This window comes from Hordeum vulgare, chromosome 5H, assembly GCF_904849725.1.
Source record: "Hordeum vulgare subsp. vulgare chromosome 5H, MorexV3_pseudomolecules_assembly, whole genome shotgun sequence".
Taxonomy (NCBI): domain Eukaryota; kingdom Viridiplantae; phylum Streptophyta; class Magnoliopsida; order Poales; family Poaceae; genus Hordeum; species Hordeum vulgare.
The window spans coordinates 117,811,599-117,883,687 of NC_058522.1; positions in this window are offsets into that span (position 1 = coordinate 117,811,599).

Below are 72,089 nucleotides of genomic sequence, written 5' to 3' on the forward strand. Positions count from 1 at the left end.
TGTGTTCACCAAGTGCTAATGCGTTGGTCCGGTTCTTTAATAAAAGGAGAACCTTAATATCCCATAGTTTCCTTTTGGACCCCGCTGCCACGGGAGGGATGGACAATAGATGTCATGCAAGTTCTTTTCCCTAAGCACGTATGACGACACACAATATGCATGCCTACATCACGTTGATGAACGGGACCTAGCCACATATCTCTCCATGTTATAACTGTTGCATGATGAATATCATCCAAACAAACCACCGACCCAATGCCTACGAGTTTGTCCTACTGTTGCTACTGCCATTACTTGTCTTGCTCTACTGCTACTACTGTTGCTACTGCCGTTACTTGTCTTGCTCTGCTACTGCTACTGTTGCTACTAATGTCCCTTGCTACTGTTGCTACTTGCTACTGCTGTCACTACTGTTGTTCCTTGCCACTGCTATTGCTTGTTACACTACCGATACCCGCTACTTCGCTGTTACTACTTCGTTGTTACTATTGTGCTTGTAGATACTAATCTTTTAGGTGTGGTTGAATCTAACAAATTCAGCTGCTAATACTTGAGAGTATACTCTCACCTCCTGACTGGTGTACCTACAAATTGGGTCGAATACTCTACCCTCGAAAACTGCTGGGGACCCACGCGCTTGTGGGTCATCAACAACATTCTTCCAGTTTCATTGCCGAGGAGTGCTATAAGCATTCTTCTAGTGCCGTTGCAGGAGAAGGTTAGTTGTTATAAGCATTCGTCTAGCTAACACTAGAGATTGCAAGATCAACACTTTTCTGGAGCTATTGCCAGGGAAGCACAGCTGACGTCAGTTAGCAATCATGGAAGACTATATGATAGTTGATTATGTGGAATTTGCCGAATCAAAGATCTTTCAAAGACCATTCCTGAAAATAAGATGAATTATAATTTTTTTGGTGACTGAAAGCATAGTTTGTTCGTTTTCAAGAAACTTTATGATCTAGACTTTAACACATGAATAGCTTGTTACTTCATCATGAGAAGTTTTATGAGATGAGCTACTGTTTGTGATATATAATGAATCTATAAAAGGTGTTTGGAACTATCATTGATCAAATTTATGCACTTGCTAGCATTCACACTTCATAAATTATTTCTTTTATCAGTTACATACTCGAGGACGAGCAGGAATTAAGCTTGGGGATGCTGATATGTCTCCAACATATCTATAATTTATGTAGTATTCATGCCATGTTTACAATAATTCTATATAATTTTTGTATGATTTTATTAGAACTAACCCGGACTGACGCTATTTTCAGCAGAACTACCGTGGTCTTGTTTTTGGGCAGAAATAAAATTTCTCAGAATGGCCTGGAAATTTACGGATAATATTTTTGGAAAATATAAAAAATAATGGAGCGAAGAGCTGCGCCAGGAAGTGACCGGGGAGGCCACAAGCCTGCAGGGCGTGCCCCCCCTAGGCGTGCGCATGTGGCTTGTGGGTCCCTCAGGCACAACCTTGACGTGATTCCAATGACAAATATATCAATAAATACCAAAACCTCCGAAATTAAACCTAGATCACGACTTCCGCTGCTGCAAGCCTCCATAACCACGAAAAACCAATCGGGAGCCCATTCCGGCACCCTTCCAGAGGGGGAAACCATCACCAGACGCCATATTCATCATCCCGTCGGTCTCCGTGATGAGGAGGGAGTAGTTCACCCTCTGGGCTGAGTGTATGTACCGGTAGTTATGTGTTTGATCTCTCTCTCTCTCTCATGTTCTTGAGATGGCACGATCTTGATATATCGCGAGCTTTATTAATATAGATGAATATATGGAGTTTTCCCATCTCTATCTTATTGTGATGAATTGACTTTTCCCTTTTAAGTTTACTTATGGGAATTGAGTATTTCAGGATTTGAGAACACTTGGTGTACATCTTGCCATGGGATATTTGTGGTGGCAAAGGCATGTTCTATCGATCTATTTCATGTATGTTTTCGTGATCAACTTGCGGGTTCCGTGACCTTGGGAATCTATGCATAGGGGTTGGCACATGTTTTCGTCTTGAATTTCCGGTAGAAACGTTGGGGCACTCTTTGAAGTTCTTTGTGTTGGATTGAGCATGATGAATCTGAAATTATGTGATGCATATCGTATAATCAAGCCCACGGGTACTCGAGGTGACATTGGGGTATCTAGGTGACATTAGGCTTTTAGTTGATGTGTATCTTAAGGTGTTATTTTAGTACGAACTCGAGGGTTGTTCATGACACTTATAGGGAGAACTCATAAGATTGATCAGAAAAGATAACTTTGAGGTGGTTTTGTACCCTACAATAATTTATTCCTTTGTTCTCCGCTATTTGTGAATTTGGAGTGAACTCTTTGTCTCACGTGAGGGATTTATATATGATTCAAGTATGTTAGTATTGTTGAGAGAACTTGAACTAGTGAAAGTATGGACCCTAGGCCTTATTTCCAAACATTTATACAACGTTTTGCTCCTTGTTTACTATTTGTTACATTGCTATTTTTATATTTTCAGATTACAAAAACCTATATCTACCATCCATATTACACTTGTATCACCATCTCTTCACCAAACTAGTGCACCTATACAATTTATCATTGTATTGGGTGTGTTGGGGACACAAAAGACTATTTATTATTTGATTGTAGGGTTGCTTGAGAGAGACCATCTTCATCCTATGCATTTTGTTCTAAGTAGTTTTGGTGATTGATGACAGCACCTCTGCGGACTAATCGTGTGCATTGAGCATTTCAGATAATACATCACAAAGAATAAGATGATTCGTCGCCCCTCGGTGTTGTTGGAGCACGGTGTTTCCTACGATTAACTTTGGTTGTGTTGAGTAGTAGGAAAGTCGTACTATTAAGAGGGGGTCCGCGTCGGAAAGGTTTGGGTGGAATCAACTCTCTCATGCGCACATTTTATTTGCACCACTTTATGTTTGCGGCAATGGAGCACCCGCTAGGTCTCTCACAACCTTTGCAGAAAGCCTACCGGTAGTACCGCTTGGTCCTGGCGGTAGTATCGCAAGGCTTGCGGTAGTACCGCTACCTCCTGGCGGTAGTACCGCCAGGGTCAGCGGTAGTACCGCTGTGCCCAAGCGGTAGTACCGCTAGGGGACGGTAGTACCGCTTGGTCCTGGCGGTAGTACCGCTGGGGCTTGCGGTAGTACCGCTTCCTTCCTGGCGATAGTACCGCCACGGTCAGCGGTAGTACCGTTATTCCCAAGCGGTAGTACCGCCAGGAGCGTCCCGACAATGAGGATAACGGTTGGACTTGTTCCCCCACTATATAAAGGGTTCACCTACCTCACAAACCCTACCTTTGACCCTCTAACACTCCATTGTTGCTCCCTAAGCTCAAATGTGCCCGATCTCTCTCCCTAGCCAATCAAACTTGTTGATTTCCTAGGGTTTGGTTGAGAATACCAAGATCTACACTTCCACCAAGAGAAAATTGATTCCCCCCACTAATCCCTTGCGGATCTTGTTACTCTTGGGTGTTTGAGCACCCTAGATGGTTGAGGTCACCTCTGAGCCACATTCCATTGTGGTGAAACTCTGTGGTCTTGTTGGGAGCCTCCAAGCATTGTGTGGAGACAGCCCCAACCTTGTTTGTAAAGGTTCGGTCGCCGCCTTCAAGGGAACCCATAGTGGAATAACGACACCTTGCATTGTGTGAGGGCGTGAGGAGAATTCTGTGGCCCTAGTGGCTTATTGGGGAGCATTGTGCCTCCACACTGCTCCAATGGATACGTACTTCCTATCAAAGGGAATGAATTTTGGTAACACATCCTCGTCTTCATCGGTTCCACTTGTGGTTTTCTCTTACCTTTACATTGTGTATGTTATTGTTGTAGAGTATTTCCTACTTGCTTTAGAGGTTATAGTTGGTAGCATCATATAGGTTGCTCACCTAGTTATTATTTTAGAGAACCTTTATGTTTCTAACCCAAACTTGTTAAGAAAAGCTAAGAATTGGTAGTTGCCTATTCACCCCCCTCTAGTCAACCATATCGATCCTTTCAATTGGTATCAGGGCCAAGTCTCTTTATTAAGGGTTTCACCACCCGAAGAGTATGGATGACGATGAGGGAGGAGTCCATGGACCACCCGAGGCCGTGGCCTTGACTTCGGTCATAAGGGAAGACTTGAATGCGGCTATGGTCAACCTCAGGACGTCCTTGACGAACGAAGTGAATACCATGCTTAAATAGTTAACTGGGGGGATTAAAAGTTCTCCCGAACCGGTGTTGGTGGTTAAACTCACCAATACGGATTCGGAGGCCAATTCCTCCAAGGAAGCGGCTAAAGGTATGCGACCTTCTTCCCCTCTCGACAATAATGGGAATGGAACCTATGCCTCAGTTCCACCTCCCTTGGTCTATGGAGGAACGGTTCCTACAGCGCGTATCACTCCTGTTGGTCCCCCTCCTAAGCTTGTTAAGGGTGATTTTGCTAACTGGGTGTTTTCCATTAAGTCTCATTTGAATCACAGCTCAACAAACTTATGGAGAATCATTGAGCAAGGCTACTATCCACATCACCCAAGCAACCTCACTCCAAGAGAAGAAGCGGACAATCAATTTAATCACTCCGCATTATTCATTCTTCAGTCCGCAGTGCCTCCTAAAGATCTTCCTCACTTGCGCCCCTTCACCAAAGGTAAAGACTGTTGGGAGCACATTATGGTGTTGTACAAGGGAAGCTCAAGCATTCATTGATCCAACTATGAAGTGGTTCTTGATGAGGCCGACGAGTTTGTGATGAAGAGAGATGAGGACCCTCGTGATCTCTATCGAACGGTGACTGCTATTGTTGTTGCCCTCAAGGATCATGGAAGCAAGGATGTGGATGACACATGGCTCAAGCGCAAGTTTCTCAAGGCCATCATGCCATTCAACAAAGCCATGTCATCCGTCATTCGCCAAAGGCCAGGTTTCCACTCCTTGTCCTCTAGTGAGGTGTTGGATGAATTCGTTGCAATGTCTATCATGAACAAGACCGTTGATAATGCTCTTGCTCGCGTTGAGTCAAAGACAGCTTCACCCAACCTTGCCTTAAAAGCCAAGGCTGCTTTTGAAGAAGAAGAAGAGGAGGAGGAAGACGAAGGCTTCCCTGAAGACACTAAGTATGCTTATCATGAGCACATCGCTCTCACGTCAAGCCAATTCTAGGGCAAGAAGAGAAACTCAAGGCCCAATTTCTCCAAGAATAACTCAAGTGGCTTCAAGACCAAGCAGCGTGTTAGGACATGCCATAACTGCAGCAATGTCAGTCACTTCGTGGCAGAGTGTCCCTATGAGAAGAGGGAAGACAACGGTGGCAAGATCATACGCAAAGACAAAGCCAAGTCTTTCCCAAACAAGAACAACTTTGTCAGGAAACCCCATCCAAAGGGTATGGTGGCACTTGAAGAGTACCCCTCCGATGATGATATGGTGGCAACGGCTATTGTAGCCATTGCCACCCCTCTCCCAAGGTGTTTCTCTTCGGCGCCCCCAATGATAACCGCATCGCCAAGTGCCTCATTGCCAAAGGTATCAATCAGGTAACACCCAGCATTAAGACCACCATCACTACTCCTCCTTCATTGTTAAACTGTGTTGATCATAGTGATGTTGTGGAACTTAATGATCATGATTTTGACAAATTTCTGTGTAAGATCAAAGGAGAATCCAAGAAGCACTTTGTTGCTCTTTTGGAACAACTGGGTGAGGCTAATGACCTCATCAAGTCTCATGAGGAGACTATCTCCGAGCTGCAAGGACATAGTCGTGACTATGCCGATGAGATTGCTGAATTATCTATTGCTCTAGAAGAAGAGCGTAGTATTTGTTTGGCTCTTGAGGAGTCACACAACTATGATTGTGCTAAATTACAAAAGGAGCTAGATCACACTATAGTCCTTACACGTGTACTTAAGTATGAAAAGGTTGCACTTGGTGTTGGCCATGACAGACTCAAGGAGGAGTTTGATACACTTGACAAGGCCCACAAGGCCTTGAAAGGTGCTCATTTCTCCCTAAAAGAGTCTCATGATCAACTCCAAGCAAAGCTTACCAAGGAAATCTCTACCTGTCCTCCTTTTGTTATAATTGATAATGCTCGTGCAACTAACCCTTGTTGTGAGGATGTACATCTTGTGGAGGAAAATGCTAAGTTCAAGGATCAACTTGAGAAGGGCATTGTGTCATGCATCCAAGGCGAGAAGAACCTAAACGAACTTTTGAGTAATCAAAAGGGAGTTGTAGGAAAGGAGGGACTTGGACTTACATCCAAGTCAAAAAGGAAAAGGAAGAACAGGAACAACTGATCTCCTACCCTCATGGACATCTTTGTCAAAGAGGGCGAAGGGACTGAGAAGGAGAACAGGAACAAGGTGGAGGATGGTGGTGTCAATAAGGGCAAAACCATTCCTACCAACACAGCCGACAAATTTAATCCATCTTATGTTTTATGTCATGCTGGTGATGGGCATGTTTATGCCAAATTTATTGGTTCTTACTATGAGTCCATTAAATGGGCTATTTGGGTTCCTAAGACCCTTGTTTCTAACATGAAAGGACCCATTCAAAAATGGGTACCTCAAACCAAGCGTTGATCTATTGCAGGAGTTTGCTTCCGGTGGGGTGTCATGGTTGCTTGATAGTGGAGCAACGAATCATATGACCAGAAGAAAGGACTTAGTGGTGGACGTGCATCCTACCCCATCTATGCCCACCCATGTCCAATTTTCTCATGCTTCAACGTCCAAGGTATTGGGATTTGATAAGGTGGTCATCTCTCAAGAGTTATCTATTGAGAAGGTCATGCATGTTGAGTCCCTTGCTTACAATTTACTGTTTGTTCGTCAACTTGCAATTATGGGCTTTGCCACATTCTTTAATGTTGATACCGTGGTCCTTTTGTGGAGCAAGACTCTTAAAGTAGCCTATGTTGGATATGTTGAAACTGGTCTCTATGTGGTGAACTTTTCACAGCGACCCACTAAGACTGCAACTTGTCTAATGGCTAAAGTTGATGTGGGCTGGCTTTGGCATCTTCGACTAGCTCATGTCAATATGAGATGTTTACAAAGTCTCCTGAAAGGGGGCCATGTTCATGGACTAACGAATGTGAGTTTTGCCATAGATTGTTCTTGCAGTGCCTATATTGAAGGAAAGATTCACGAGACTGCTCATCGTCCCACGACTCTCATTTAAACTAAGAGGCCTTTGGAGCTCCTTCATATGGATCTCTTTGGCCCTCCATCTTTTGATAGTCTTGAGGGCAGAAAGTACTGCTTGTTGATTGTTGATGATTACTCAATATACACTTGGGTATATTTCTTCAAGAGGAAGAGTGAGACTCAACAAACCGTCATCAAATTTGCTAATGGAGCTCAACGTCAACATGAAGCAAAGATTTTGATGATTAGAAATGACAACGGCACCGAGTTCAAGAACTACACTTTGGATGAGTTTCTTAGTGATGAGGGAATCAAACATCAATATTCAGCACCATACACCCCTCAACAAAATGGCTTGGCCGAGAGGAACAACCAAACGTTGATGGACGCGACAAGAACCATGATGGCGGAATTCAAATCTCTATATCCGCAAATGCTTGAACAAGACCCCATATGAGATTCTCACCGGAAACGAACCCAACCTCAAGTACTTCAGGGTATTCGGGTGTAAGTGTTTCATTTTAAAGAAAGGTGCACATTTAGCTAAATTTGATTCTAGAGCTCAAGAAGGCATTTTTGTTGGTTATGCTACAAACTCTCATGCTTACCGTGTCCTCAACAAGTCCATTGGGCTCATTGAGGAGACGTGTAACATGGAGTTTGATGAAAATAATGGCGAGCAAAGTGGTCTTTCTGATTTAGGTGATGAAATTCCCCCCAAGCCATAAGAAGAATGGGGATTGGTCAAATACTCCCCATTGAGGAACCCCTTGTGGCCGAAGGAGAAGGACAATGCTCTACTCAAGTGGAGCCATCACCCTCGCTGGTCCCACACGCTTCCGATAAACAAAGAGAATACCCTCAACCAGCTAAACAGGATCAAGGAGAAGATCAACCACACGAAGATGGCGATGCACCACATGATGTCCAAGTTCTTACACAAGGTTCCGAATCTGCTCGAGAATAAGATCAGGTGCGGCCACAAGATCAAGATCAAGAGCATCCACAAGATCAAGAGCAGCCACAAGATCAAGAACAAACCAGTGGGCCTGCTCAAGACGAAAATCAAGTTGATCAGGATGTTGCTCCTAAATTTCCTACTATAGCACCCAAGAGGGGTGGCGGTGCCAAGGCAGGATCGAAACTCAAAGCCAAGGTCAAGAAACATCATCAAGTTGATGCTTCCCAACTAACAAGCGCGAAACTCTTGGAGCGTCGCGCAACCAAGATAGCATCTACGCTGAGAGTCAAATCACATCTTATGAAGAACGTGCTTGGAAGCTTAAAAAGGGGACTATCCACTCATCAACAAATTTAAAATTATTGTGAGCATCATGCGTTTGTTTCGTATTGTGAACCTCAACAGGTACAGGAAGCGCTCAATGATGAGGATTGGCTTATGGCCATGCATGAAGAACTGAACAACTTCGAGCGTAACCAAGTCTGGAAATTGGTGCCAAGACCAAAGGAGGAACATAATGTCATCGGGACCAAATGGATCTTCAAAAAGAAGCAAGATGCCAATGGGATTGTGGTTCGAAACAAGGTAAGATTGGTGGCCCAAGAATCCTCCCAAGTCGAGGGTATCGACTACGGTGAAACCTTTGCCCCCGTTGCTCGTCTAGAATCTATTCGCATGCTACTTGCATTTGCTTCTTATCATGATTTCAAATTACATTAAATGGATGTGAAAATTGCCTTTCTTAATGGTCCTTTAAATGGGTTTGTATATGTCAAACAACCCCCAGTGTTGGGGATATTACCTGCGGTGTAACCTGCCCTAACTAGGCCGGGTCACTAAAGGGGAGACTCATACATGGTTAATGCAAGCCTTAGATGAGGGGCCCATGAACCGGATGGAGGTTTAGGATTGATGCAGAAGATAAGCCGCCAAGGAGGTTTCCAGTCTTGGAAAGCACGTCGACTTAGAGATATGGAAGGCCACGATCTGTAGGGTGGCTAGCACTTTTGTAAACTCTAGGGCCTCGCCTTGTATATAAAGGCGAGTCTCTGGGGCGGATAGGGCAAGTTAGAAATCAGCAAGAGCTAGGTCAGGCGAGTTACGCCCGCCTTGTAATCGAATCCACCATCAATGTACACAAAGCAGGATGTAGGCTTTTACCTCTACACGAGGGGCCGAACCTGGGTAAATCTGAGTCTCGCTTCCGCTCACCCCCTTTGAGTCGCCACCAAGGTGCAATGGCTCCTTCACTATGTCCTTTCACGACGACATCTGCCGTGAGAAAACCATGACAGTTGGCGCCCACCATGGGGCTAGCGCACGGTGGAGTTGAGTTCTCAAAGGGAGCCCTTCCAGGGTCAGGAATCTATGTGGTTGGCATCATGACGAAGAGCCGCCGTGGAAAATACTACATCGACAACTCGCAGTGGGGGCTTGAAGCTGATTCAGTCGAATCTGGTTACAGAGTCCCCTTCGGCAAGATCCATGACTTCATCGGCATGTTTGGGGCGCCCGTACCTGAGCCGGACACCTCCACCGACATCATCGAGCCGGCTCGGTACGCCTTCCCACCACACGTCAGGACAAGAAACGCCACATTTTGTCGGCTTTACGCAGGGACCCGGCTTACAGGACGAACCGGCGATCCATGAGATCACCCCCGTCAACTCTGATGACAAGTCATCCATGGGGGACAGAGATTCAATCCACCCTCTCTATGAGGGACAACTCGGAGGATTGCCACGAGCAGCACACTCCGAGGACATTGCAGGACCCTATCGACAAGTCGCCATCTACATGGCGGGGGCGGAACCACCTCAGCCAAACCCGGCGGGAAACAATGAGACTGGCGGGTCGTCGAAAGCTCCGGCTCAAGTCATGGCGGACATGGCGGCAAAAATCACCAAACTCATGGCAATTGTTGTAACATCGGAGAATCAGGAAAAAAACAATGCTGAACTGGCGAAGCTGCGGGAGGAGATGGCCAAGATTTAGCGGGACGCGGAAGCGGAAGCCGCCAGGATGGCAGCACAGCAGGCCTGGATCACAGCGGAGACAGAGCGGCTGAACACCGAAGGCTGGCAGCTCGAACGATAACACCGCGCGTCCGATGCTATTCACCAGTGGAGGCATCATGGTCGCCTCCCAGCCGATCTACATACGACTCGCCTATTAGACACCCCACACAATCCTGGGATGGGACCCGATCGGCCTTGGCAGGCCGCTCCAGGGGAGGGTCGGGTTCAACCACCGCATAACCCGCCACCACCTCAGCCAACAAAGACCCATGCACCTCGCTTCCAGACACTACAGGGCAACTTCTCGAATCCCGTATATAACGTGTTGGCGGCAACCCGCCACTTGGAGTCCTGATACGTCTCCAACGTATCTATAAATTTTGATGGTTTCATGCTATTATCTTGTCAAACTTTGGATGTTTTGTATGCCTTTTATATCTTTTTTGGGACTAACTTATTAACTTAGTGCCAAGCGCCAGTTCCTATTTTTTCCATGTTTTTGACCCTTTTTAGAGGAGGATTTTGAAGGGAGTCCAAACGGAATAAAACTTCCGAAAATATTTTTTCGAAACAGAAGACAATCGGGAGACTTGAGAACCAAGGCACGGGCCACCAGGGACCCCACAAGCCCCCTAGCCGCGGCGAGGGGGGGGGCCGCGTCTCCCAGGCTTGTGGGCTCCCTGGACCTCCTCTGCCCTAGGTCTTTCTCCTATATATTCCCTAAAATCCAAGAAAAAATTAGGAGATCATCGAAAGTACTTTTCTGCCGCCGCAAGCTTCTGTCTCCGCAAGATCCCATCTGGGGCACGTTTTGGTGCCCTACCGGAGGGGGGATTCAGATATGGAGGGCTTCTTCATCAACACCATGACCTCTCCGATGATGCGTGATTGGTTCACCATAGACCTACGGTTCCATAGCTAGTAGCTAGATGGCTTCTTCTCTCTCTTGGATCTTCAATACAAAGTTCTCCATGATCTTCATGGAGATCTATCCGATGCAATCTTCTTTTGCGGTGTGTTTATCGAGGTCCGATGAATTGTGGATTTATGATCAGATTATCTATGAATCTTATTTGAGTTTCTTCTGATCTATCATATGCATGATTTCATATCCTTGTAATTCTCGTCGAGTTCTGGGTTTTGTTTGGCCACCTTGATCTATGATTCTTGCAATGGGAGAAGTGCTTGGTTTTGGGTTCATAACGCACGGTGACCTCACTCAGTGACAGAAGGGGAAGCGAGGCACGCATTGTGTTGTTGCCATCAAGGGTAAAAAGATGGGGTTTTCATCATTGGTTTGAGTTTATCCCTCTTCATCATGTCATCTTGCTTAAGGCATTACTCTGTTCGTCATGAAATCAATACACTAGATGCATGCTGGATAGCGGTCGATGTGTGGAGTAATAGTAGTATATGCAGAAAGTATCGGTCTACTTGTCTCGGACGTGATGCCTATATGTATGATCATTGCCTTAGATATCGTCATGACTTTGTGCGGTTCTATTAATTTCTCGACAGTAATTTGTTCACCCACCGTAATATTTGCTATTTTGAGAGAAGCCTCTAGTGAACACTATGGCCCCCGGGTCTACTTCACACCATATTTTCAGCCTTACTCTTTTACTTCGTTTCACTTTTCGCCTTCAAATCTCACTTTGCAATCAATCTTGAATGGATTGATAACCCCTTTAGAGCGTTGGGTGCAAGCTCTTTTATGTTTGCGCAGGTACTCTGGACTTGACGAGATTCTCCTACTGGATTGATACCTTGGTTCTCAAACTGAGGGAAATAGTTACTGCTCCTGTGCTGCATCACCCTTTCTTCTTCAAGGGAAAAACCAACGCAAGCCCAGTCTCCGTCAACGTGCCAATCTCTGGCGCTGTTGTCTGTTGCCGTAGCAAGTCCCTCCCAATTTATGGAAACTCCCCGACCGAAGTGGATGCGAGAAACACCATCGAGATGCTGAAAATGGCGGTGGTCCAACATGCGCAATATTCGCACAGCCGTGACCGGCTACACTCCACACCCCAGGCGAGTCACACCAAGAGTTGCCATGAGGATTAGCCCGCGGTGACCAGCGAGCAACGGCGTCCACTGCAGACCAACTTTCCCGGGATGCACGATACCCGAGCCCAACACATTGTGGATGTAGTACGAGCCACCCGCCTGATGCAGACGACGGGTGCGGCGGGTCAAGGCTATCCGGCTTATACCCCGACCCCTCCCGCATCGATCGATACAGGTGGCAGGCACGTTGGGGTACCCTGTCTCATGCCCGCTCTCCACAACGAGCGAATGCCAAAGGATTTCAAGGGACCGAGGAAGGTACCCAATTACACACCAGATCTCGAGCCAGGGTCATGGATCTAGAGTTATGAGCTTGCAATGGATATGCTCGATGTGAATGAGGCGATCTGCGCCATGTATTTTACCATGATGCTTCAAGTAACGGCGCGCACATGGTTGAAAAACCTGCCGCCTAACTCCATCAACACTTGGGCAGAGTTGAAAGTACGTTTCATCAAGAATTTCCGAGGGACTTGCAAACGCCCAATGACCATCGTCGACTCACAACACTGCGTCCAGCGACCGGACGAGTCGGCCCATCATTGGACGCGGCGAGTTGCAAAGGTCATTCATTCTTCAGACGACATCTCGGGGGCTCGGGGAGTACTAATTCTGGAGAAAAATTGCCATTACGAGCCTTTGGTGCTGAAGCTTGGGCGACTCAAGCATAAGGTGCAGGACATGGGCGGGTTGATGGACACCCTAACCAAGTATGCCAAGTCAGACAACACTAAGGACCCCAGCGAAGATGATGATAAGGTTAGCACCACAAGGAGAGGCGAGTCATCCAAGGTTCACTCCCAGTTCCAGGGGCGGGGCAACCACAACAACGCCGGCCAAAGTAAGAGCAGACAACAAGAAGGTGCCTCATATTTCGTAGCCAATACAAACTCTAGCAACGGGAACCACGCCACAAGAAGCGGGGCTTCAGCGGGAAGAAGACACGCAATTATCACGAGATGCTCAAAGGCCCCTGCCCGCAGCACGCCACCGCCGAAGGACCGTCTACCCACTCTTGGGGGGATTGTACTTGATGCCGGAGTTCCGAGCTGAGGCGCTCAAGAAAGGTCAAGGAGGTGATCAAGGTGGGCGACATGAACAATTCAACACACCTGGGTCACAACAAAACCCGTTCGGTGGGTTCCCTAACCCGGGCCCGCAGGGCGGGTCACAGTATAATACTGGACAGTACCAAGTTCACAATCAACAGTCGTACAACCCATTGTGCGTGTTTCAGCAACCACCCCCGCAAGGAGATCCCCAGCGGCAGGATGACAATGGCGGCTTTCGGAATAATCCTAAGTGGTTGAACACTGGACAGTATCATGTGTTCACCACCAGCACTTGCAAACGGGACCAAAAGGTGAAACATAGAACTTTCAGCGTGGTTGAGTCGGCGCTCCCTAGGTACCTCCATTGGTCTCAGCAGCCTATCACCTGGAGTGGGGAGGATCACCCGCCCTGAGTTGATAAACCCTGGCGACTTAGCTTTGGTCGTGGCTCCCCAAGTCATAGGTTACACCCTTTCCAAAGTCCTTATGGATGGTGGCAGCAGGATAAGCATCTTATATTTCGATACCTTTCGAAGGATAAATTTCTCAGAGAAAGACTTGATGCCATATTCCACGGTTTTTCACGGTATCGTTCCAGGTAAGTCGGCATACCCCGTTGGGTGGATCAAACTTAACGTAGCTTTTGGTACGGAGTCCAATTACAGGAGTGAGTCCCTCATGTTTGAGGTGGTCAAGATCAAGAGCCCTATCCACGCATTGTTTGGAAGGCCGTCTTATGCTCGGTACATGGCCTACCCATGTTACGTTTACCTCAAGCTCAAAATGCCTGGTCCTAGCGGGCCTATCACAATCAATGGGGATAGGAAAATAGCCAAAGAATGCGAGGAAGGAGAAGCGGCTTATGCCGAGACGGCTTGCGCGATCGAAGAGCTGAAGTTTCACCAAGCCAATGTTGACCCGGCGGATATGACGCCGTGCAAGAGACCAACGATTGACTTGGAGACACCCCTCAAATTTAAGCCAACGGATGACACGAAGGTGATAGACTTCACGCCTGGCGACTCAACCAAGCAGTTCACCATTGGAACAGGTCTGGATCCCAAATAGAAAAGCACGCTCATCGAATCCATCCATGAGAATCAGGACATCTTAGCATGGAAACCTTCATACATGCCAGGTGTACCGAGAGAATTCGCTGAGCACCATCTGAATATTGACCCCAAAATGAAGCCGGTTCGGCAGTATCTTCGCCGGTTTAACGAGGAACAGTGCAAGGCAATTGTAGAGGAAGTCGCCCGACTTTTGGCTGCTGGGTACATCATTGAAGTTTTCTATCCTGAATGGTTGGCTAACCCGGTCCTGGTGCTAAAAAAGAATGGCACCTTCCATATGTGCATTGACTATACCGATCTCAAGAGGGATTGTCAAAAGGATCCCTTCGCCCTTCCCCGCATCGATCAAATTATTGACTCTATGGCAGGTTGCGAGCGGTTGTGTTTTTTGGATGCTTACTCAGGATACCACTAGATCAAGATAGTTGTGGCGGACCAGCAGAAAACATCCTTCATAACCCCCTTCGGACCCTTCTGTTACGTGTCTATGCCGTTCGGGCTCAAGAGTGTGGGGGCGACTTATCAGCGTTGTATCCAGAATTGCTTGCATAGCCAGATCAGACGTAATGTCCATGCCTATGTTGCGACATCGTAGTCAGGTCCCAGAAGAAGGAGTCACCCTTGGAGGATCTCAAAGAGACTTTTGAAAATTTGTGTGTATACCAGATGAGGCTTAACCCTACCAAGTGTGTTTTTGGTGTTCCCGCAGGAAACTTATTGGGTTTTCTGGTGTGAGAGTGTGGCATTGAAGCTAACCCGGATAAAATGGAAGCGATCACTTTGATAGGCAAGCCGGCCAATACCAATCAAGCTCAGCGCATGGCGGGTCGTATCAGAGCTCTAAGTCGCTTTATAAGTTTCCTTGGGGAGAAAGCCATCCCTCTTTATCAGTTACTCAAGAAAACTGATCATTTTGTTTGGACGGATGAAGCCAACGAAGCCTTTGAAGCCCTGAAGCAACAACTAGCTAAGCCGCCAGTATTGGCTACTCTGACGGACAAGGAGCCTATGCTCTTGTACATCACGGCTAATTCTAAGGCAGTGAGCGTGGCATTGGTCATCGAGCGAAAAGAAGAAGGAAAGGAATATCCGATTCAGCGACTAGTATATTTTATCAGTGAAGTCCTGATCCTCTCCAAACAACGCTACCCGCATTGGCAAAAGCTGGTCTTTGGGGTGTTTATGGCGAGCCGAAAGATGAAACACTACTTTAAAGAGCATCCCATCACGGTGGTCAGTTCTGTCCCCCTTGGTGATATTATACAAAATCAAGAAACAACTGGACGAATTGCTAAGTGGGCCATCGAGTTAGGACCTCACCATGTGCGATATACCCCTCGTACGGCCATTAAGTCTCAAGCACTAGTGGATTTCATCAAAGACTGGACTGAGTTGCAGATTCGAGAAGACAGGCCTGATCACACATACTAGACCATCCATTTTGACAGGTCTAGGCAGTTCGAAGGCTCGGGGGCTAACGTGGTACCAACAATGCAACAGAATATGAAGCTCTGCTCCATGGGTTGCGACTCGCCAAAGAGATGTATCTCACCCGAGTCAGATGTTTGGGCGACTCAGATCTAGTGTCGCTCCAAGTTTCTGGAACTTGGGATTCCAGAGATCCCTTGATGGCGGCTTAGAGGCGAGCTGTTTGGGACGTGGTGGGTCATTTTCATGGTTATCACGTGGATCACATCGACCGGCGACATGATGAAGCGGCAGATGCCCTTCCACGCCTCGGTTCACAATGTAAGCCGGTTCCCCCCAATGTCTTTTTGGATGTGTTACATAACCCATCGGTAAGGCTGCCTTCACAGGAAGATTTGGCGGTGTGTGATATCCTCAACTTTTGCTACAGTAATGATTGTAATTAGGCTACATTGATCACACGCTAATGATGCCACGTCACCGTTATTCCCTATCGTTGATCTCGCGTCAGTTCAAAACAATTCAAATTCGAAATTTGAAAATAAAGTAGAACGAGAAAAGTTTTATAATGTTAAAATAAAAATGTCACGGAGTTATAAAAAAAACCTAAGAAATTATAGATGTGAATCGAGCACTTTTGAAATTATTGATAATCTCTATTTATTTAAAACAAAAGCTTTATGTAAAATAAGTAAATGAAAGAAAGTAATTAAAAATAAATAATAAAACAATATAGTAAATAAAATAATAATAATGAAAAAAACGATCTCAGTCCCTCCCTGCTCGATCTCCCTCCCTCTCGCACGACCAGCCCCACGCGCCCCCCTGGCCTCTCGGTCTCCCCCACTCCCTCACGAGCCAACTCCTCCCACCTCGGTCTCCCTCTCCTAGATCCACTCACCGACCTCCTCCTCGTCCCACCACTGAGCGCCCCTGGGATCCCGTCGGTCTCCTCCAACCCCCGTCGCCCGAGCGCATCGAGCCCTTGGCCCCTTTACACCACGTCGCCCGACGCCCCGCTCAACCACCGTGCCGCGCCGCCGCCTCCTGACTCCAGCCTCAACACCCCCGGCGGCCTCTCACCTTGGCACCCCACTAGCCTCCTACATCGCAGGCCGGCCCGGGGCCCTTCACTAACGCCCTCGGCCAGGGCCCGTCCGGCCACGGCAGCCCTCCGCCGCGCCGCCCCGTCACCGGAGCTCCACCACCGGCGCCATCTCCACCACCTCATCAGCACCGCCACCTCAACCTCCTCCTCGCCGGATTCGACAGCTACCGGTCTCCTCCGTCCCTTCCCGAGAACTCCTGCTACACCGGGCCTTCCCGTCAACGCCGGTGAGCCCTTTTTCGGGCTCCTCCCACCATCTTCTTCCTTTCACCATCACGGTCCTGTTCCGGCAATCACAGCTTCGTTCCGGCGTCGTTGTGCTCGTGTAGGTGTAGTTGGAGTTGTCTCCTTTCTCTCTATTGAGAGACGTGAGAGAGATAGCAGAGAGGTGTTGACATAGAGATGTGTTAGAAAAGAAAATAAAAATGAATTACGTATTTGTATGTATGTACTATGTATGTACGATGTATGTATGTGTGTATGTAATGTGTATGCATGCCTTGATGTATTAGAGATAAATAGGCTATCTTTATGAATGCAAATATGTGTGTGTGTAAATTGTGGTGTGGCCTATGCCACATACCGGTGGGGTCAACCCCCTGGCTATGACACGGAGGCCCCACACGGTGTTAAATAAAAATGATAATAAAAATAAAATATAAAAATAAAAATATGTTTTTATTAAATAAATAAATAGATATATTACTTAATTAATTAGTTAATTAATTAAATGGATAATTAAGTAATTAGGATAATTAGAGTATGACACGTGGGTCCCCACTAAATTAATCTGATTAATTGATAACTAAACCTTAATTAAAAATTGTGTCAGTGACACATGGGACCCACTAGTCAGTTGACCAGTCAACTGCTGATGTCATAATTGTAGTTAATCAATTTAATTAAATCTGTTTCTAATTCCTAAATATTGAATAAAACTTTAAAAATTAATATAAAATAAACCGTAACTGATATCAAAATATTTTGAACATGAAAGTTGATTAGCAGAGCGAGACGAACCCGGATACACGGTCCATTCGTCTGTCACGCATCCCTAGCACAGCCAACATGGAACTTCTCCATCGTTTTCCGTTTGACCGGTAATAGCCCGAGACTCGGAAAATATCATGAGATATTCTTCCGACCCGTCTATGACGGATGTTACTACGTTAGCTCATGCCTAGGCTACATATTGCCATGTCATGCATCGTGTTGCACCATTGCTACTATTTATTGTTTCTTTCCCCTCTTCTTACCGATAGACCCCGAGACTGATTCTACTGCCGGGTACATCTACGACCCTGTCGACCAGCCTTTTGCTGCAGAGCACCAAGGCAAGCAAACCCCCTTGATCATCCTTATATCGCCTATGTCTTTCCCCCTCATGCTTACATTAGTATTTTGCTACTGTTGTAGTTAGCTCCTATATCTGATGCATAGTCTGTTTTTGATGAACTGCTATTTTCAGTACTGCACTTCTAAAACTGTTTAGTATAGGTGGAGCAGTCATCCCTTTTGACCCTTTAGTTCAGTTGCCCCCCTTTGTTTTCAAATCTCGATCGCTAATCGATGAGCCAGATCCAACATAGCACATACACCCCCCTTAGTTGTACGACGCTACAGAGATACTATCGGGTACCGAGGGTGACACCTCGCTAAGTACTCCTGATGATATCTATGTAGTATAGCTAGTCGGTCGTGGTTATCGAGGGTGATTCCTCTTTCACCATTCCCGACGATGCCTCTGTCGTGCAACCCCTCAAGTGTGGGACCCCCGAGGGTGATTCGTCGAAGCCCACCTTGATGGATACATTGTTCGGAATCCAACGAGGGTGATACCTCGGATCTCCCCCCCCCCGATGTTAGAGCCACACAATTAGTCAACCATGTTACTGGGATCATTGGTGTTAGATGTTAGGCGGGTGGATTCCCGTGTGTTTGTGTCGATGGCCTAATTAAAATTATAATGGATTTGTGTATATGATCTGGGTTGGTCGGAAGGCCTTATTAGGCACTAACCGTCTGCGTGGGAAGAATTATGGGTACTTGACGTCGCGGTATCAGTCGAAGCTTTTCAGATGTTAGCAATGTAGCGGCGCGCGCCCGAGTGGTCCCGAGTTGCATCGCTCTTGTATTAAGGCGCGCTAGGACTGACCTCGGCCGTCCATGCATCATGCAGGAGCGCGGAGGGCAAGTGGGCCAACGAACCCTTTGTGCTTAGGAGTTAGACCGGCGGGCTGGCCTCTCAGTTGAGTCTTACGTGAGGCTGCGACGTGTCGATATTCCGAGGCCGGGCATGACCCAGAAAAGTGTGTCCGGCCAGAGTGTTATCGAGGGCGTCGGGGAATATGTTGTGCACCCCTGCAGGGAAGAACTTATCTATTAGTATAGTTGTTTCCATGGTTACAGGACGACTTGGAGTTGTGCCCTGATCTTATACAACTACAACTTTTACTTAACTGGTTTTATTTGCCCCATGATGGCTTCCTCGCAGGGAGTCGAGGAAGGATCTCTGGGCGTGACCTCATATTAATATTACTGCAAAAAAATAACTAATTAATTGTGTTACACCTGTTCTACTCTCGTCTATTGCTGCAAGACCCTGAAGGTGCTAGTCTTCGACAGGACTACGCCTTCTCTCTCTATTCTCGCATTGTTGCAGTCTGTCCACATATAACCCCCTTCTTTGATAATGATGCATACTTAGAATAGTTCTCATGTAAGACATGCCAGTACTTTGGATGAGTACTCACCGTTGCTTTCCTCCCCCTTTGCCCCCTTGATCCGTTGTTGCGACCAGATGATGGAGCCCAGGAGATGGAGGTTCCCACCGACGACGACTGCTACCCCAACGGTGCCTACTACTACATGGAGGCTGCTGAAGACCAGGAGTAGTTAGGAGGTTCCCAGGCAGGAGGCCTCGCCTCATTCGATCGTTGTATCTTTTGTGCTAGCCTTCTCTAAGGCACCCCATGTTTTATGTCTGTACTCCAATATTGTTTCTTCCATTGACTCGTGCATTTACCGAGCTTCCGTATTCTTGCCCTCGAGGCCCCTGGCTTGTAATATGAAGCTGATATTGTTTTATTTGTGTCTAGAGTTGCGTTGTGATATCTTCCCGTGAGTCCTTGAGTTTGATCGTATGCATTTGCGTGTATGTTTAGCGTACGATTAAATCGAGGGCGTGACAAGTTCGTATCAGAGCCGACTGCCTATAGGTAGCCCCCTTTCCAACTCCTTGGCTGAAGTTGAGTCTAGTGTATGAAAAACTTTACTAACACTGATGTTGTGGCTTACGGGCCCACATCTTAGTTGGGTGGTATTAGTATCTTTTACTCCTTTCCCATACTCCGGGCTCTACTCTCTCTTCTATTTCGGGTTAAAGATTTTACTAACTCTAACATTAGGTTCTCGTAATCACATCGACCTGGAGCACTGGACTATCTACTCTTTTCTTCTGAATATATATTACACACAATGTCATTTGACATCCGTCAATCTTAATTTCAGATGTGTCCCGCAAGACAGCACGTGCGCCTGACACAGGCCACTGAGACGACTGGGTCCCCGGCCATTTTGGTCGACCTCCTGACTAGGCTGGGATATCGCTGGTACCCCGAGTACACTGTGTACGAGGACTTCCGCGAGTACAACCAGTACCAGTACCAGTATGAGGTTCGGATCTTCGACCAGATGGGCGGCGACACCCTCTAGCGCCACGTCTTCTGTGGTATTGGAGTGTCGGTCGAGATGGCCGTCCATGATGTGGCCTACAATGCTATTACCCGTCTCCGTGGAGCGTACCCTCACCTAGACGAGAGTGCTTTCAGATACATGGCACATGCTCCTGCTAGGGATGAGACTGGGTCAGATCTCACTGCCTACACTGCTAGCGTTCGGGAGCGCAACGGCCGATCCTATGTCGCTTTCTACGCCCCCTACGTGACGCGTTGCTACGACGCGCGGGTTCTGGTGCAGTACACTGAGGTACTGGATTGTGCTTTTCGAACTCTAACTGTGGAGCTATACACTACGCGTGCTCATCTTTACGGTGCGTTGACAGAGCTAGAGCCAGCACACCACCCGAGGGTTCCCCCTATGCACATCCGCGAGCCGAGCAGGACAGAGCTACCATCAGGTCTCGAGTGGACTAATGTTGGGGGTAGAACCCCTACACTTGGACCTCAGCTCCTCGAGTGGATGCGGTACCGTCATCAGAGTCACCACGGGACACTGGGTCTTGTTCTACCTTCTATCAGCGCCAGCTACCAGGATTCGTTTGTCCTCTCCGACGTTGATGTAGCCTTATCGCTATATCTTGTTGTGGTACTCTTCCACCACGTGCCTGCATGTCGCCTAGTGAGTCCAGGGTATCGTCTAATGCGTCCAGGCTATCGCCAAATTAGGAATTTGTAATCGTTGGTCTGTAATTGAACTTATGTATGGGTCTGTATGTCGAACTCAACTACTATGAAGTATCTATCGCATTTCCCTTTCATCATGCTTGATTACTTCATGAATGCGTGTGATGCCTTTGCAATTACGTTAAGCTAAACTACCCCTGTTTATTACTTAGAAGGATGGTTAGACTAGCTGGCCGCCCGCGTGGCCCCGCCAACGATGCACCACCCCCGCCTCCTGGGTATATGGCGGGGATGATCCAACAGTTTGAACTGGACCACCAGTTTATGCAAGGGCTCATGGATAAGTTCCAAAGGCCGAACATGAACCAACAGCAAGGGGTGACACTGCAAGACTTATACCCCCTCAACCCTGCGATCTACCGCAGCTCAACTCAGCCTCTTGATGCTGATGACTGGCTCCGTGACATTGCTTATGAGCTAGAGTGTGCCAATGTGCCCCTGGCGAGCCATGTCAACTTTGCCGCCTACTTTCTGAAGGGTCCCGCTGCTCAATGGTGGGACAGCCACAAACGCTCTCAGCCTGCTGGAACTTTCATCACCTGGGCAGAGTTCAAGGCTGCTTTCTGTGCTCGCTACATTCCTCAGGGAATCATGGACTGGAAGAAACGCGAGTTCCGTAACCTTGTCCTGGGCAACAAGACTGTGGATGCTTATCAGCGGGAATTTCTGGACTTATCTCGCTATGCCGAAGAAGTCATTGCAACTGATGCACGCAGAGAGGAGAAGTTCCATGAAGGCATTCACCCTGATATCAAGCTGACACTCGTTGTTCCGGACTATGCTGATTTCACCACCCTGGTGAACAAGGCTATTCAGGTTGAGACTAGTCTGCAGGAATACAAGGATAGCAGCAAGCGCGACCGTGACATGGGCTCATCTACGGGCTCATCTACACAAAAGCAGAAGATCTGTATTCCCAACAACATGTACCATGCACCTGCTCTTGTTCTGAGGTCATCCTATGCTGCACCTCGCCTGCCTCCTCCACCACATAGGTAGCCGAGGCTTCCAGCTCCACTGCCTCGAGTTCCTCCTTCCCGTCCCGAGGATGCACTGTGCTTCAAGTGTGGCTGTGCTGGGTCACCGTGCTAGAGACTGCAGGCAGAATCCGAATCAGCTGACACTTCCCTCAACTGGCAGTGGCAACAACCAGAACCGCAACTTCAACGCAAAGCCCGCTTATCTTCGTGGTCAGGCCAACAACATTGATATGGGTCAAGCTCAAGACCAGCCTGCTACAGTGATGGGTACACTTCTCGTTAACTCAGTACCTACTTCTGTATTGTTTGATACAGGAGCATCACATTCCTTTATGTCGTAAAATTTTGCATACATGCATGACATTAGGAGCGAAGAGATGAACATCCTGATAGTGGTGAACACCCCTGGGGGCGAATGCCAAACCTCTATGGTTTGCCCCCATGTTTCAGTTGAAATTGAAGGATTAGAATTCCTTGCCAACCCCATCCTACTAAAGTCATCCAACATTGATCTCATACTAGGGATGGACTGGTTGAAAGCTCATATGGCATCGATCATTTGTGCCACCAAAACCGTCCACCTCCTACACCCTTCAGATGAATTAATAAGCTACCATGCTCATCTCGTTCGAGATGTTGAGGCGTTGCTATATGCCTTGAATGCATTAAATGTGTCGCCTCTTGAAGGTATTGAAAACATTACAGTGGTCCGAGAATTCCAAGATGTCTTTCCAGAAGAACTTTCGGGGATTCCCCCTGCTCGAGATGTCGAGTTTGTCATTGACTTGGTACCCGGTACCACTCCTATTGCTAAGCGTCTTTATAAAATTCCACCACATGAACTCCTTGAACTTAAGCAAGAAATTGACAACTCGCTTCGTCTGGGTTTCATTCGTCCGAGTTCCTCTGCTTGGGGAGCACCTTCTCTCTTTGCCAAGAAGAAGGATGGGACAAATCGATTGGTTCAAGACTATCATCCTATCAACCAGGCCACTATTCAAAACAAATATCCTCTCCCTCAGATAAATGATTTGTATGATCAACTTGCTGGTTCCACCGTCTTCTCTAAGCTCGACTTGATATTTGGATACCACCAGATCCGTGTTCGCAAGGAGGATATTCCAAAGACCACCTTTGTTACTCGTTATGGATCATACGAGTACACCGTCATGTCCTGCGCTTAACTAATGCACTAGCAACCTTCTCTCGATTGATGAATTATATAATCATGGACTACCTTGAAAAATTCGTCGTGGTGTATCTGGATGATATGCTAGTGATTTAGAAGAATAAAGAAGAACATGCCGAACATCTTTGTCTTGTACTGGATAAGCTTCAGGAGCATAAACTCTATGCGAAGTATTCCAAATGTGAATTCTGGCTGGACGAAGTGACTTACCTTGGTCATGTGATTTCCACAGATGGTATTGCAGTCAACCCTGAACGAATTCAAGCTATTCTTGACTGGACTCCCCCGAAGAATGTCAAGCAAGTGAGAATTTTTCTAGGACTCGCGAGCTATTGTCGTTGATTCATCGAGAACTTCTCCAAGTTTGCAAAGCCCTTAAACAATCTGCTTCACAAAGGTGTTAAGTATGAGTGGACTAATAAATGTCAGGAAAGTATCCAGGCACTCAAGGACAAACTTATATCTGCTCCAGTACTTGCTCCTTCGGATACAAAAAGGGATTTCGTCATATATTGTGACACTTCTCGTCAAGGAATAGGTTGTGTCCTGATGCGGGATCGCAAGGTGATTGCTTATGCTTCACGTCGGCTGCATGCTCATGAAGAGAATTACCCAGTTCATGATATTGAGCTTGCCGCAGTTATTCATTCCCTGAAACAATGGCGACAATACATTGTCGGTAATCGCTATGAAATCTTCACCGACCATGAAAGTCCGAAGTACTTGTTCACTCAACCGGAGCTGAACCTACGACAACAAAGATGGATGGAGCGTATAGCAGATTTTGATTGTAGTATATCATATAGCCCCGGCAAGGCTAACGTAATGGCTGATTCCTTGAGTCGCAACTCAAACTCCAACCACGTCTAGGTTCATAAGGTTCACAATCGTTTGCAAGAGGAATTCCGTAAGATGAACCTCCATATTGTTCCTCAGGGTTACCTTGTTCCCCCTCCTGAAGAGTATCGAAAGATGAACCTTCGTGTTGTTAATATGGTTCCCTCAGTAACCTAGTTGTTGAACCAGATCTTGTGGGCACTATAAAAAATCTGCAAGGCTTTGACGATGATGTCGACAGGATTAAGAGCTATATTGCAAAGGGTAAACCCTCCTTTTTCACTATTGCTGAAGATGGCGCCTTGTACTTCAAGGGTCGCCTATTTGTCCCAAATAAGAAGGAAAATCTCAGAATGACCGGAAAGGTGATGAAAGAAGCTCACGACACACCATTGTCTATTCACCTGGGTAGTACCAAGATGTACCAAGACATCCGGCAAAGATTCTGGTGGCCCAATATTAAACAAGACATTGCACGATATGTGGCAGAATGTGATATTTGCTGGCGGATCAAAGCAGAACATCAAAAGCCTGCTGGAACTCTGCAACCTATCTCTATTCCTGAGTGGAAATGGGACCATGTTGAAATGGAATTTGTCACTGGTTTTCCCATGTCTCAGAAAGGTAATGATGCTATTCTTGTCGTCATTGACTGACTGTCCAAAGTTGCACATTTCCTGGCCGTCAAAGAAACAATTAATGCTAGTCAGCTGGCAGATCTTTATATGTCAAGGGTTGTTTCACTTCACGTCATTCCATTGATAATCAGCTCGGACCGTGGCAGCTTGTTCACTTCAAAATTCTGGGAAAGTTTTCAAAAGGCTATGGGGACTCATCTGTCCTTCAGCACTGCATTTTATCCTCAATCCCAGGGACAAGTTGAATGAGTCAACCAAATTCTCGAGGACATGCTTCGAGCTTGTGTCATTTCTTTCGGTAAGAAATGGGAGAAATCTCTCCCATATGCCGAGTTCTCTTACAACAATAGCTATCAATCTAGTCTGAAGATGGCCCCTTTCGATGTATTGTATGGACGAGGGTGTCGAACTCCTCTGAATTGGTTAGAAACTAGGGAACGATCACTCTTCGGCCCAGATATTATTCAACATGCCGAACATCAAGTCTGCATTATTCATGAGAATCTAAAGGCTGCGCAGTCTCGTCAGAAGAGTCAGTATGACCGTCATCATCAAGATATGGTCTATCAACCTGGCGAAAAGGCTTATCTTAGTGTCACACCAATGAGTGGTGCACATCGTTTTGGGATCAAGGGCAAGTTAGCTCCTCGCAATATTGGTCCTTTCACTATTCTTGAAAGGCGTGGAAGAGTGACTTATCAATTGGAACTGTCGGCGAACCTTTCTCAAGTTCATGATGTCTTCCATGTTTCTCAGCTCCGCCGCTGCTTCAAGGATCCCATTCGAGCAGTGGATCATGATATGCTTGAGCTTCAACAAGACCTCTCTTATAAAGAGCAGCCGGGCCGCATTCTCGACCAAGCTGAAGATAAGACTCGTCGCATAGTCACCAAGTTCCTTAAAGTGCAGTGGTCAAATCATTCTGAAGATGAAGCGAGTTGGGAACTCAAGGATCATGTTCGTGATGAATACCCCGAGCTCTTTCCTTCTACCTCCTAATTCTCGGGACGAGAATTCTTGTTTGTAGGGGAGAGTTGTGACATCCTCAACTTTTTCTACAGTAATGATTGTAATTAAGCTACATTGATCACACGCTAATGCTGCCACGTCACCATGATTCCCTATCGCGGATCTCGCTTAGTTCAAAACAATTCAAATTCAAATTTTGAAAATTATGTCGAACGAGAAAAGTTTTATAATGTTAAAATAAAAATGTCAGGGAGTTACAAAAAACCCTAACGAATTATAGATGTGAATCGGCACTTTTGAAATTATTGATAATCTCTATATCTTTAAAACAGAAGCTTTATGTAAAATAAGTAAATAAAAGAAAGTAATTAAAAATAAATAGTAAAACAATATAGTAAATAAAATAATAATAATGAAAAAAAAGAAACCGCTGGCCCAACTGGGCCAAAATGGCCGAGCGAGCCACCCCTATTTCGGCCCACCTAATGGGTGGGGGTATAAAGCTCCCCCACGAGAGGCAAACCCTAAGCTGCTGCTCCCACTTGTCCAAGCCCGCCACCGCTCCCCCACCTACCACCCCACGTCCCAGTTCCTCCCTGCTTGATCTCCCTCCCTCTCGCACGACTAGCCCCACACGCCCCCTAGCCTCTCGCTCTCCCCCACTCCCTCACGAGGCCAACTACCCCCACCTCGGTCTCCCACTCCCTCACGAGGCCAACTCCTCCCACCTCGGTCTCCCTCTCCCCGATACACTCACGGACCTCCTCCTGGTCCCACCCCCGAGCGCCCCTGGGATCCCGTCGGCCTCCTCCAACCCCCGTCGCCCGAGCGAACCAAGCCCCTGCCCCCTTTACACCACGCGGGCCGACGCCCCGCTGAACCACCCCGCCGCGCCGCCGCCTCCTGCCTCCGGCCTCACCACCCCCGGTGGCCTCTCACCTCGGCGCCCCACCAGCCTCCTACATCGCTGGCCGGCCCGGGGCCCCTCCAGCCACGGCGGCCCTCCACCATGCCGCACCGTCACCGGAGCTCCACCACCGACGCCATCTCCACCACCTCATCGGCACAGCCACCTCGACCTCCTCCTCGCTAGATTTGACAGCCACCGGTCTCCTTCGTCCCTCCCCGAGAACTCTGGTTACACCAGGCCTTCCCGTCAATGCCGGTGAGCCCTTTTTCGGGCTCCTTCCACCGTCTTCTTCCTTTCACCGTCACGGTTCCGTTCTGGCAATCACCGCTTCGTTCTGGCATCGTTGTGCTCGTGTAGGTGTAGTTGGAGTTTTCTCCTTTCTCTCTGTTGAGAGAGGTGAGAGAGGTAGCAGAGAGGTGTTGACAGAGAGATGTGTTAGAAAAGAAAATAAAAATGAATTATGTATTTCGTATGTATGTATTATGTATGTATGTGTGTATGTAACGTGTATGCATGCATGTATGTATTAGAGAGAAATACGCTATGTTTATGAATGCAAATATGTGTGTGTGTAAATTGTGGTGTGGCCTATGCCACTTACCGGTGGGGCCAACCCCCCATTGTTTATGAAAGGGAGGCCCCACACGCTGTTAAATAATAATAAAAAATATATATATAAATAAAAATATCTATTTTTATTAAATGAATAAATAAATCTATTATTTAATTAATTAAATGGGTAATTAAGTAATTAGGATAATTAGAGTATGACACGTGGGTCCCCACTAAATTAATCTGATTGATTGATAATTAATCCTTAATTAAAAACTGTGTCAATGACACATGGGACCCACTTGTGAGTTGATCAGTCAACTGCTGATGTCATAATTGCAATTAATCAATTTAATTAAATCTATTTTAAATTCCTAAATATTGAATAAAACTTTAAAAAATAATATAAAATAAACCGTGAGTCAGATAAAAAAAATTCAACATGAAAGTTGATCAACAAAGCGAGACAAACGAGGATACACGGTCCATTCGTGTGTCACGCCTCCCTAGTATAGCAAAAATGGAACTTTTCCATCGTTTTTCGTGTGACCGGTAGTAGCGTGAGACCCGGAAAATATCGTGGGATATTCTTCCGACCCATCTTTGACGGATGTTACTGCGTTAGCTCATGCCTAGCCTGCATATTGCCATGTCATGCATCGTGTTGCACCGTTGCTATTATTTATTGTTTCTTCCCCCTCTTCTTACCGGTAGACCCCGAGACTAACGCTGCTGTCGGGTACATCTATGACCGTGCCGACTAGCCTGTTGCCGCAGAATAGCAAGGCAAGCAAACACCCCCTTGATCATCCCTATAGCGCCTCTGTCTTTCTCCTTCATGCTTGCATTAGTATTTTGCTACTGTTGTAGTTAGCTCCTATATCTGATGCATAGCCTGTTTTTGATGAACTGCTACTTTCATTACTGCACTTCTAAAACTATTTAGTATAGGTGGAGCAGTCATCCCTTCTGACCCCGTAGTTCAGTTGCCCTGCTTTGTTTTCGAATCTCGATCCCTGATTGATGAGCTAGACCCGACACAGTACATACACCCCCCATAGTTGTACGACGCTCAAGTGTGACACCTCCCTAAGTACTCCTAATGATATCTCTGTAGTATAGCTAGTCAGTCGTGGTTATCGAGGGTGATTCCTCTTTCACCATTCCTGACGATGCCTTTGTAGTGCAACCCCTCAAGTGTGGGACCCCCGAGGGTGATTCCTCTAAGCCCACCTTGACGGATAGATCCTTCGAAATCCAACGAGAGTGATACCTCAGATTCTCCCTGATGTTACATTCACATAGTTACTCAACCATGTTACTGGGATCATTGGTGTTTAGATGTTAGGCGGGTGGATTCCCGCGTGTTTGTGTCGATGGCCTAATTAAAATGATAATGAATTTGGGTATTTGATCTGGGTTGGTCGGAAGGCCTTATTATGCACTAACCGTCTGCATGGGAAGAATTATGGGTACTCGACGTCGCGGTATCAGCCAAAGCTTTTCAGATGTCAGCAATGTAGCAGCGCGCGCCCGAGTGGTAACAAGATGCATCGCTCTTGTATTAAGGGGTGCTAGGACTGACCTCGGCCGCCCACGCATCATGTAGGAGCGCGAAGGGCAAGTGGGCCCATGAACCCTTTGTGCTTAGGAGTTATACCGGCGGGCTGGCCTCTCTGTTGAGTCTTAGGTGGGGTTGCGACATGTTGATATTCCGAGGTCGGGCATGACCCAGAAACGTGTGTCCGGCCAGAGTGTTATCGAGCGCGTCGGGGAATATGTTGGGCACCCCTGCAGGGATGAACTTATCTATTCGAATAGCCGTGTCCATGGTTACAGGACAACTTGGAGTTGTGCCCTGATCTTATACAACTACAACTGTTACTTAACTGTTTTTAGTTTCCCGTGATTGCTTCTTCACAGGGAGTCGAGGAGGATCTCTAGGTGTGACCTCATATTAATATTGCTGCAACAGTATGACTAATTAATTGTGTTACCGCTGTTCTACTCACGTCTATTGCTGCAAGACCCTGAAGATGCTAGTCTTCAATAGGACTAGGCCTTCTCTCTCTATTCTCACATTGCTGCAGTCAGTCCACATATAACCCCCTTCTTTGATACTGATGCATACTTAGAATAGTTCTGATGTAAGACTTGTGAGTAATTTGGATGAGTACTCACCGTTGCTTTGCTCCCCCTTTGCCCCCTTGATCCGTTGCTACGACCACATGATGGAGCCCAGGAGATGGAGGTTCCCGCCAATGACGACTGCTACCCCGACAGTGCCTACTACTACGTGGAGGCCGCTGAAGACCAGGAGTAGTTAGGAGGTTCCAAGGCAGGAGGCCTTGCCTCGTTCGATCATTGTATCTTTTGTGCTAGCCTTCTCTAAGGCAACCCATGTTTTATGTCTGTACTAAGATATTGTTGCTTCCGCTGACTCGTGTGTTTATCGAGGTTCCGTATTCTAGCCCTCGAGGCCCCTGGCTTGTAATATGAAGCTGATATTGTTTTATTTGTGTCTAGAGCTGTGTTGTGATATCTTCCCGTGAGTCCTTGAGTTTGATCGTAGGCATTTGCGTGTATGTTTAGCGTACAATTAAATCGAGGGCGTCACACGGTGCCAGATCCTGAGTTTCAACTTGTGGCGGCTCTTCGTGCTACCCCGGATTGGGCGGTTCCCTACACGGCGTATCCCACACGAGGCGAGTTACCCACTGATGAGTTGTTGGCTCGCCAAATTGTCCGTCGATGCAAGTCCATGGTCATACATAACGGCGAGTTGCATAAGCGGAGCATTTCAGGAGTATTTCAAAGGTGTGTCTCTTCCGAGGGAGGATGTATGATTCTCAATGAAATTCATGCATGCGACTGTGGTCATCATGCCGGGTCATGCTCCCTGGTTTCCAAAGCTTTTAGGCATGGGTTTTATTGGCTGACAGCTCATGTAGATGCTGAAGATATAGTTCGCCGATGTGATGGTTGCCCAAAATTTGGGTGTCAGATGCACGTGTTGGCTCAGGAATTACGAATGATTCCAATCACATGGTCATTTGTGGTCTGGGGGCTGGACATGGTTGGTCCTTTGAAAATATCATCCAACAAAAAGACTCACCTATTGGTGGCGGTTGACAAGTTTACCAAGTGGGTCGAAGCAGAACCAATTAGTAGTTGTTATGCAGACACGGCTGTCAAATTCCTGAAAAAGTTGATCTTCCGTTTCGGATATCCTCATAGTATAATTACTGATAATGGTACTAATCTATCAAAAGGCGCAATGCAAGAGTTTTGCGGAAGGGAGCATATCCGGCTTGACGTTTCTGCAGTCGCACACCCCCAGTCTAATGCACAGGCCGAAAAGGGGAATCAAGAAATATTGTGAGGAATCAAGCCCTGGCTTATGGTACCTCTGGAGCGTGCCCCTGGGTGTTGGGTTGAAGAATTGCCCTTAGTTTTATGGAGCATCAGGACCACCCAAACCGCTCTACGAGTTTTACTCCTTTTTTCTTGGTCTACGGGGCATAGGCATTATTGCCAACTGACATCAGATACGATTCACCACGAGTCGCCGCCGATGTGGAACAGGACAACGAGTTAGCACGTCAAGAATCGCTGGATGCTTTGGAGGAAGAGCGAGACTTGGCTACATCACGATCGGCGATCTATCAACAAGACTTGTGACACTATCACAACCACTTCGTCAAGAGTCGGACTCTTCAAGAGGGCGACTTAGTGCTCCGGTTGATTAAGGACCACACTCGTATGCATAAGTTATCACCGCCATGGGAAGGACCATTTGTCATCAGCAAGAATCTTCGGAACGGTTCATACCACTTGGTGGATCTTCGCCTTGATAGGCCAACGACAAAGGTTGAGACAACTCGCCTGTGAAATATTGCCCACGTGCGGCCTTACTACACCTAGAGCCTTGGGATCCTTTATTTTTTACAATATCATGTTTGTAATCTTTTATTTACAAAGCAATAAAGCCGTCACCCACGAACTTCGGGGTACTTCGCCGTTTCAGCTTCTTGAAAGCACGACTCTTTATTGTTTTATAAGCCGTCCAAGCATGGACGCTATCAGTATCAAAGAGCATAAGTCGCCATGCTGCACTTATTTCAGAACTGGGTACTGGTAAGCCAAATAGGACCAAAGTTGCCACGTTGCACGGTTCAAACATGGGCGCCTTATATGATTTTGAGAACTAAGCCGGCTTACTTGGGGGCTACTAGCTTCCAAGTCATTTCCCAGTAAGAGCGGATACGCTTCTGCAATCCTATGTCTATTTTTCCCCTAATGATAAGTCACTTGGGGGCTTCCACTCACTGAGTTCATCCTGAATACCCTCTTGGCTAGCGAAAAATTATCGCATTACAAATGGTTATACTAGACTATGTGTTGGACGAGTCTCCCTATGGACCCATGTACTCTTGGCGAGTCAATCCTCTTTTAAGACCCTGAACTCGCCTTGGTTAAAACATGAACGGTACCGGAAAGAGCCACACATGGAAAATAGATAAACCATTCGTTCACTGAACCTACTTCATTGAATCTTGACTCGCGCCTGATCGGCCGGTCTAAAAAAACTTGGGTTATTGCAAAAGCCTTCTTGGGGTAGCACTAGAGTTTTTGCAAACTTGTCCTATCCTGTCATAACTCATCGAGCCGACAAATTTTTATGACTATCTTCGTGGCACTGCCGCAAGGTTTCGTAAAACATTTTTATGACTCGTCGCGACTCACTGAGCCGGCTCCTTGTTCAGAACTTGCCATGACCCACTAGGCTGGTTTATCGCTTGTCGCGACTCATTGAGTCAGTGTATGATGTTTTCCATGTTAAAGAGGTTGAAGAAATTTCTTGTCAAACTGTGACACTTCCAAACTATCAAGCATAAGGATTTGGAAAGGCGATTCATGACACGCAAAAAGGATGACAATTCAGAACTGTCAAGTATCAGGCATGGCTGGAAGATTGTTTCCCTAAAACCTAAAGACTATTACATGGCTCACTACGCCATACCGGGCGTCATTTCCCTGTCAAAAAAAGATCAAATTGTTTTTGAAGAACCGATTACATGCTGAGTAAGCTCAAACCGCCTCCGGGTCTCCCTGCTTCGAGCCTTCTCCATCTACGATATGTAAGTCGCCCAGTTTCCAATTGCACTTGGACAAGGCGACAAACTCATCTTCGTCGCTCAGGAAGACAGATAGATCAGCCTCAAAGTCAAAGGTGTTCTTACGCCATCGTGGAGTGAGGCTGGTAACTTCATACGAAGGGGGAGTCACCCTTTTATTGCTGTCATCATACGCCGCCTGGTATTTCTTCAAATCTAGGCTGGCCACTAATTGAGTCGTCGCGGAGCGAGATGCCTTCACACACTGGGGGTAATCCTCTTCAGTGATTTCCGATTCATCATCTTTCAATTCCAGATAACCTGCAGCTACCTCCTTTGGCTTAAGTTCGGGAGCATAGGCCAGGCACCGACTTAGGGTAGTCAGTGCTCCTTTGCGGGCGGCTGAGCTCATCGGTTCTTCTACTTCAGATGGCAGTGTTGACAGGCAACCCAGCATATGCTTAATTGATTTTATTTGCTCCTTGTTGCCCATCACTGCCTTCATCGTCATCATGCCTCCCGTATACAAGTGCTCTGTAAAGGTGTAAATTGCCTTCAACTTCAGGATGCAGTTGTTTTGGAGATTGGCGGCTCGTGGACCTACAAAGGATAAACTTTGACAATTAGTATTTGCAAACTCAATTGCGGCTCTTTTTTCTGACGAAGAGAAATGATCCTTACCAAAGATGGCTTGGGTCATGTTGGAGATATGCTTTTTTAACCCGGAGAGCTCTTGCAGAGCGGCTTCTAGCTTCTTCTTGGCTTGTTTCGCCCTTTTCATGATGGCGGCTTGATCAGCATGGGTTTTCTTCTCAAATTTTTAGTGATCAGCCTTCATTTTCTCCATATCAGCAAGGGCCAACCGATACTTCTCTTCAGATTCAGTCCGAGCATCCTGCTGTTCGGCTAAGTTTTCCTTCAAATCTGCTAAGGATGACTCGGCCCGGGTCAAGGATGCCTGCAAACAGATTTTGGGGAGGCAAGTTTCAGAAGTGTTGCAAGCAACATTCCTGACACTTGGGGGCTAATGTATGATTCTTTTCAAAGTCATACAAAATTCAAGACCCGTATCATCTTTCAAAAGATGACCCGGCCCTTGGGGCTATAGGTTGAAGTTTTTTTCTAATTCAAAGACCCGGCTCATCTTTCCAAAGATGACCCGGCCCTTGGGGCTACAGGTTGAAGTTTTTATCTAATGCAAGACCCGACTCAAGTTTCAAAAGATGACCCGGCCCTTGGGGCTACAGGTTGAAGTTTTTATCTAATTCAAGACACGGGTCATCTTTCGAAAGATGACCCGACCCTTGGGGGCTACAGGTTGAAGTTTTTATCTAATTCAATAACCGGCTCATCTTTCAAAAGATGACCCGACCCTTGGGGGCTACAGGTTGAAGTTTTTATCTAATTCAAGACCCGGCTCATCTTTCAAAAGATGACCCGACCCTTGGGGGTTACAGGTTGAAGTTTTTATCTAATTCAAGACCCGGATCATCTTTCAAAAGATGATCCGGCCCTTGGCGGCTACAGGTTGAAGTTTTTATCTAATTCAAGACCCGACTCATCTTTAAAAAGATGGCCCGGCCCTTGGGAGTTATAGATTGAAGTTTTTATCCAATTCAAGACCCGACTCATCTTTCAAAAGATGACCCGGCCTTTGGGGGCTACAGGTTGAAGTTTTTATCTAATTCAAGACCCGGCTCATCTTTCAAAAAGATGACCCGGCCCTTGGGGGCTACGGACAGATATGGGTCTCCGAGATAATGCAACGAACAAAATTCATCAAACAAAACTAGTCTTCTGGAAGGCTAATGGGTGGAAATACAAATAACAAAGGACGTACCTCATGTTTGATTCGCATCATGTTGACCAAGCTCTTCTCCATTTGATAGCTTGTTTCCAGGCGACTTACGAAGCCAGAGTAGAGTTGCTCAAATTCAAGCTTCTCATAATTGGGAAGCTTCAGCTTGGTGATGTCTTGCTCTGAAGAAGAGTGGGTCTCTTTGGATGCATGTTATGTTAAACCCCCAAGTTCCAAGCAAGGCCCGCTGGTGAATTCAGTCTGGCGGTTCAGATAGATGTTCCAGAACAGTAGCAATGTGGGTTCTATCTGCAGATAGGCCTCGCAAAACACCTGGAATTGGCAGAGGTTGCTGATGGAGTTTGGCCCCAAGTCTTGAGGATGAACATCGAGGAAGTGCAAAGCGTCTCTGAAGAACTTTGACCCGGGAGGCTTGAAGCCTCGTTCAAGATGATCAACAAAAATGACTACCTCCCCCTCGGCGGGATGGGGAGTCGCCTCGCCTGGGGTAGTTTGCCAGCCAACAATTTCTTTGGGATCAAGATAACCTGTCATAAGATATTTATCAACATAGGCGTCATTGATTTTGGTTGGTAACCAGTTGCATTTCGAGATATTGCCCATGACTACAAAAGGAAGGAACAAGGCGGTTTATTAGAAACCATGTAAGTGGTAACTCGCCAGTTGGGTGATCTACACTATGTCTATAGGGACATTATGACTCGCCACTCAGTAATGAAAGGCGTAGCTATGGGGATATTCTAACTCGCCATGGTGGAAGAAGGTGAGTAGCAACTCTAAAAGGGGTTTTTCCTTAGGGATATTCCCGGAAGGTGGATAAACATGTTTCTAAAAACAAGCAATAAATTACGGATCTACGGGTGGATCAAATTAAAGAAATAATGCGTGTCGAAATCACGAAATCTCATAACGCGAGAATGCGACAGGGATGCCATATGGATCTATGAAGTATACATCAAACAGCCGGGAGATGCGGTGAAACTACCGTGATTTACTACTATGAAGGATCTACCATAAGCATGTTGGACGGGTCCAAGATAGAGGGTAGATGTTCATTGCATTCCGAGGTTGACCTAGAAGAACATGGGATTCGAGGTCTAACCCTAATCACTAGTGGAATCAGAGATTTTGCCGTCTGCCTATTCTTTGCCGTCTACTAGCTAACGGCAAAGACACTCTTTGCCATCAGCTTCAGCAAAACTGACGGCAAAGAACTGGCTGATGGTAAAGAAGGTCTTTGCCAGCAGTCAACTCTTCGCCGTCTGCCGCAGATGGCAAAGAAGGGGCCAGCACACGGCAAAGAAGCTCATCTGGCCGGGGGAACCTTAGGTCAACCTACTCCCTTCTTTGTCGTCTGCTGCCGGACGGCAAAGATGCCAGAGGCAGCCGGCAAAGAGTATAGACCCCTTTGTCGTCCGCCAACAGACGGCAAAGGTCCTGAATCTACTAACGGTTGTCCCGCCCCCACCGCGGCCCTCTCTCTCTCTCTCTCAAACGGCACCTCCCTCTCTCTCTCCTCCCCCGACGCCCAACGCTGCCACCACTGTCGCCCGGCCACCCCCGGCGCCGCCCCGGTGCCCCTGGTGCCGCCCCCGAAGCCCCACAACCCCCCCGGCGCCGCCTGGTGCCGCCCCAGAAGCCCCACTGCCGGTGCCCCGTGGTGCCCCTGGTGCGCCCCCGCTGCCCCACCCCCGGCGCCCCTGGTGCCGCCCCCGCAGCCCCACCGCCGGCGCCGCCGGCCCAGCCACTGCCCCGCAGGCCTCGGCGCCGCCCCCGCAGCCCCACTACCGGTAAGCCCATCCACCCCCGCCCCCTTGTTCTTTATTTTTTGATTTTTTATTGTTTGGTATTTAGTTTTTTGGAATTAGATTATAACTACCGGCATGATTTTTTATTGTTGTTGTAGTAGTTGTTCTTGTTATTGTAGTTGTTGTTGTTATTGTAGTTGTTGTGGCATATATAGTTTAGTTGGTAGGTTAGTTAATTAGTAGTTTTAGTGGTAGTTTAGTTAGTTGGTAGATTTAGTTAGTTAATTAGTAGATTTAGTAGGTAGTTTAGTGGTAGATTTTTTTGTTATTTAGTGGTAGCTAGATTATTTTTTAGTTACTTAGTGGTAGATTCTGTTTTTGTTATTTTTTTCCTGTTTAGTGCTATCTAGGTTTAGCGATAGGTTTAGTTAGCTTCGTTAGTTAGGTTAGTTAGTTAGTTAGCTTAATAGAAAGAATAGGAAGAAGAAGAAGAGGAGGAGGAGGAGGAGGAGGAGAAGAGGCGAATAGGAGGAGGAGAAGAAGAAGAAGAAGAGGAGGAGGAGGAGGAGGAGAAGACAAAAATAAGAAGGAGAAGAAGAAAAGAAGAAGAAAAGAAGAAGAGATGAAGAAGAGATGAAGAAGAGAAGAAGATAAGAAGAATACCTTCTCCTTCTTCTCCTTCTTCTCCTCCTTCTTCTCCTCCTCCTCCTTCTCCTTCTTCTTGATTTCTTCTTCTTCTTCTCCTCCTCATCTTTCTTCTCCTCTATCTTATTCTCCTTACCTTATTTTCCCGAACAATGAGATAATTAGCCCATTTAGCTAAAAGATGGCCATTCTTCTCCTCTTTCATACTATCCTTGCTTTAATTAACCCAACAATAACATAATTAGCCCATTTAGCTCCAAAATACCATAATAAGCTCAAAATGGCATCAGAACCTTGGTTAGCTCATTAATATTATATAGTTAGCTTGTTTTCCTCTAAAATGGGATAATTAGCCCATTTAGCTCAAAAAAGACATAATTAGGTAATTTAGCTCCAACAAGAGGAGAAGAGGAGAAGAAATAGGCAAAATGAAAAGAAAGAAGAAGAAGAAGAAGAAGAAGAAGAGAAGAAGGAAAAGGAGGAGGAGGAGGAGGAGGAGGAGGAGGAGGAGAAGGCCAAGGACCTTCTATCCTTCTCCTCCTCCTCCTTCTTGATTTCTTCTTCTTCTCCTCCTCCTCCTCTTTGTTCTCCTCTTTCATATTATCCTTGCTTTAATTAACCCAACAATGACATAATTAGCCAATTTAGCTCCCAAATACCATAATAAGCTCAAAATGGCATAAGAACCTTGGTTAGCTCATTAATATTATATGCTTAGCTTGTTTTCCTCTGAAATGGGATAATTAGCCCATTTAGCTCAAAAAAGACATAATTAGGTAATTTAGCTCCAACAAGAGGAGAAGAAATAGGCAAAATGAAAAGAAAGAAGAAGAAGAAGAAGAAGAAGAAGAGAAGAAGGAGAAGGAGGAGGAGGAGGAGGAGGAGAAGGCCAAGGACCTTCTATTCTTCTCCTCCTCCTCTCCTTCTTCTTGATTTCTTTTTCTTCTCCTCCTCCTCCTCTTTATTCTCCTCTTTCATATTATCCTTGCTTTAATTAACCCAACAATGACATAATTAGCCCATTTAGCTCCGAAATACCATAATAAGCTCAAAATGGCATAAGAACCTTGGTTAGCTCATTAATATTATATACTTAGCTAGTTTTCCTCTAAAATTGGATAATTAGCCCATTTAGCTCAAAAAAGACATAATTAGGTAATTTAGCTCGAACAAGAGGAGAAGAGGAGAAGAAATAGGCAAAATGAAAAGAAAGAAGAAGAACAAGAAGAGAAGAAGAAGAAGAGAAGAAGGAGAAGGAGGAGGAGGAGAAGGCCAAGGACCTTCTAGTCCTTCTACTCCTCCTCCTTCTCCTCCTTCTCCTCCTTCTTCTTGATTTCTTCTTCTTCTCCTCCTCCTCCTCTGTCATATTATCCTTGCTTTAATTTCCGCAACAATGACATAATTAGCCCATTTAGCTCCAAAATGCCATAATAACCTCAAAATGGCATAAGAACCTTGGTTAGCTCACGAATATTATATACTTAGCTTGTTTTCCTCTAAAATGACATAATTGGAATATTTGTGTTGATCGGGTGTATTTACATGTGATAGTTGTCTCGTCGCTGTGAGGTCTGCTGTGCGAAGACCTGCCCGTGCGTTGTACGAGCTCCGCCCCTGCATTCGTGGGTCAGTACAAATTTCATCTCCTCCCCGCCCCTTCATTTACCGTGGCTCAGTTTTCGGATGAAACTTTCTAGATTTTGGTAATTCAATTAATTTATCAGTATGCGTGACCAGTATGCGTCTCCCGTTCGAAAGGGCTACATCTATAAATATGCATGTCTTTGCATATTTATAACCGCCATCCTTTCGAATTGTCCAACATTATCCATGGACAACCCGAGTATGTGTAGATTGGGTTCGTTTTCCCGTATGTTGTGCTCTGGATCCGATGCGGAATTTCGTCAGTGCCTCCCTGTTGTTCTCCGGATGCACATCCTCTCTGTTTATTAAGGAGACGTGTATCAGGAGAACAGCGGGGAGGTGCTGCCGAAATTTTGCGTTGGATCCGGAGCAAAGCATGGGAAAATGAACCCAATCTACACATACTCGGGTGGGATTAGGACCTATCTATACCTATTAGCGTGTAGGTTGCCTGGACGTAATAAAAATGGCGAACCAGATTAACCAATGAATATAAATGCTAAATTATATATAAATATATTTCTTCTGTCTTTAGTAGCTACGCAAGATGAGTGATCGTGCGTGGATGTATACTGGTCACCCTAGTCAGAAAGAGATGACGAAAGAATGGTTTTTAAAAACAAAGGAATTTGTGAAAGCCGCATTCGCAAATGGCCAGGAAAGAAACTATTGCCCCTGTCCTGGATGCGACAACTATAAAAAGACGACAGAGGCTGTAATGATTAAACACCTGCAGAGGAGGGGTTTTAAACCTAATTATACAGTGTGGACATTTCATGGTGAGTCTATACAACGCACAAGAGCTGAGGTGGTCCGTCGTCGCACGGACGAGCATGGTACCGGGATCGAAGACATGGTGCAAGACTTTGATGATGCTCGGGATTCGGAAGATGAGATGGAGGAATCTGCAAAGGCCTTTTATGAAATGTTGGACTCTTCAAAACGTCCTCTCCATGAGCACACTGAGCTCTGTCAGCTGGATGCAATTGCACAAGTAATGGCTCTGAAGGCTCAGTTCAACTTGGGAAGAGAATGCAACGACGCGATGATGATACTATTTGGACGTTTCCTACCCAAAGGCCATGTCATGCCTGCAAACCTGTACCAGTCGGAGAAAATACTTCGTGTACTTAAGATGCCCTATGAGAAGATGGATGCATGTGAGAAAGGATGTGTCTTATTTAGGAAGGAGTATGCACACTTGGACTATTGTCCCAATTGCGAGTCTTGCAGGTATCTTGGGGTAGACAACGGTATGGGTGAGAAGAGGCAGACCAAAATCGCAGTTGGTGTTCTTCGGTATATGCCAATTGTACCAAGACTTCAACATCTTTTCATGGTCGAAGAGACAGCCAGACAGATGACATGGCACAAATTGGGCAAAAGAACCAAACTAGATGCGTATGGGAATAAGATGATGGTACACACATCGGATGGGAAGCGAGGAAACATTTCGATGGATTGCATCAGGATAAAGCGGAAGATCCAAGGAATCCTCGAGTCTGCGCCGCCACGGATGGTTTTAATCCCTTCGGCATGACGGCAACCCAATACAGTTGTTGGCCTGTATTTGTCATTCCACTCAATATCCCCCCCCCCGGGCAGATTATGCAAAGAAAGAACATATTTTTGACGTTGATAATTCCAGGGCCCAATTAGCCGGGGAAGAATATGAATGTGTACCTGCAACCGCTTAAGGATGAATTGGACGAAGCTTGGGAAAATGGGGTCAAGACATACGATGCCGCTAGAAAAGAAAACTTCAAAATGCATGTGTGGTACATGTACTCTATGCATGACTTTCCAGCGTATGCGCTATTCTCTGGATGGTGTGTGCATGGAAGGTTCCCGTGCCCCCAATGCAAGGCAGCTCTTCAGTTTCATTGGTTGCAGTAGGGTCAGAAGTATTCTTGCTTTGACTTGCATAGACAGTTCCTAGATCCTGACCATCAGTTCAGGAAAGACAAGAAGAACTTTACCAAAGGTAAAGTTGTCAAAAACATGGCACCACTTGCGTTCACAGGCCAACAGATCCTGGATCAGTTAAACGCCCTCGAGCCTGATCTAGAGCATCCAGTGTATTTCAAGGGGTATAATTCAAAACACGCCTGGACTCACAAGCCATGCTTCTGGGATCTGCCTTACTTCAAAGACCTCCTTCTTCCACACAATATCGACATGATGCACACTGAAAAGAATATCGGAGAGGCTATTTTTGGTACATTGTTCGACATAGATGGGAAGACAAAGGATAATATTAAGGCTAGATTCGATCAAGAGACACTATGTCATAGACCGTTACAAAACATGCGAGAAGGGAAAGGAAAGCAGAAGTGGTCGAAGCCAAAGGCCTGGTTCAATCTTGGAAGGCCAGCTATGAGGGAAATTATCTTGTGGGTCAAAATGCACTTGATGTTCCCCGATGGGTATGCAGCGAATATAAAGAGGGGAGCGAGTCTTGAAAAATTAAAAATCTTTGGTCTCAAGAGTCATGATTGGCACATATGGCTAGAGCGGGTAATGCCGCTGATGTTACGTGGCTTTATTCCTGAGGACGAATGGCTAGTACTGGCGGAGCTGAGATATTTCTTCCGTGTTCTTTGTGCGAAAGAATTGTCGCCTGGCGTGGTAGAAGACATGGAGGATTTTGCACCGGAGTTGTTGTGCAAGTTAGAGAAGATCTTTCCACCGGGCTTCTTTAATCCAATGCAGCATTTGATTTTACATCTACCGACCGAGGCAAGATTGGGTGGGCCCGTGCAAGATCGTTGGTGCTATGCAACTGAGAGGATGTAGAAGACCCTTCGAGCTAAATGTAAAAATAAGCGTAGAATTGAACGATCGATGGCTGAGGCATTCATTACTGAGGAGGTGGCAAACTTTGTGACAGCACACTACGAAGCCAAAAATCATCATTTGCATAATCCGAAGCCTCGGCACAATGATGGAGACCCTAAAAAAGGTGGGTCCAACCTCATCCTATTCAAAGGGAAGCTCGCACCAGCCGGTGCTTCGAAATCAATAACGTTGGATATCGAAGAATGGCGGAACATTTCGTTGTATATCTTCAACAACCTAATAGAAGTGCGCCCGTAAATCGGGTGAGTTCTCGGCACATTTTCCCATAACTTCTAATTCATTTGAACTGCTCTTTTTCCCGGATATTTCAAACAGCCGTTACGTCGTCAAATTCTCGGATGGAGCGGTGATCGAAAATGATTCCGTCGAAGAGCATGAGCTTCTGTCAAAGACAGGAGGCGGCTATCCCGTTTTCATCTCTTGGTTCAAACAAACGGTAATTATCAATGATGGACCATTTCATTCTTGGTCTAACTTGCGGCTAATGCAACAACCATTTCGTATTAAACTTGTAGGCTAATTCAGAGTCTATGGACGCCGAACTGAGACAAGTCGCTAATGGTTTTGACTATAAGGTCCATACATTTGAGAAATACAACATCAATGGGTATCTCTTTCGTACCTTTGGCAAAGAGATATCTATGCCCGACAGGAAATCTACACATTCTGGTGTCTCTGCTATCGGCGAAGGTGTTATCGAGTATTATGGAAGAGTTGAAGCAATTTATGAACTTCAATTCTATGGTGAAAACCCACCGAACGTGGTAGTCTTCAAATGTTATTTGTTCCAGCCAAAAAAGACTAGAAGGACTCATGAACATATAGGACTAGTCGAAATCAATCCAAACACCCATTTAGATGTTCCCGATGTCTATATTACGGCTCAACAGGCGACCCAAGTTTTCTATCTACCGTGGGCATGCCAAACGGATAAGAATCTGGAAGGTTGGTATGTTGTTTATGAAGTGCCGCCACATGTCAGACCACCTCTCCCAAATGAACAGGATTATGAACCTCACATTAACCCAGACACATATGATGGAGAATTCTTCCAAGAAACACGTCTTTCCATGAAACATTTCAAGAACCGCCATGCTTCATCCAAGAACATGGAAGTAGACAGCGACAATGAATCCGACTCCAGCCCTGAGCCGGAACCAGAAGACCTGGAACTCGTAGAGGTTACTGATACGGATGACCTGTCAATGCTTCAACGATTAAAGGAAGGCCTTTCACAACTTCACGCCGTTGAACTCGATGAGCACGTCATTCATGAAGACATGCGTGATAGTGATGATGATGATGCATTTATTGATGATGATTATTAGTTTGTAAGATTCACAACTTAAATTATATATATTTTAATCTTTATTATTCATGTACATATTATTATTCATGTCAGTCATTCAATTTTTTTATGTTGTACTAATTTCTTTTAATCTTTATCATGGCAGGTGTTGAAAGATGGTGGGCACGGGTCCAGAGCGCTCAATGGGTTCTTACCAGGCGCCCCGCCCGAGGGGTGGTACTTCCCTTCCACCCCTATCTCTCCGTACAGCCTTGGCAGACAGTCTTTCGACACCAGCCGTGGGTTCTTCTTCGTCGGCGGCATATCCCACTGGGAGAGGTGCTGGTCGGGTAGGGACGAAGGGGAAGGGTACAGGGAGAGGTGGTGGCCGCGGAAGATCCAGGAGGACTGTTGAGCCGTCCTCGCCACCACCACTAGCTCATTCACCCGAGCATAGGACTAGTATGGTCGACCTGTTTGCGGAGGAGATTATAGATGGTGTCTTGTGCCACACGAGGGCCGAGATGGTGATCAAGAGCTTTTGGGTAAATTATCCTTTTACAGAATCTGAAATTAATAATATAGCTAATTATTGTACTAATCGGTGTTTTCACGTTTGATTGCAGACCTTCTATAGGTGTGAGGATGGATATGAGGAGGAGGCGGCCAGGGTTCTCGAGGTCGAGTGTAGGCGGTTACTACAAAACTTGCGCCACGAGGCTTGGCCGCAGGCTATTCGAGATTACTACGCCACACGTGGTATTAAGAAGCAGAAGAAGGATTGCCGCGGAAAGTTTCTGAAGAAGGAGCAATACATGAAGGTAATTACCTATTCTTAAGTCCTTCTACGTAGTTTTCTTGATTTCATTCATAGGCGTAGCGCTGAAAATTCTTTCTAATAACTTACAGGTGCCCCCGAGATGGTGTGCGGATAAGATGGATTGTTGGGAGGCGTTGGTTGATGAGTGGTGCACAGGCAGCTGGCGAGCCATCCACGAGAATGCGAAGGATCAGCGTAGCCAAATGGTTGGTGTGCCACACCATCAAGGCAGCGCCAACTTACTTCATTTTGGACGAAACTGGGTATGTGATTTGCTTCATGATTCATGCAATTCATTCTTGATGCTAATATTTTGTTCCTCTCTTTTAGGCGCATCACAATAAGACTCAGATGCCACACTTGTACGACCTTTATGGCATGGCCCATACTGCCTCGTACAAGAAGGCGAAGGCATTCTCTGAGTCTGACCTGGATGAACCCAATAACTTCACCAACATATCATCCCACCAGAAGCTCGTGGCATACAGGGACGCGGGGAAGGCTACGAAAGGGGATGACTTTAACCCTAGCCAGGAACCATTGGATCCAGAGCTGGTGATGATACCTGGTGGCGGGAGGCCCCATGGCTCGATAGCCATTGGAGATGGGATAATACGTTGTCCACTCACTCTTCCGGAGATCAAGGCGTGCCAGTCGAGCAGATGTCCTGAGATTACGCCTCGTCCACGGCCAGTCGAACTTGCCATCGAGGTTAGTTGTACGGACTAAGAACACTTTCATCCATTTCATTATGTGTGTCACCATAGATCATTACTGTGGTAACGAGGAATGGTGTTTCAGGCTGCTCTTCAGAAAGAGAGAGCGGCAAACCAGGCTGCTCTTGAGAAAGAGAGATTGGCAAGCCAGGCTGCTCTTCAGGCTGCTCTTGATGAGAGGGACCAGACCACGGCAAGATTGCTTCAGGAGGAGAGGGGCCGGAATGAGGCGGGTCAACGGGCCCTGTACGAGATTTTTGTGGTATGTTTTTTTTCACATTAGCCAAATCATGTGTGTAATGTCTGTTTCAATACTAACTAATACGACCCACTCTTCAGAGTCTGTGCGAGAAGAGCGGTCAAGTCCCTCCGCCGATGCCCGTCTTCTCTTCGATTGGCATGGTGAGTTTCATTATAAACTAGTATTAATAATTGAGTGTCATCATGCTAACTGAGACATTGCAAAATATCTTTTCTGCAGAGTAACTCCCGAGCGGCGTCGCATGACCCTTCCCCAGGGCAACCGTCTCCAAACGAAGCCGCCGCGAGCAACCGTGGTGTTTCTCCTCCTTGATGACCACTACGGTAAGTTTCTCCTGCAAACATAGCTTGTTTTCCTCTAAAATGAGATAATTAGCCCATTTAGCTCCAAGAAGACATAATTAGGTAATTTAGCTCCAACAAGAGGAGAAGAAATAGGAAAAATGAAAAGAAAGAAGAAGAAGAAGAAGAGAAGAAGGAGAAGGAGGATGAGCAGGAGGAGGAGGAGGAGGAGGAGGAGAAGGAGGAGAAGGCCAAGGACCTTCTAGTCCTTCTGCTCCTCCTCCTTCCCCTCCTTCTCCTCCTTGATTTCTTCTTCTTATCCTCCTCCTCCTCTTTCTTCTCCTCTTTCAAATTATCCTTGCTTTAAATTCCCCAACAATGACATAATTAGTCCATTTAGCTCCAAAATACCATAATAAGCTCAAAATGGCATAAGAACCTTGGTTAGCTCAAAAAGACATAATTAGGTAATTTAGCTCCAACAAGAGGAGAAGAGGAGAATAAATAGGCAAAATGAAAAGAAAGAAGAAGAAGAAGAAGAAGAAGAAGAACAGAAGAATGAGAAGGAGGAGGAGGAGGAGGAGGAGGAGGAGAAGGCCAAGGACCTTCTATCCTTCTCCTCCTCCTCCTTCTCCTCCTCCTCCTTCTTGATTTCTTCTTCTTCTCCTCCTCCTCCTCTTTCTTCTCCTCTTTCATATTATCCTTTCTTTAATTAACCCAACAATGACATAATTAGCCCATTTAGCTCCAAAATACCATAATAAGCTCAAAATGGCATAAGAACCTTGGTTAGCTCATTAATATTATATACATAGCTTGTTTTCCTCTGAAATGGGATAATTAGCCCATTTAGCTCAAAAAAGACATAATTAGGTAATTTAGCTCCAACAAGACGAGAAGAAATAGGCAAAATGAAAAGAAAGAAGAAGAAGAAGAAGAAGAAGAGAAGAAGGAGGAGGAGGAGGAGGAGGAGGAGGAGGAGGAGAAGGCCAAGGACCTTCTATCCTTCTTCTCCTCCTCCTTCTCCTCCTCGTCCTCCTTCTTCTTTATTTCTTTTTCTTCTCCTCCTCCTCCTCTTTCTTCTCCTCTTTCATATTATCCTTGCTTTAATTAACCCAACAATGACATAATTAGCCCATTTAGCTCCAAAATACCATAATAACCTCAAAATGGCATAAGAACCTTGGTTAGCTCATTAATATTATATACTTAGCTAGTTTTCCTCTAAAATGGGATAATTAGCCCATTTAGCTCAAAAAAGACATAATTAGGTAATTTATCTCCAACAAGAGGAGAAGAGGAGAAGAAATAGGCAAAATGAAAAGAAAGAAGAAGAAGAAGAAGAGAAGAAGGAGAAGGAGGAGGACGAGGACGAGGACGAGGAGGAGAAGGTCAAGGACCTTCTAGTCCTTTTCCTCCTCCTCCTTCTCCTCCTTCTCCTCCTTCTTCTTGATTTCTTCTTCTTCTCCTCCTCCTCCTCTTTCTTCTCCTCTTTCGTATTATCCTCGCTTTAATTAACCCAACAGTGACATAATTAGCCCATTTAGATCCAAAATGCCATAATAACCTCAAAATGGCATAATAACCTTGGTTAGCTCACGAATATTATATACTTAGCTTGTTTTCCTCTAAAATGACATAATTAGCCCATTTAGCTCAAAAAAGACAAAATTAGGTAATTTAGCTCCAACAAATGATATATAGGTCACCACACATATACTTAGCTTGTTTTCCGCTAAAAATGACATAATTAGCTGAAGAACATCATATTTTGTTCTTCTTCTAACTTTCTTATTCACATTTTTGTAGATTGGATACACTACATGCATCGAAGCTGCCATTCATGGAGTTGAACAATGTCAATGGATGAACTTTATATGTATATCATCTATTTTTCATTTGAGTTGATGAACAATGTCGAACTATATGTATATGTATATATGGATAAACAGTGCAATACTTGGTATGTTGGTTCTTTGGATATATGGGGATGTACATTGGTGAATCATATATGTGTGGTGAATTATATATATGTGTTGGCAAGTATATGTCTGGTGAACTATATATCATATATGTGTGGTGAATTATATAAATGTGCTATCAAATATATATATATATATATATATATATATATACATATATGTGCTGTGAAATAATATAAAACAAAAAAATAGGAACTATATGGGCTCTTTGCCGTCTGCCAGCTGATGGCAAAGACCTGTGCCATCAGCTAGCAGACGGCAAAGGTGCCACATGGCACCCAGCTGTGCATCCTGGGTTGTCTATGTAGTCTCTTTGCCGTCAGCCTCCAGGGTGGGCAGACGACAAAGAAGAGGGAACAAAGGAGGGGGGAGGAGGAGGCAGACGGCAAAGAGTGGAGAGAGGAGGGAGGGGAGGACTAGGCAAACGGCAAAGATGGATGGGGAGGCAGACGACAAAGATGGAGGGGGAGGGGAGGGGAGGAGAAGGCAGACGGCAAAGAGGGACGGGGAGGCATACGACAAAGATGGAGGGGGAGGCAGACGGCAAAGCCTCCGTTAACCCCTAATGGAGGCAACGCGTGTCGGCTGCCGTCTTGAGCACTTTGCCGACTGCTCCTAAGGAAAGCTGACGGCAAAGAGCTTTGCCGTCCGCTTTGCGTGGGCAGACGGCAAAGAAGGTCCTATGCCGTCGTAGGCTGACGCATAAATTTTGCCGGCCGTGAGAATCTTTGCCGTCTGCGAGAAGGTCTTTGCCGTCCGGGATATTGTCTTTGCCGTCTGTGATGGCAGACGGCAAAGAAGCTTATTCCTGTAGTGAATGGAGGAAGGGTGTTTACCTGAGAGAGGAGGACGATGCTAGGAGATGGATGCAGAAGATCCGCGACGGAGACCGCGCCTTTGACTGGCTGGGGAACGCCCGGACTGTGGTGGCCGGTGACGGAGCTTCGGGAACGGCGAGAAGGCCAAAGCGCAGGTGCGAGGAAGACGAAGCTGACGAGGAAGATGAAGTGGGGGTAGGTGAGAGTTCCCCCACTCCCCGTGCAGTTATTTAAAGGCGTGGCACTGGAAAAGAAATGGCAGACGCGGAAATAGAGGCGACAGATTGAAAACCCGCAATGATGGTGCCTGGATTTTCGGGATAACAAGGTGACGATAAAAAGATCCGTCGGGCAATTAGGTCAACGAATCCTGAAAATGGAGGGAAAAGGTAATGTCATCAATAACTATTTGGCGGCTCAGACAATTTATGAGGGATGGCGGCTTGTCATTTGTCAAAAGATGGAAGTAATACAAGTCGCCCAAAGTGAGCGTGGAAGTTCATTGGCATGAATAAATTAAAGTCAATCTGTGGCCTAATGTTTGGGATATTACATGCAGTGTAACCCTCCCTAACTGGGCTAGGTCACTAAAGGGGCGACTCATATATGGTTGATGCAAGCCTTAGCCCAGGGGCCCATGAACCGGATGGCGGTTCAGGATTGATGCAGAAGATAAGCCGCCAAGGAGGCCTCCAGTCTTGGAAAGCACGGTGACTTAGAGATATGGAAGGCCACGATCTGTAGCGTGGCTAGGACTTCTGTAAACTCTAGGGCCTCAACCTGTATATAAAGGCGAGTCTCTAGGGCGGATAGGGCAAGTTAGAAATCATCGAGAGCTAGGTCAGGCGAGTTACACCCTCCTTGTAATCGAATCCACCATCAATATACACAAAGAAGAACGTAGGCTTTTACCTCTACACGAGGGGCTGAACCTTGGTAACTCTGAGTCTCGCTTCCGCTCACCCCCTTTGAGTCGCCACCAAGGTGCGATGGCTTCTTCACTAAGTCCTTTCATGAGGACATCTGCCGTGACAAAACCACGACACCCGGGATTCGAACATCCCAAGCTCCCCAATCACGTATACAAACTTAATAAGACAGTCTATGGCCTTAAACAAGCCCCACGTGTGTGGTATGAGTACCTTACTGAGGTTTTACAAGATCGTGGGTTTGAAATTGGGAAGATTGATCTCACTCTTTTTACCAAGAAGGTCAAAGGGGATTTGTTCATATGCCAACTATATGTTGATGATATTATTTTTGGTTCCCCTAACAAATCTTTCAATGAACAATTTGCTGCACTAATGACCGAAAAAATTTAGATGTCAATGATGGGTGAGTTGAAGTTCTTCCTCAGGTTCGAGATTAAACAAGGCTTAGAAGGAACCTTCATCAAATAAGCCAAGTACACCCAAGACATGCTCAAGAATTTCGAGCTAGAGGACGTCAAGCCGGTTAAGTTTCCCATGCCAACAAGATGCAAGCTTGACAGTGATCCCAATGGTAAATAAGTGGATCAAAAGGTATATCGCTCCGTGATTGGATCCCTTCTTTACCTTTGTGCATCTAGACCGGATATCATGCTGACTGTAGGGATTTGTGCATGGTTTCAATCTGCACCAAAGGAAAGTCATCTTATGGCTCCCAAACGAATCTTTTGATATTTGGCTCATACCCCAAACTTTGGCCTATGGTATCCCAAAGGAGCAAACTTCAACCTAGTGGGATATTCTTACTCAGATTGGGCGGGAGACTGTGTGGAGAGGAAGTCAACTTCTGAAGGATGTCAATTTCTTGGACGTTCGCTGGTAAGTTGGTCTTCAAAGAAGCAGAACTGTGTCTCTTTGTTTTCCACCGAAGCTGAGTATGTTGCAGCTGCGAGTTGCTGTGCACAGTTGATATGGATGATGCAAACTTTAAAGGATTGCGGTGTCACCTGTGACAAAGTGCCTCTTCTATGTGACAATCAAAGTGCTATGCAGATTTCCCTCAATCCAGTGCAACATAGCAAGACCAAGCACATTGATATTCGCCATCACTTCATTCGTGAGCATATCAAGCGTGGTGATATTGAGGTTCACTTCATCAACACTGAAGAGCAGCTTGCAGATATTTTCACTAAGCCCATAAATGAAGCAAGGTTCCGGGAGTTAAGGCATGAGCTAACTATCATTGATTCAAGTAATGTGGATTGAAACTAGGCTCTCTGCACCTCATTGCGCATCATATCTCGTTCTAGGTGTTGGCATGGACATAGGGGGAGTGTTGTTCTCTCAATGAACTTTGCCTCCCCCCATTATGCATAAAGCGATCAAGTCTTTCGCATTGGCCATTATTGATGGCACTTGTGCTTCAAAGATGAGCGTTGGTCATGAACCCAAGGATAATTCTTCGCGGTTTCATACCTTTTGTCTCAAACATAGGTGGCTCCGGCCACCAACCGTCTCCCTCCTCGTAAAGGAGGGATATAATATTGTCTGTCAGTATATTTTGCCTTTGTCTTTTCTCCCGTACTGACTTGTATGTGTTCATGGTGTTTTCTCGTTGTTTTGGCAAAATCTGGACTTTTCTGTATATTTTGGAGCGATACTACCGCTAGGAGGAGCGGTACTACCGCCAGGGGGAGCAGTACTACCGCCACGGGGAGCGGTACTACCGCGATTATCCGAGCGGTACTACTGCAATGACCAGTGCGGTACTACCGCTGCCTAGGGCTGGCATCTGAAATCCTTAGGGGGAGCAGTACTACTGCCTCCGGCCATACTACCGCGATGATCCCGGTGGTACTACCGCCAATACTCGGGCGGTACTACGGCTAGGGCATGAGCGGTACTACCGTAGCCAGCGGTACTACCGCTTCACCCGAGCGGTACTACCGCCCTGCCCGTGCCCTAGGGTATATAAAGAGAGGGAGGCAGTTTTTCTTGCCACATTTGCTTCTTCTTCGTGGAGCTCTCCCTCTCTGCCCCGAGTTTCCCCAGATTCGATCTTCTTCCGCGACACTTCTCTTCCCATTCCAGTTGGTGGGATTGCCCCTTCTCCTCCTTCCTCCTCCGTGTTCCATAGACTCCGGTACTACCCCTATCCCCTTTGTGTTCTCTTGATGTTCTTGCTCTATGGTTAGGGATAGATTTATTGGCTCCATTGTTGTGGCATTATTTTGTTTCATTCATAGATCGGGGGAGAGATGTTGGGAAGTGCCCCTATTTGCGTTGCTGCATAGGATCTGCATAATTTTTGGCTTAGGTCCATAGTTTTGGTCTCTTATATTTTCAAAATATGCAGCTTTGTGGTTAGATATGTTCTTGTTCCTCCAGATCTGGAACCACGCGGTACTACCGACCAACCCCAAGCGGTACTACCGCTAGCTGACGGTACTACCGCCCTGACCGGGCGGTACTACCGCTAGCTCGTGGAGCGGTACTACAGCCCTGGTCGAGTGGTACTACCGCTAGCTCTCGATTTGCTACCTTTGCTAGCTACTACTTGGATTCTTTTGTGTTTTCTCCTTGTTCTGGATGTTGCCATGACTTTTCTTGTCATTTTCACGTGTTTGTATTGCGTGTCTCAGGTGGTAGCTCTCGTCGTTCCAATCCAGTTCGCAACACCGAGTCAAAGTAGTACCGCAACCCTGAAGAACCGAAAAGTTCCCGTCCTTTGAAGCGCAGCGTTAAGAAGATTGTATCCAAGGACAAGGTGTCCACCATTGACTTTGACACTTTGGCTCCCAAGGAGTTCGCGAGGCGCCGAAATCTTAACCCTCATGTCAGTGAGAGGGAGGTGTTCAGGGGCGGAGAGATGTTCTGGACCAAGTAGCAGCTCATGATCTATCAAGATGTCGTCCTGACCAAGCAGAACAAGTTTGTTCCTGTGCAGTGGATTGATATCAATAATCTCCGGAAGGATATGGATTATTTTGGTGAGGCCCTGTGTATGATTGACCATCTTGGTATTGAGGATATCATTACCTTTCACTGTGACTTCCATGCAGAGGTAGTGGCTCAGTTCTATACCACTGTCCTCTTCGAGAATGATGAGAACCTCTCTTTGACTTGGATATCTCATGGCGAGCTGTTACTTGGCTCTTGGGCCGAGTTCATGAAGGTTTTGGGGATCAATTTCAATGGGCTGCATAGTTCTCTTGGCATGTGCCCTCATCGCAACCCTGATACCACCCCAAGGACAAGCTGATGTCGTTCTATGTCAGGAAGGGTGTGTCCATTCCCTTTTTGGATATCATGCATCGGGTCTTCCGCAACTCTTTGTTTCCTCGGGTTGGTAACAAAGACTCACTCCTATCTGGTGGACATGCTCCTGATGTGTCAAGAAGGACTGGAACAGCCAAATGGGCCACTCGATGTGGCAAATGTGATGTTCTGTGAGCTTCAAATGGCCATTTACAACCGTAGGGTTCCCATCTATTGGCCTTACTTGTACTACTACATCAAGACTAAGTGGGCTGAGACCTTCCTTTCCATGGCCTTTCCTGCACCCACAGAGCCCGTCAGCCATGATCCCATCAAACTGCGCCAGAAAGACAAGTGGGCCAACGCCTCCTCTTCCCGTTCTATTGCTCACATGGAGGCTGAGGAGGAGACTGATGCTGCTCGGGCTGAGGGCGTCCCTGCTTCACAGACCCGTTCTTCTACTGAGCCATCTTGGGACAAGAAGCTTAAGACAGAGATGGGGTCCTTGCAGGACCGGATGAGGACCTTGTTTTTCATGCAAGCAAAAGGACAATATCAGACTCGTGTGGCTCAGAAGGACAACCATCGGCGGAATAAGCACCTGCTGAGAATGCTTGATGTGCAGATCTCTAGTGGTTCTGAGGATGTCATCACTCCACAGGTTGTCTGGATGCAGGCTAGAGACTACCAGTGGGATTGTTCTGAGGACGAAGAAGCTGCAGCAGGGTCTGATCACGAGGATCGACGGGAGGATGATGAGGACGATGAGGACGCTACTGATGTGTATGATGAGGATGAGGATGCATGAGCCACCACCTGTGTTCATGTTCTCTCTGCCTTTTTGATGGACTAATGCCAAAGGGGAGAGAGTGTTAGAGATTTGCCTTTGGTGTTTTCGTTCGTGTTTGAGTCTTTCTTTTCAAAACTTGGTTGGTTTAAGTCTGTTGGATATCTTATTATGTGTGTGAAGACTCTTTGCCATATGGTGTGAGACATATGCTATCCCTATATTATCTCTAAAGTCTCTCTCTATACTTAGCATGTGAGATCATTCATCTTGTGCTTTTTCCTTATGCTCCCTTGTCTTTGTTTTCATTATTATGTGTTTTTTCAAATCCGGTGTTGTCATCAATCCACCAAAAAGGGGGAGATTGTTAGGGCATATTTTGTTGTAAGTAGTTTAGTTGATTGATGACACCATCTCCATGGACTAATCAGGTACATTGAGCATTTCACATAATACATCACAAAGCACAAGATGATTCGTCGCCCCTCGGTGTTGTTGGAGCACGGTGTTTCCTACAATTATCTGTGGTAGTGTTGAGTAGTAGGAAAGCCATACTATTCAGAGGGGGTCCGCATCGGAATGGTTTGGGTGGAATCAACTCTCTCACGCGCACATTTTATTAAAACCGCTTTCTCTTTGCAGTAATGGAGAACCCGCTAGCAGGTCTCTCACAGCCTTTGCAGAAAGCCTAGCGGTAGTACCGCTTGGTCCTGGTGGTAGCGCTGGGGCTTGCGGTAGTACCGCTACCTCCTGGCGGTAGTACCGTCAGGGTCAGCGGTAGTACCGCTGCGCCCAAGCGGTAGTACTGCTAGGGGATACTTGTACCTCCCTCTGTGAGCGGTTGTACTTCGTCGGTCTTTTTGCGAATACTTTTCCAGCGGTGGTAGACTCGGTAGTAGTATTTATACTACCGTGGCTTTGTATCAGCCTAGCGATACTACTACTTGGTCCTGGCGGTAGTACCGCTGGGCTTGCGGTAGTACCGCTTCCTCCCTGGCGGTAGTACCGCTGTGCCCAAACGATAGTACCATGAGGAGCGTGCTGACAGTGAGGATAACGGTTGGACTTGTTCCACCACTATATAAAGGGTTCACCTACCTCACAAACCCTACCTTTGACCTTCCAAGACTCCAATGTTGCTCGCTAAGCTCAAATGTGCCTGATCTCTCTCCCTAGAAAATCAAACTTGTTGATTTCCTAGGGATTGGTTGAGAAGGCCAAGATCTACACTTGCACCAAGACAAAATTGATTCCCCCCACGAATCCCTTGCAGATCTTGTTACTCTTTGGTGTTTGAGCACCCTAGACGGTTGAGGTCACCTCGGAGCCACATTCCATTTTGGTGAAGCTCCGTGGTCTTGTTGGGAGCCTCCAAGCGTGGTGTGGAGATAGCCCCAACCTTGTTTGTAAAGGTTCGGTCGCCGCCTTCAAGGGCACCAATAGTGGAATCACGGCACCTTGCATTGTCTGAGGGCATGAGAAGAATAAGGTGGCCCTAGTGGCTTATTGGGGATCATTGTGCCTACACACTACTCCAACGTAGACGTACTTCCTATCAAAGGGAAGGTACTTCGATAGCACATCCTCGTCTTCATCGGTTCCACTTGTGGTTATCTCTTACCTTTACATTATGTATGTTATTCTTGTAGAGTATTTCTTACTTGCTTTAGCGGTTATAGTTGGTAGCATCATATAGGTTGCTCACCTAGTTATTATTTTAGAGAACCTTTATGTTGCTAACCCTAACTTGTTAAGAAAAGCTAAAAATTGGTAGTTGCCTATTCACCGCCCTCTAGTCAACCATATCGATCATTTCACCTCCATTCGAGCCGGCAAGAAACCTTGGCTCACAAGTTCCTCTAAAGTGAGTTTGGACTCTTGGGACCTGACCCAATTATAAACTTTGTTGTTCTTAGGGGCCATGGTGCGTTGTGGAGCAGCTACAAGGATGATAAGGAAATTAAGCAGGTGCATATTATAAGTCGCTAACTATGAATTATTACTCATCAAAGCAATAAAAGTTAAGTTCCTATAGAAAGACGTTGAAGCCGGCAACGACAAGTACGGGAGCTTGAACGCGTACTACATATTCATAAAAAAACGTAACAGAAATTGTTCACCAACACGTTTATACAAAAGGCATTCTTTGGAATGGATCTAAATAAATGCGGAAAGTGGAGGAATATATACTCTAAACTAGAGGAAGAACTGAAACTTTTCCATTCATAAGGATCTTCCGTTGGAAGAGATATAAAGTGGAGACCGCAATAAACCTATGGATGCATAAGCGATGAGGAGCTTATCGATCTACAAAAGCCGTTGTTAGGGTATGAACACGGTATGAACACCAGATGGGTCAAACCCTAATGGGGAGAGAAGCATACCAGATTTGGTGAACAAAAGATGGGGATGTCCGCGTCTACTCCGGGGCTTGCAAGAGAGGTCCGGTGGCGTAGACGACATGGTCCACAGGAACCATCATCGTCTTCGAATCTTCGGCAGTGCTCGGTGAATAAGAAGGTCACGAGGAAGAAGAAGAGTGGAAAGTTAACAAAGGGGTCCGCCAGGCCTATTTATAAGGGAAAGGAAAACGAAATGGCCCCATGCAGAGCGGAACAGTCATTGTAAGTTCATGGCTAAGATTGTGCCTAGATTTCGTGCCAGCCCGGATTTGGTGCTATTTTCAAAAAGATTCACTATGATGACTCTGAATCACAACGGCCAGCAAGATTAAGTCATAAGAATATGGACTAGGAAATACTAAGTCTAAAACAAGGAGGATATGACTCGGCATAATCTTAACCCGGATTTGGTTCATTACACGGATAAAGGGCAAAGATTTGTCGGCTCATAGGTTGACCATAGCTTTAAATTTCCAGTATGTTTGAGATGCAGTTTAGCATGGATGAACCCAAATGGATACAAGAAGAAGATAAACCGCCAAGTGAAGATGAGAAAGATTGATATGAATAAATCCAAATCAATCTGGGGCCTAATTTCGGGGATATAACCCGCCTTTGGGTAGGGTCAACATGTTGGCGGCTTATGAATCATACTTAAGATGGGTTGTGCCGTCCAAGATAAGGCAAGCAAGATGGCTTACCAAGCATGCTGTATGGCGACCCAACACATGAAGACGACGACTCAAGACCCAAGAGGCAGAAGATGATAGGAGTTTTCCTTGCCTGAATGGCAAGGTGAGTCAGAGACATAGTAGGTCGCAAATCGTAGCACGGCTCAGACTCTTGTAAGCCAAGGGTCTCGACCTGTATATAAAGGCGAGTCCTTGAGGCCAATAGACTTGATTTACAAACCCTCTAAATCTAGGTTAGAGATTTCGCACCCTTGTAATTGAGATCATCGTCAATATAGACACATAGAAGGATGTAGGCTTTTTACCTCCATCCGAGGGACCGAACCAGGGGATACTCGTCTCTCATTCCCGATCAACCCCTTTGAGTCACCACCCTAGTGCGATGGCTCCAAACCTAAGTCCTTTTACAAGGATATCTGTCATGACAAAACCACGACACAGGGCGAGTGGTCTTGATTGATATGTTCAAGGGCCTCGAGGAGATGGTTGGGAAGATGGGGTATTGTATCTCATACCTAGCACGGGTATTTGTTTCTTTGTTGGAGGGGTAGCTGGAGTGTGGTATTGAACTTATGAGCCCTTTGGTGCCGATGAGTCCTTCATCTCCTCTCTATCTTAATTTGAGATGGTGTGTGACTTCGTTGTGTAGTGTCGGACATTGTGATTGTGCTCAACTTTCATGTCAATGAAATTGATCTTGTAAATCTATGTTGGCTAGGACATTTTTCTAATACATGGTTTGGTAATGGTCCAAGTTTTGTTTGGTAGGATCCCTGTGTTAGGATTTGAACACAATGCTCATGTGTTATTTAGTGCTACTGTCTATCGCACGGTTAAGAATGATATCTATTTTGTTGCATTTTCTTGGAAGATGAATTATTTGCAAATGCCAAAGTTTTTCGGCAACAAAGGGGTAAAGTTGGTTTCAAGCATGTGAAAAGTAAGCCCTCGCAAGTAATCGAATCTTGCCTTTGTCAACTATGGCGATAAACTCTATGATCTGGTTTGTGTTTCTTATGTTGGTACCTTATTGAAAAAAATGGTTTATAGGTATCATTAATTTGAGAGCAAATTCACAATGCGTATTTCTACATTTTGTAGAATTTTAGGGTTATTTTCCACTCACTCAAGGGTACGGTATGTCCTTGTTAATTGGACTATTGTAGAACATGAAGAGCCATGGACCTCTTCTTACTTGTCTTGTCATCTTCTTTTTAATCTTGTCATCGTATTGTGTTGTGTTCAGTGGTGAGAGACCTGACTCGGTCCTTTGAATATTATTACAGGAGAGGGCATCTCCAAATCTTCCAAGAAAATGAAAACCTAGGAGCCATAACCAGCAAATGTTTCTGTAATACTTACAGCGACACAGTGCAAGTAAGATGCTTTATGACCTGTGTACCTGCCTTGTTGGACCAAATTGATGTATGATGAGACTAATTTGTCCTATATTTAGTTTGTGAATTTCTGAGTAATGGGACGGATGAATCGAGGGTCATTCTTTTGAGGGTCATCATCATATTCAATAATTTGTGGCGCTGTTTTTCGAGTGTAGGTCTCGTTTACTTGAGAACATTTTGGTATTTGCAACTCCCTACTCACGGTCTGGTAGATCCTTGTTGAATAGGTTGTTGTACATTGTGAATAGCCTTGTCACTACTTATGTTGTCGTCATATTTGTGTTGTGTTGATTGGAAAAACCTAACTCTGTTCGTTCAGTATTATATCACAGGAAGTCGTGGTTATCACAGGAAGTCGTGGTTATCACAGGAAGTCATTTTTATCTTTCATGTTGTAATATTAAGCTTTCGGCACTACAAGTATCTTAGAAGCACTACGATTTCCTTTAGTGATTGATTTGACTTGTTTGAACCACTTGCATCATGGTTCTGATGCAACCATTATCCCTCTTGCTTCTTGAAACAAACAAATGTATTTTGTGTGCTTACTTCTTGATCTTGTCAGATGCCTTTCTTGGGATTCCTTTTTTGACATGCTCGCTGCTCATGGGTCCGTCCCTGTTAGACTGTTGTGCAATCTAAAGAGCCATGACCCCTTGTCACTTATGTTGTCATCATTTTTCCTTGTCTTGTGAAGTGCTCATGTGAGAGAACTGACTCGTTCTTTTGAATATTACAGGAACATGGAAGTCATGGTTGGTTGTTACAGGGTGAGTGCTCTTTATTGATATGTTCAAGGGCCATGAGGAGATGGTCGTGAATCTAGAGTGTTGCTTGTCATAACTGTTTATTGGAGGTGTCGCTAAACTGTGGTATTGAACTCATGAGCCCTTCGGTGTTGGTGAGTCATTCATCTCATCTCTCTCTCCATCCCTCTCTCTTGATTTGAGATGGTCCGACCATCGTACCATTGGTGACTTTGTTGTGTGGTGCCGGACATTGTGCTTGTGCTCAGCTTTCTTGTTAGTCAAATTGGTCTTGTAAATCTATGCTGGATAGGCCCTTTTTCTACTACATGGTTTGGTAATGGTCCAAGTTTTCTTTGGTAGGATCCATGTGTTAGGATTTGAACACAATGCTCGTGTGTTACGTAGTGTTATGCTGAGACTAATTTGTCCTATACTTAGTTTGTTAGTTGGTGAGGAATGGGGCGGATAATTCAATGGTTATGCTTTTGAGGGTAATCTATGGGATTGTTTTTGGATTGAGAGCATTTTGTTATTTGCATTGAGGGTAATGTGTGACTTGAGAGCATTTTTTTATTTGCAACTCCCTACTCACGAGTTGGGTACATCCTTGATGATGTGATTGTTGTGCAATGTGAAAAGTCTTGTCACTACTTATGATGTCAGTTTGTGTTGTGTTGATTGGAATGGACTGACTCAGTTCTTTGAATGTTATACCATAGCAGGTCATGGTTGTTACAGGTGGCGAGGGATGATGTGTCGGTTTTATTTAGCATGTGACCTTGATCACTTCATGGTGACGGTGAAACTGAAGTGCTTGATTGATTAAGTGGTTTGTGAAGTGAAGCACTTTTCTTCCTCAAGATGGGAGATATCTCTCGAGAACTCAAATGTTTGGCTACTTCTTTTATGGGTATTGTTTCCTGGTGGGTGTCTCCCTGGTTATTTTCATGTCTTGAGTCACCGGGGATGGACACCAGACTTTGCAATGCAATTAAATAATCGTGGTTTAGTTTTCTGCCGTAAAGATACCTTGTGACATGATTTTGTTTGGTTGAAAAAAATGGAATTGTTGAGATGAGATGCTTGTTGGTAAAAATGAATAATGGTTAAGAAGCCCTGTATGCTTGGTTTGTTGGCTGTAATCAAACTCATGAGCAATAAAAGTTGAAAATCATGTGAATGGAATCTTTCTTTTGTGATGGTTTTGTCTTGTTTGCCTCGGCTTTGTAAGTGTTTAAATTTATTGGCTGAAATAAGCCAAGTATTGCGATAAAAGGCGAATGTTGCTACATCTCTTATATTGCTAAGTAATACCTAACTAGACGGTGAGACACATAAGAATGAGAATATATACCAACCTTCATGGATTTGACATTGTCCAACCTTTACTCGAACCATTTAGATGGTGATTATTGCCATGTGGTAGGCGTGGCAAGATTATCAGAATTATACAAAAAAAGAAGACAACACATGTAGATCCTTGCTATCTAGAGATAAATTTGTTACCAAACCAAATTAAAAATAAATAAACAATAATTTGTGGCAAAAATAAATAACCAAGGTAAAAAGTGTGATTTGTCATGCATACAAGGTTTCTTTAGACATGGTCAAAGGGCCGCTTGCCTGTCTTAACAAAGTCTCCGGAGTCTTTAAATTCTTCTGGTCCAACTCCCTCGTCAACAACAACAATCTATCGCCGCAATATTAACATGCAAAGATAAGAGCATGAAACATGGAAAATAAACCAGTCCTAAATGTATACCGAAATTGAACAATAAATAAGAGAATATACTCACGGGATGAAGAAATCATATATTAGATAAAATTGTTAGATTACAACAATGGATATTACACGCGAAATATTGTCCAAATGTCATGTGTTATATAAATATTTTCTTAACAAAAAAACAAATACCGAAAGCATCAATCATCCCTAAAACTTAACTAAAACTCAAACGAGGAACGTCATCCCTACAACTTAAACTAAAACCGAAAGCGTCGAACATCGTCATCATGAATAGGAGCATCATCATCAACATCATTGTTGTATACTTGCCACACACCCATACAATCATCCATTTATCATTTGAATCTACAAAAGAAAAAGAAAAACAATTGTTAACACACAATGCATTGACATGATGCAAATAGTGAGAAATACACAAGATATTAGTCACATACAAAGGTTGAACGCCATGTAATATTTGTTTTTTCAGTCTTACCAAGAGTATTGCAGTTTGTGCGACCTCACACCAAAACTTCAGTTTTCCCAAATGCCATATCGACATGCACTGCCCATAAATTCATTCTAATCTCAGCACTCAAGTTTAAATTTAGGATCAAAATTTTATGCGTACATAGATCAAACAACGTATTGGAAACACCTGATTGTTGAGGTTGTGAACAATTATGCAACACTATCATTAATTTTTTTTTATTTACATAAATCTGAGGAAGAAAATTAAATTGAGTTCATAATATGTACTTTATAGGACAGGTTATATTGCATAGTAGGATTGCCTGATACACTAATTATATGATACTGGTCATCAACCCATGCACACACGTGGGCTAGTGATTTTGGAAACACAATGCTATTAAAAATTCAAATAACTTTTTGTCGTAATGTAATAGTAATTAGTGAACATTAATAAATTTTGAACATCTTGCAAGTGACCATTATATTTCATGGATTCAGAAGAAAAAAATATGGCCACTATGGGACGATAAAACTGAAAATTTCAAATAAGATATTCCACGGAATAACTAGAAGGGACCATGTATCTATGTTTGTGCAGAAAGAGCCGTTTTGGCTCCTGTATACTGTATGAACAGTTCAAAGGAGGACATTTATTTTATTTTGGTGATATACAACAAATCCATTGAAATATTTTATAGGTAACACAAAAGAAATATCTGTTTTTTTCTTTATATCACTTTTAAGTAATGCGAGGGAGATAACCTGGATTTTCAGTTCATTTATGTTGAAGAGTTTCCAAAAGAAACTTCCATTCTAAGACTTAATAAATGCATACGTATGCATACCAAATCTAAGGTATACATACTCATCTATAAGAAAAAAAATTCATGCATCATAAATATAGGTAGCTTAGTTGCTCCCTTTTAATTAGTACATCTAATCACGGATTAATTAATACATTTATTTTGCTACTGATTTTTATATGGTTTTTCTCTCTTTCGTATCGTGTAAAAATAAAAACATAGATTTATAGATCTTAAAAAAACAGAGATCATATGCTCTACATACGTGTGTATATACGTATGGCAAGCATAGGTAATCCTCTTTTAGCTTAGGCCCACTTAACCTAATCATATGATCCATGCTCTCCGACATCCATGCATCATGGGAAAAGGTGTAAAGTCATAATAAGAAATAATCCTAGAAATCAAACATGTAGTTCGGGACGTACGTGTAGAAAATAGAATTGTATGAAACCAATACGTACACACGTGGAGACACGAGATGCCACCAAATCACGGATAAGAAGCTCATTCGGCTATTATACGTCTTCCTTGGGGGCTGTCAACTTGATTATCCTCAATATCACCCAGGATTTCATTAGGTAAACTGTAATGACATGTTCAATGAGCTTCCTTTTTTGGTACATACCTTCTCCGATTATGTGAAATGGAAGAATCGTGTCAAAGATATGACACACTTTCAACATGAATCAGAAGCATACAACATGAGTCTTTCCTTTAGTATATATTCCATTATATGAGAATGGAAATACATGTATGCAAGGTCATATTTTGTGCTTAATGAAAGAAATAGAGAGAAACCTTATCTATTCACAATGTGTGCCTAATAACTGCACATGTATATATAACACATACATCAAGTTATGAACTACAACAAAAATATAGTTTATTAACATTGATTGAGTCAGCAAATTACAAAAAACAGCCCTTCCAAAGCAAGTTCTAGCTCCATATAACAGATTCATGAACTTAAAAAAATCAACCCAAATATCTTCTTAATTATTTAGTACATCAATTTAACAAAAGTATGACATTATAACAAACGAAGAAGAAAAAATATGAGGAAAGAGGTTAACTTAGCAACATCTGTTTAATCTCGCGTGTAGCTCCAAATAAATATTGTTATCTGATCATACAATGAATAAATACTGTTGCGGTGCCACCTTGACCTCCTGATGCATATACCTCCAAGTTTGCAACAACACTATCAAAGAAATTCCATTTGAACAGTGTAGTTTGTGCTTTAAAGAAGTGTATCATTGGGTGAGCATAAAACTAAATGATTAAATCCTAGTATACAAAGTGGTACCTTTTGCATGTAAGCAACATAGACAAGTAGGCCGAACAAATCGTGTAATGCTCAAAAACGCTTTATCCACTTTCCAACAAAATTAGAAGTGGTGCTTGAGTTTGTGAGTAGAGGTACGTCCACACCTTATTTGAACTGAATCGCCTAATTGGTTGTATAGCGCCTACAAATCTTAGTCATCCAAGTAATATGTATTATCAGCTGCTTGAAATTAAAGAACACACATCATCAGCATCCCCCATTACAAAACTCTAAGTTGTACTTTCTCATTATATACCAAGACATCCCCAAAACAAAACTCTAGGCTGTATGTCTCACATTTCACTAGCACAACATGACATAAAAAATGCTCAAAAGCAAAAAAAGCTCTCTTCTTCCTACTCCTTTCCAACCCGGGACCAGACTGCGGTTGCTGGGTGGTATGTGGTGGACAGACTGTTGGTTGTTTGTTCTTGTTCATGGTCGTACCTTTGGATTCGGTGTTGGGCACAGGGCAGAAATGACGAGGGTCTGCACGCTGGTATGCAAGGTCGCAGGGATGGTGATGTGGGATGGCGCACCGGGACGGAGGGTCGCATGCGAGTGGTGAGGGGCGGCGCCAGGACAGAGGATCGCATGGGTGTGCTGAGGCGGAGTGCGCCGGGATGCCAGGTCGTAGCCGCGCAAAGACTCGTGAGGGGCGGCGACCGTAGTGGGAGCGCTAGAGAGGAATACGGGAGGCTGGGGAAAAGGAACGACCTAGGTTAACTCTTTTTCAAGAATCACAATCTAGATTAACTTTGCAAGACAACTTCTGTTGATCTAGTCAAGAGGCTCCTGGGTTAGTGCATTGGGCTTTAAGTTCTGGTTGGTTGCAATGGGTAATGAGTTGCATATCTACAACACACATGCTACAATGTTTCAATACCCTCTCATTTAGGGTTTAAGATCTCCGACGGTGATCCGATCGCTGCCGCGAGTATCATCCACCGGCGGTTTCCCCGCTACGGTGTTGCACTTGGCCGAATTCGGTGGGGGTGCAAAGAGTTTTCTCTGGGCCAATGGCAGGGGACGATTGGTCATTCTCTTCCTCTGGATGGACTGGGAAGAACTTGGAAGTTATGCTGCAGCACTTGGATTTGAAGGATGAAGAGCTACATGATGTGGTTGTGGGCGAAGCGAAGGTTAAGAAACTCGAGGCGGATGCTAGGTGGCTTGCGATTGGAAGGCTGCACACATCATGCCCCTTCTCCTCATCGGCAACGTTAGAAAGCGTAAAATCCGTATGGGGATTGGCTAAAACCCGAAAGTACAAAGAAGCAGGGGATAATCTTTTTGTGTTCCAAATGTTCTGTCTAGGGGACTGTAAGAAAGTTGTCCATGGTGGTCCGTGGCTGTTCCGAGGCATGGTACTCATAGTAGAAGATTATGATGGAAGAGTAATCCTGCTTCGGTCGCCCTTGATGGTCTATACGTCTGGGCTCAGATTCACGGGATCCCTGACATGTATCGGAGTACATACATTGTGGATCAACTTGCTAGGCGTATTGGCAGGGTCGAAGAAACCCAGCTTTCTCCAAGGTTGTTCTATGAAGGTGACTATGTACGAGTTCGAGCGTGTGTACTCGTGAGCAAGCCTCTCACCAGGGTTACGGCGCGGTCAGTCATGCGAGAGAGCCGGCGCATGTTCCCTTTTAAGTATGAAAAATTACCATACATCTATCAAGTTTGTGGACTCATGGGTCATAACCATGAGGAGTGCGGAGATGGTGTTTGGGAGGTGAAGCAGAAGCAATGGGGAAGCTGGATGTTGGCACTGCGTAAGGAGGTAGCGCCGGGGATGAAAGAGGAAGATGCTACTGCGACAACAGACCTTCCCTCGCAACGGCGCCAGGAATCCTGCTCCTACGGCTACGCCTATAGGGACTTCCTTAGCAAATATGCAGAGGATTTCCCCACGGCCTTGGAGACTTGCGTTGGTGTTCCCTTGAAGAGGAAATTCTGATGTAGCACAGCGGAAGTAAGTATTTCCCTCAGTTTGAGAACCAAGGTATCAATATAGTAGGAGGAGAGTTCAAGTACCTGCACAAACACAAAGAGCTTGCACCCAACGCTATGAAGGGGTTGTCAATCCCTTATAGATTGTTTGCAAAGTGAGAGGTGAAAGCAAAGAGTAAACAAAGGAAAGTAAACGTGAAGAAACGATAGTTGTGAATAGACCCGGGGACCGTAGTGTTCACTAGTGGCTTCTCTCATGAAAGCAAGTAGACGGTGGGTGAACGAATTACTGTCGAGAAATTGATAGAACCGCTCAAATTCATGACGTTATCTAAGGCAATGATTATATCTATAGGCATCACGTCCAAAACGAGTAGACCGATACTTTCTGCATCTCCTACTATTACTCCACACGTCGACCACTATCCAGCATGCATCTAGTGTATTAAGTCCAAAAGAACAGAGTAACACCTTAAGCAAGATGACATGATGTAGATGGACAATCTCATATCTATGATAAAAGCCCATCTTGTTACCCTTGATTGCAACAACACGATGTGTGCCTAGCTGCCCCTTCTGTCACTAGGAAAGGTCACCACACGGTATGAACCCAAAACCAAGCACTTCTCCCATTTCAAGAATCATAGATCTAGTTGGCCAAACAAAACCCAAGACTCGGAGAGACTTACAAGGATATCAAATCATGCATATAAGAAATCAGGAAATATTCAAATATAATTCATAGAGAATCTAATCACAAATCCACAATTCATCGGACCTCGACAAACACACTGCCAAACAGGATTACATCGGATAGATCTCCATGAAGATCATGGAGAACTTTGTATTAAAGATCCAAGAGAGAGAAGAAGCCATCTAGCTAGTAACTATGAACCCGTAGGTCTAAAGTAGACTATTCACGAGTCATTGGAGAGGCGATGATGTTGATGTAGAAGCCCTCCAACTCCAAAGTCCCCTCCGGCAGGGCACCGGGAAGGGTCTCCAGATGAGATCTCGCGGAAACGGAAGCTTGCGGCGGCGGAAAAGTGCTTTCGTGCATGCCCTGATTTTTTCTGGATTTTTAGGGAATTTATAGGCCAAAGAGCTAGGACAGGGGAGCGCCAGGGAGACCTCAAGCTTGGCTGCCGTGGGCCCCCATGGCCGCGGCAACAGGGTTTGTGGGCTCCCTGTGGGCCCTGTGCGTTGGCCCTCAAGTCTCCCGATCTTCTTCCGTTCTGGAAAAAAATATTTCGGGGATTTTATTCCGTTTGGACTCCGTTCCAAAATCACATCTGAAAAGAGTCAAAACGCACAAAAAACAGGAACTGGCACTTGGCACTGGATTAATAAGTTAGTCCCAAAAAAGATATAAAAGGTAAACAAAACATCCAAAGTGTGAAACCATCAAAAATTATAGATACGTTTGAGACGTATCAAGCATCCCCAAGGTTAACTCCTGCTCGTCCTCGGGTATGGAAGTGATAAAGAATGAATTTTTGATGCTTTCATGCTACCTAGCATAGATGTCCTTTGTAACTCCTCTTATGTGACGTGAATGTTCAGATCCGTTATATTCAAAACAATAGTTTGCTATTGACGTGGAGACAATAATAATTCAAGCAAACTAGCAAGGTAATCACGAACTTTCAAAATAACAAGGCCAAAAGAAAGTTAGCCCTACAAAATCATATAGTCTGGCTATGCTCTATCATCCTTGCACAACAAATTTAAATCATGCACAACCCCGGTATTGGCCAAGTAATTTTTTTCACACCTTTACTTTCTCAAACTTTTTCAACTCTCACGCAATACATGAGTGTGAGCCATGGTTTTAGCAGTATAAGTGGTGTGGAGTGTGGTGGAGGTTGCAATGTAAACAAGGAGAAGATGGTCACATTGACTAGGCATATCAATGAGCTATGCAGATGCTCATCAATAGATATCAACGTGAATGAGTAGGGATTGCCATACAAATGATGCACTAGAGCTAAGAGTATGTGAAAGCTCTTAAAGAAAACTAGTGGGTGTGCATCCAACTAGCTTGCTCAAGAAGACCTAAGGCAATTTTCAGGAAGCCTATCATTGGAATATACAAGCCAAGTTATATAATGAAAATTTCCCACTAGCTATATGGAGGTGGCAAAACGAGAGACTCTCAATCATGAAGATCATGGTGCTTGATATGCACAAGTGTGGAAAGGTGGTAGCATTGTCCCTTCTCTCCTTTTCTCTCATTTTTTTGTGTGGGCTCTTTGGCCTCTTTTTTTTATTTTGGTGGGCATCTTTGGCCTCTTTTATTTCCTCACATGCGACAATGCTCCATCAATGATGATCATCACACTTACAACTCAAAACTTAGAGCAACGATGACTCTATATGGAATGCCTTCAGTAGTGTACCGTGACAATGATCTAGCATGGCACAGACATCAATGGAAACATCATGCTAGCTATCTTACGATCATGCAATGGCAATGTAGAAGTGGCGGAACATGTCATGTTGGTAGTTGCATGATAATATATCTCGGAATAGCTTTGAAAAAGCCATAGTAGGTAGGTATGGTGGCTATTTTGAGGGAGTCTATATGGGTGGTTTTGTGCACCGGCTAAAGTTGCACGGCAGTAAAGAAGATAGTGATGGTGGAAGGTGAAAGTGCATATAAACCATGGACTCAACATTAGGCATGAAGAACTCATATACTTGTTGCAAAAGTTTTAGTAGTAATCTAAACAAAGCATTCAACACATACTCCTAGGGGAAGGGTTGGTAGGTATAAACCATCCCTCGATCCCGACCGCCACACAAAGGATGACAATCAATAGATTAATCATGCTCAGACTTCATCACACAGCGGTTCACCATACGTGCATGATACGGGAATCACTAACTTCAACACAAGTATTTCTAGATCCACAACACCTTACTAATATAACTTCAATATTTCCACAACCACAACTCAAAACTATTTGAGATGAATCAAACTTCTCTAACTATTCAATGCACATGAAGGTGGAAGTTTTCATATCCCTTTGGATGACTACCCCTTTTGAGACTAATTTCATAGCATAGATCAACTACCAAGACATTCACCGCCGTGCTCTAAAATATATAAGTGAAGCACATAGATCAAAAGCAACTAGCTCAAAAGATATAAGTGAAACACATGTGAGTTGAATTGTCTAACCAAAGGATATAAGTTAAGCTCGACAAAATCATGGTGAGTGGATGTCTCTCTCTCTAGGTGTGCAGCAAGGATGATTTGACACAACAAAAATAAAAGACTCCTACGATACAAGACGCTCCAAGCGAAACACATAACATGTGGTGAATAAAAATATAGCCCCAAGTAACGTTACCGATGGATTGAAGACGAAAGAGGGGATGCCTTCCCGGGGCATCCCCAAGCTTAGTTTTGTACGGCATCCTTGAATCAACTTAGGGTGCCTTGGGCATCCCCAAGCTTGAGCTCTTGCCACAATTTATCTTTTTGTCAATAAGAACTTCACCCAAAACTAGAAAACTTGACAACACGAAACTTAACTAGAAACTGATGATAACATTAGTATAAGAAAGCAAACCACCACTTCCTTAGGTACTGTAGCAAACTTAAATTCTACTTATGTTGATGTTGGGTTACTGTATTTTCAATCTTCCATGGCTAATACCCCCTGATACTATCCATAGTTTCATCAAAATAAGCAACCAACTCAACAAAAACAGAATCTGTTAACAGCAGACCAGTCTGTAGCAATCTGTATACTTAGTATACTTCTGCTACTTCAACAATTCTAAAAAATTACGACTGTCTTAAGAATTTACGTAGCAATCAGCATAAAAAAGAATCAACTCAAAATCTCTTACATTTGGTTTCACAATCTTCAGTGTGGTGCTCCTCTAATCTTACTAGCGACTATCCTGTCGAGAGATGCATGCGCTCCACCGCTCAGCATAGCTAGCTAGCCTCCCTCCCCACCGCGCCGCGGGCCGCCCCGGCCGTGGCGGCCACCTCCCCGGCATAAATGGCCCGAAGGTCTCGCTCCGGATCCAACAGTTCCTCATGCGCCAGCCCCGTGCGCTCCCCTCGGGCCGTCGGTCCGTCCCCAGCGTCGCCAGATCCCGATCCCGTACCCTCGCCGCGGATCCGGCTGCGGGAGGGGGGATCCGGCAATGGGGCCACGGGCTACAGGCCGCAGTCCGCCGGTCCGTCCGCAGCCGCGGGGGGGACTTCGGTGTGCCCGGAGGACCGGACGGTTCCCTCGGTGTCACCACACGCGATGAGACGGCCGTCTACCTCGCCATCTCTGCCGGTCGTCGCGCCGGATGGACAGCCGGATCCTTCGGCGCGTCAGGCGACAAGGCTCTGCTCCATCATAGTCGCGCCGCCCTGATCCCCGGAGCCTTCATGGACGGAGGTGAGTCACCGTAGGCCGCACGGTACTGCTGCAGGACCGCCGGTCTCTGCGAGGAATCCGAGAGCACAGCGCTCGGACCGCGACGGCGTAGTTAAGGCTCTGAGGCAACGAGAGCTCTTTTTATCCCAGTTCCACGGCCGCTGCTTCTGTTTCCTGAGAAAATGCCACCGTTTAGCACAGTGTAGGGATCCCATACACTGGATCATCTGTCGTCGAGCCGGGCACGTCGGCCGGCTCTGCCCCCAGAGATCCGGCGCGGCGCCAGCAGCCGCAGCAGTTAGGTCGAGGTTGGGGCCTCCTCCTCCGGGGCAACCCTTGCAAGTTCGTGTTAGGTTCCCCCCTCCACCCTCCACTCTCGCCGCGGGTCCGATGGCCCAAGCCATGCTGCTCCACGTCGATCCCGTGCGCCGGCCTAGGATCAGCCGCTCCATGGCCATCCCATCCCCGGAGGTGGACCAAGCGGTCTTCCTCCTGCGAAACCACGCTGTCACGCTCTCGGCCGCAGACGGGGTTAACGCCTCGTCCCCCATGGTGGTTGGGAGAGCCCTGGAAGCCCAGCTCGCGGTCCCGGCGCACTCTCTTCGGGTGACGGTGCACCATCCAGAGCACTTCTTCGTCATCTTCACGCAGCCGGCGCACTAGGTCAATGTCGTGCGCCGTAGTTCTATCAGGGTAGACGGCGCCTCCTTCTCCATTGCCTCCTAGCACGAGCACAACCACACGTCGTTCGGCGCCCTGCAGCTGCACGTCCGTGTCGTTATAGAGGGGGTGCCGATGCAGTTCTGGTCCGTCGACGGGGCGAAGGAGATCCTCGGGGGAAGGGTCAGGGTGGACCGCCTCGACAGTAGGACGCTCGAGCGCGGCCACACCAAGACCTTCGCCTGCTGGGTGTGGACCAACGACGTCGCTAACATCCGCACCAGGCACACGCTCGGGGTGCTGCCGAGGGGGGCAGGTCGTATCGAGGAGATGGAGGGCTTCTCCCCGCCTGACAGGAGGGTAGCTCCACCTCCGGCCATAGCAGAATACAAGATGCTAATCCACGTGGATAGAGTCGAGGACTGGGCGCCTCCCTCTCCCCGCTCTTCCCACTCCGGCCAGAGTGGGATCCCGTCCTCGGGATCGGACGAAGACTCCACGGCTTTCCCGACAGTATCCTCTGCTCCCTGGACGATGGGGATGGAGGACGGCCAGAGGCCCGACAGACACCCCCGTCTGAAGCGGGCGCCTGTCGCCAGCCTGGGCTGTCGCGGCCTACCGCGGGGTGGCCAGGGAAGAGACCAAGACGGCGAGGACAACGGAGGCAACGGGGCCGGCGGCCACCGTTCATGGAAGGATGTGCTGCTTCGTCGTGGTCGAACCGCGGCTCAGCCTGTGCCTGTCGCGAACTCGCGCCAGCGCAGCAGGTCCCCTCCGACGCGCCGTTGACAGAGGGACACCTCGGGCCGCCGTCACGGCGACAAGAGGAGCTCGTGGCAGTCGCGCCAGCCAATGCAGAGGGGCCGCTCCAGGCCTCTCTCGCCACTCCCAGCCAGGGAGGCCCCTGCGGCCGCAGGGCACTCGGCTACCGATAGCGGCAGTAGAGGAAAGGATCCGGTAGATGACTTCTTCAGATCAGCAAAGAAGCCACTGCTGGCCCCTGCCGCCGTTGATGGGCTAGCAGCGGACGTGCACGCAGCGGCAGAGGCCGTGCTTGCGGAACCACTGGAGTTTGACAAGGAGGCGCTGGACAGGACACCGGGAGAGGCCCTGCAGCTAGATGCCTTCAGCCCCACGCTCTCGGCCTCGACGTCGGACTTCGGCCAGTTCAGCAGGGCCACCCCTTCGGCGGCTAGGACCCTCGAGGTTCAGTTAGGGGCTGTGACCAGCAAAGTCTTCTTACTGGAGATAGCCGCTCCAAGCAGCGCGGCCTCGACGGCCTCCCTCTTCCGCGCTCCCAAGTCGCCGCTGCTGGACCGCCCCACCTTGGCCCCGCGGCGCTCGGTAGCGCCCCCGAAGAGCAAGGCCATCTCGGCACCTACCCGTCACAGCGCCAGGCAAGCGTCGGCTGGCTCGACAGTCCCGGTGGCAAAGAGAGCCTCCCTCCGCATCGTGAAAGAGCTGGAGCTGTTAGGGCCAAGGGAGAAGATGACGGCAGAGGTGGCAAAAGCGCTACTGCAACGGTTCAAGGAACCTCTGACGGACAACGACATCGCAACCATAGCCAAGCTCACCCGCCTAGACGGCGAGGCTCTTAGGGTCATGGCGCGGATGGCTTGCTCTGATGGGATCGCCGAGGAGGCCATAGTGTGATCATGTTAGTAGTCTACTTTAGCAGCTTGCGGTGGCGGCCGGTCGCAGATCGGCTGGAGTTAGGTTTCTTCTCTAGTTCCCAGGATAGAGGATTAGGTGATCGTCGTCGCTGGCACCCGTTTGGGCCTAAGGGTGGGTGCCAGCAATCCCTTGTTAAGTTGGAAGTGTTCTTTATGGGCCCGAGGCCAAGTAGAATTTGCCACCGTAGTATGCCTTCGTTTCCCCATGAGTGAACCACTTAGCCCGATCATGTGTTGGAACGTCCGCGGCCTAAACAACCCGGCAAAGCGGGCATCCGTAGTAGAGATGGCAGCAGCACACCGCGCCGTCATACTATCTCTTCAGGAGACAAACATTGCGACGTGGTCTCCGGAACTAGTCCGTGAGTTAGGAGGTCAAACCCTCTCCGGCTGTGTCACGCTCCCGTCGATGGGCACTTGCGGGGGAGCCGCCATTCTATGGAACAAAGACCTAGCTACCATTACCTCCCACGCCATAGGAGAGTTCGCCATCACGGCTAAGGTTTGCCTGCTTGGCCAACGTGATAGCTTCTGGTTATCAACGGTCTACGGGCCGGCGGATGACGCGAGAAAAGATAGATTTCTCTCGGAGATATCTCGATCTGCTCTGCCTGCAGCACAACCATGGCTTATCAACGGAGATTTTAACCTCATTTACGAGGCTAGGGACAAAAACAACCTTAATCTAAATCGTAGACTCATGGGATGATCCAGATCAACCCTAGATATGACAGGATTGAGAGAGATTAGATGTAACAACCGTAGATACACATGGACAAACGACCGCCGAAATCCCACACAGATGAGCATAGACAAGTTCTTCTGCAACCAAGCATGGGAAGGGTTGTTCCCATCGGCCTCTCTCCATGCGGCAGCCTCGGCCACCTCGGATCACAGCCCTCTGATCCTAGCAGACACCAGCAAGGTAACTAGCGCGGCGATTTTCAGATTCGAAAACTTCTGGCCGGCGTTCCCAAGATTCCACGACACGGTAGCTAGAGTATGGAATAGGCCAGTGCAAGACACCAACGCCTTCCAAAGGCTGAACACTAAGTTGGTACGCACCGCCAGGGACCTAAAAATCTGGACCAAAGGGTTCTTTAGTGAAGCCAAGCTCCAGTTCCATATGGCAACAGAGATAGTTCTTAGATTTGATGTAGCACAGGAAGAACACACCCTCACGGACGCTGAGTTCAACCTAAGAAGGCTTCTCAAGCTCCGGTTGCTGGGCCTGGTGGCTCTAGAGCGTGCCCGCCGACGGCAAGCATCCCGACTCACCTGGCTACGTCTAGGTGACGCAGGCACAAAATTCTTCCACGCCAAAGTAAGAGCAAGAAATAGGAAAAACTTCATCCACTGCCTGCAAGTGGGACCAGAGATAGCTACAACGCACGAGCACAAAGAGAATGCAATTTACCAACACTTCTGCAATCATCTTGGGGCCACGGTGGATCGCCACACGGGCATAAATTGGGACAGG